We start from the raw sequence: 71,915 nt of genomic DNA, 5'->3' as shown, positions 1-71,915 counted from the left end.
CTTCATTCCTGTCTGCAGAAAGGGGATTAGGACAAGGAGACAGTGGGGGGGTATGCGGGGTGGGGAGCAGAGGGTGGGGGTGGGGAGAACTGTAGAGCACAGCTAGGCAGAGCTGCAAGCCATATCTGTGCTGGGATTTTATTTGTTAGTGGAGCCAGGGTGAGGAGTGTGCCGCTCCACAGGGAGGCTTGTATCACAGCAGCTGGAAGGGAGAAGGGAAGAATGGGGTGGAGGAGAGAGAGAGAGAGAGAGAGAGAGAGAGAGCGCCAGGAGCAAGATACAGCCCTCCAAGTGGACCCTTAGGATCCCATTCCCTTCTAAAAGGCGCCATTTCCCAAGTCTCCATCCCTCCCACTAGCCCATCATATTGTGAATTCATCAGTGAGTTGATCTGCAGATGAAGTCAGAGTTCAGTGATCCAGTCGCTTCCCTGCCTTTGACTGTTGCTGCCTTTTTCCTTACCTCATAATTAAAGTATATTAACTATCCATAAAATGGCTTTATTATGTTTTGTTAAACAAATTTAAAAATTATTTTTATTTTATGTGTATGAGTGTTTTGCATGTATGTCCGTGTGCTGTATGTGTGCCTGGTGTTCTTGGAAAGCCAGAAGAGGGCTTTGGGAGTTATAGATATGAGCCACCAAGAGGGTGCTGGGATTCAAACCTGGGTCCTCTGAAAGAGCAGCCAGTGCTCTTAACCACCAAACCACCACCACTCCAGCCCTCTCATGATGACATTTTCATAAATAAATATTAAGTGTTAGGATCATTCTGCCCCATTACCCTCTCTTGTCCCCTCCCATTGATCTTCCTATTTCCCATTAGTCTTGGGGACCAAAGTCTTAACACATAGGCCTTTGGGAGGAACATTTTAGATCTAAACCATACAAACTTGAAAACAAATTCTATGTAGGTGCCATGGAGGTTCTGTGTTCACATATAAGCATAGGGGAACCAAGAATGTTAAACCCACACCTTGCATTATTCTCAGAAAACCCAGTTTTTCGGAGCAGAAAAGAAGCACAGAGCAGGCAAATTCTTACCTTGAAGTTATAACACTCCCAGTTTGAGGGACTCGTATCCAACTGTGTCAAACTGAGCACTCGAATTCACCCGGAACCAACTGAGGATTTATCTAAGTTGTCTAAGTTGTTTCTTCCCCTATTATAAACACCTTGGGTTTTTACGCCTTAAGATCAAGAGAATCGGGAGAAGATGAGGGATTGACTTTGTGTGTGTGTGTGTGTGTGTGTGTGTGTGTTAGGAAGAGTGAGTGTACACTGTGATGAGAAGAAGAGCTTATTGCTGACGTCCTGCCAAAAGAACATGAAATAGTCACCTTTGGTGTGAACAGGGTTGAGAGTGAGTCCAGAAGGTTGCATTTAGAAGGGTGAGAAAGTGGTTGTTACAGGATCAAATTTGCTCCTGGATCTTCCAGCATGAACATCACAAGGAATGTGCCATCAGTGCTGCTGAGTTGGGATTGCTCTCGCTGGTCCTGGAGGGACCCATGTGGGCTTGGGAGGCATTGATGGTCAGGTCATCAGAGTTACATGCTCAGAGGCATGCCAGGCTAGCAGCCTTAGAGGTGACACATGTTGAAAAGGACTCAATACCTCTGGACACTGAGACCTTTAGGGGGAGGGGTAAAGAGCAGAGGCAGACACAGGAGGCTGTTTGTGAGTTTGGGGTGCAGAGTGGTTGAGTGAGTAGAACCTGGCAGGTATTGATCCAGCAAATGCTGCCTTCTGGCCAGTGCCTGAAATGCTGGTGGTCCTGGGCTCCTGCTCTCCCCTCTGCTGTATTGAATAAGAAGGAGAAAGGAGCTGGGGGAATTTGTTTCTCAATGCAGGTGACAGCAGCAAAGGTTCTGAGTGTCCAGACTGGCTCTCATGATCCTGCACAAGAGGACACAGCATTTGAAGGGAACAGGGAGTTGGAAGACAGAAAGAGATGCTCTTGGCCTTGCTGGTTTCCATGTGAAAAGGTGGGCAGCCCAGTTTGACTTTACACAAGAGACTGTTTTCCTTAGCAGTGTCCTGGGACATGTAGGATGAGATATTTGTGAACTCAGGAGACCCTGCTCTTTGCTGATCCAGTGTCCCATGTGGCTGACTGGATGTTATTGGATGGATGGATGGATGGATGGTGAAGAGTATGATTGAGGCTAGGGTTAGATCTTAATCTTATCCAGATGTTGTGAAGTGACCCTGAACAGGTGACGCTATTGTTTAAGCCTCCTGGGACCTTTGACATCTTCTCCCAGGCTATTTCAGTGGAGCATATCCTAGTGAAGGCATGAAGGTTACCAACAACAGATGTGCTCAGTAGACTGCAGCTGTTTTATTTCTGGGGCTGTGGAGTTTACGAACGTCGAGCTGGCAGGGATTTCCTTCATGGTGTCCCCTGACTTTCACCTCCTCTAGTCTAACCAACCCAAAGTCTCCCCTTTTGGAAAGGAAGAAAGAAGAGGGGGAGCATTTCAAGGATGACTCACACCGACTCCTTCTTCATGCAGCCAAGGACACCACACTGCAGCCGAAGGCAGGAAGCTTTCCTTCCCGATGGACAGAGAGCAAGAGACAGCAAGATGGAAAGGAAGATGAACAGCACAGGAATCAAGAGGGGAACTGGAGAGGAGGGAGGAAGACTAGCAGGTGTGGGAAGGGGAGGAGAAAGAAGTGCAGGCTACGGGGTTAATACGGTAAAAGACGTGATAGGAATGATAGGAGTGAAAGGAATGGACTTCATGGAACTAGGAACCCTGTGCAGCTAGTTACCTCAGCTCACGGAATACGAAGCTGAGGCGACATTGGCGGCTGACAGCTGCGGGAAAGAGAGCTGTTTACTTTAAGGGCCTGGCTCTCATAGGTGGACCATGCTCCAGAGAATTCCCACTCACCCAACATAAATGGGAAGCACCAAGAGGATGTGGATGGCCTAGAGGCTAAGAACACCTGCTGCCCTGAGGAGGACCTGGGCTCCACTCTCAGCATCCACACGAGAGCTCACTGCTGTCGTCTCCCAGGGGATCCAGCTCCCTCTTCTGACTTCAGTGGCCACCAGCAATGTACATGGCACATATACATAGTTGCAGGCAAAATACTCATACACATAAAATAATCAGATAAAAACTGTCAAAAGAGACACAGAGCTGAATGGGTAGCAGAGCTGCGGTGGATCTAGGAGGAATTTGGGAGAAAAGAATAAATAAGATAAACATACATGAAATTATAAAAGAACCAGCACAAAGATGAAGACCTCAAAGAATATGAGAAAAATAAAGACTGACAATAAGCAGGATACAATGACATCAACAGAGAAGCCATGAGAGCTAAAGGAAGAGACAGAGACGTGGGCAGAGGCTGGTGTTGGGAGGCAGTAACTGACACACACAGGGCTGGAGTCAGACAGGAGAGAGACAGATGAGCTGGCTGCAGACACCAAGAGACGACGCTGCAGACAGGAAATCAGAGACCTCCTCTTCTCTCCTGGTTCTGGTCTTGCCCCACCTTCCCCTTCACACATGCCTCCTCCCTGTCTCAGACTCTGAGTTTATCTTCTCTGTGTCCAACACTCTGCAATTCTGATTCCCCAGACTCTGCTGGTGCTCACGGTGGTGTCCCTATGGCCGTCCATCCTGTGCCTCAAGCTTGGTGCCCAGAGCTGAGTGGAGCTTATGTTCAGGACCCGACAGGTGGTCTCGCCAACCCCAAGTTCAGCATCTGAACAGCAGGGAGCTGTCCAGGGCCCCATGACTGAACTGTCAGGGTTCCAGTGGCTGAGCTCAGAGAGCTCAGGGATGCAGACAACTGGGGTTAGCCCCGGGGATGAGTCCTCGACCTCCTTCATTTGTGCAGAGCTGGAGCTGATGTCACTGAAAAATGATGCTCAGAATAGAGACTTATGGGCTACTACTTCATAGCTGTCCTATACGAGTGTGCAAACACTTATTTCCCGTGATGTCTATCTGAGCACGACAGAACTTTACAATGGTGGTATCTTCAACCCGGTGGACCTTTGGCTTCTTTAGGACTGGAATTCAGTTCTGTGTTTATGGTTCTCTCTCTCTCTCTCTCTCTCTCTCTCTCTCTCTCTCTCTCTTCATTAGGTTTAGTAAATGATTCCATGTTTAATAAGCAAACAGTGGTAATTGGGCCATAGCTCTGAACCTCAGAAGAAGGAGCCGGCCCTGACTGTCTTTGGGTAGACTCACAGTTTCTTCCAAAGGGTCCTTGGACAAAAGAGCTGAGCAGCATTGGGACGTGGGCTGAGATGTCATTACCAACCCTTACTTAGATTCTCCTTTTGACCCAGAGTGAGAGAAAAGAAAGGACTTGAGAAAGGGCCATGCAAACATGGTGCTCTGGTCTACCCACCCTGAGCTGCACTTCCCTTTCTCATGCCCTTTTCTCTGGCAAATGTGTTTGTCCTTTAACAAGCAGCCTGCACTGTCATGCAGAGAACATGCTGCCAGAAGCAGTGACTCAGCTGAGTTCCATCCTGGAGCAATCTTCTCCCGAGTCCTCCTGGGATGTCAAATTACTGAACCTATTTGAGTAGATCTGTGTGTCATTTTGGTTTTGTAGAAAGCTCACCAGAACTGACTCTTGCCAGCTCAACTGACGAACAGAAGCGAGATGTAAATGAAAGAGTAGCATTGATTGGACATTGCTCTCGATGTGATGGAAATAAGAAGGATTGAGAGCTGCAGCTATGACTCAGCAGCTAAGAGCACCTGCTGTTTTCCAGAGGACCAGGATTAGTTCTCAGCATCCCATGAAGGAACACAAATATCTGTAACTCTAGTTTTAAGTGCCCCTCTTCTGGTCCCCTCTGGCACTGCACATACATAGTGCACAGATGGGTAAGGACACACACAGAGAGACACACACATACACACCAATAAGGAATAAGTAAACAAATTGGAAATAAGACACATAAGAAGACAATGATGTGATAATTTACGTGACAGGAAATTAAATAATATAAAGTAACATAAGTTTTTAGAAATGTACAAAAAATTCCCAAACTTATTCAGAAAGAAATAAAATATCTGCACACACATATAAAAAAGTAAAAATAAGAATAGCAAACAAAGCCATCTAAAAAATATCTAAGGCTTGGTGGCTTCAAAATTGAGTGCAATCAAACATGTTTAGAGTTATGAACACCAACACTTGTCAGTTTTTCCAGTTAATCCAAGAGGCATTATTTTCTAATTCAGTCTCCGTTTCACTGTCCTGATACCAAAGCCATTATCAACCTGTAAGTCTACAATGTCTAAACAGGGTAAACTTAAAAACACTCAATAAAATCCAAGACATTAAAATTTAACATCATATGGAAGGGATTGTGCAGTTGTATGACAATGTTATACAGATAATGACAATTTTTTCCTGGGGACACAAGGGTTGTTCAGCACGAGAAGCTTAGTTGAGTGACAGAGTAAATAGTAAAAGAAAAACGTCAAATGCTTCTCTCATGAAGAAAAAGAATGTGACAAAATCTGAGATTCTAATAGGGCCAGGAAGATGGCCCAGCCATTGAATCACAGCACCCATTTTGCTCACCAAACTGTTCACAACAATTTGTAATTCCAGTTCCAGGTCATCTGATGCCCCATTGTGTCTTCCAAGGCATCAGGCATGCACGTGGTTCACAGGCACACATGAAGATAAAACACCCATACACACAAAATCAGTAAATAAAAAATTTGTCCATTACATTTCTGTTAACTAATGTGTTGGTGTAGAATTTATCATAGTGTTCTTATAATACTTCTTATTTCAAATTTATTTATTCACTTATTTTTATTTATTTTCTCTTATATTATATCCCATCCACAGTTTCCCCTCCCTCCTCTTCTGCGAGCCCCTTCTCCAACTTATCCTCTTTCCCCAGATCCACACCTCCTCCATCTCCCTTCAGAAAAGAGCAGGCCTCCCAGGGATATTAACCAAGTAAGTTATAACAAGTTACAATAAGATGAGGCACACCCCATGTATCGAGAATGGACGAGGCAGCCCAATAGGAGGAAAAACATCCTAAGAGCAAGCAAAAGAGCCAGAGACAGTCCCCACTCCCACGTTAGGAGTCCCACAAGAGCACCAAGCTACACAACCATGTCATATATGCAGAGGACCCCAGCACAAATTGCTCTGTGGTTAACAGTGTTACTTACTCTTTAATTGACATGTATGTGTGTGCCCACTTATCTGTCTGTGCTCATGTTCATGAAGTGACTGAGGAGGCCAGAAAAGGAGTTAGCTCACTTGGAATTAGAGTTACAGGGGTTGTGAGCTGTCATATAGGTGCAGGGAGCCAACCCTGGTCTTCCGCAAGAACAGCAGGTACTTGCATCTGATGCGTCACCCCTCCAGGCCTGCTTCTCATTTTCATGGCATCAAGAACAATGTTTCTTTTATTTCTGACTCAGTCCTTGACATCTCAGCTCTGTTTCCCGACCGTTATGTTGGCAGATGGCAATTCTTTGGATCTTTCTACACAATCAAAACCTCACACAGCGTCACATAAATAATAACAATTTCACATTTTAGAGACATAAATATCATTGTCCACTATGTATTTAGTGACACACCTGTGATCTCAGCACTCAAGAAACAGATACAGAAGCATTTGGGTTGAGGAATTTGATAGCAGCCTGAACCAATGGAGACACAGTATTTAAAAAACCCAGAAACTTGAATTTGCTTTGTTTTTGGTGCAGGTGTTTTTTGGGTATGCGTTCTCTGTGCAAAGAAACAGGCAGGATGCCTCTCGGGCTTGCTCACCATGCTCCGATTCTCCTTGTCATATAACTCTCCCTTGTGGTTTCTTCCACCCAGCACCAAGCTCGTGTTGTGCCACTTTGCCTGGTCTGCCCTCTTCACAATGGGTGCATTCATAAAAACACCGACGGCACACCACGAATACACTAAGTTTTCATTTCTTCACCACAAAGGATATTTTAAGTGGAGGCTTAAATTTTCACTGCTGATCAATTTTTCAGTTTCCCCGGTTATTGATTTCTAGTTTCACTCTTATGGCAAAAGATGATATTTGTATAGTTTCAACACTTTCAAGTGTATTACATCTTATTCTCTGAGCTTGCTTGAAATCAAAAGTGGGGTTTGTTCCCCACTCAGAAGGTGTGTTCTGGCCAAGGTCAGTTTGGCTGTGTGTGCTCTTAGAGTAGATCTTGGGAGGATGCAGGGGAGATTGCTCCAGGATGGAACTCAGCTGAGTCACTGCTTCTGGCAGCATGTTCTCTGCATGACAGTGTGGGCTGCTTGTTAGAGGACAAACATGTTAGCCAGAGAAAAGGGCATGAGAAAGGGAAGTGCAGCTCAGAGCGGGTAGACCAGAGCACCATGTTTGCACGGCCCTTTCTTGAGTCCTTTCTTTTCTCTCACTCTGGGTCAAGAGGAGACACTAAGAAAGGGTTGGTAATGACATCTCAGCCCACGTCCCAATGCTGCTGAGTCCTTTTGGTGAAGGTTCCTTTGGAAGGGACTGTGAATCTGCCAAAAGACAGTCAGGGCAGGCTCCTTCTACCAAGGTTCAGAGCCGTGGCCCAATTACCAGGGTAGAGGCCTTTTTTTTACTGTGTGTTTATTCATCACAGAAGCATTTACAAAATCCAGCAGAGCAGGTGTCATGCAGTTGCACATGAACATGCCAGTCCTAAAGAAGTGTCATTGCTGTAAGGCCTTCACAAAATATTAATAATAATGATGACGAATAGTAAGAATAGTCTTAGAGAAGCAAATGTTTTTACGACTGTTACTGGACAGCTATGAAGAAGTGACCCACAAGTCTCTCTTCTGAGCATCATTTTTCAGTGACATCAGCTCCAGCTCTGCACAAATGAAGGAGGTCGAGGACTCATCCCCGGGGCTAACCCCAGTTGTCTGCATCCCTGAGTTCTCTGAGCTCAGCCACTGGAACCCTGACAGTTCAGTCATGGGGCCCTGGACAGCTCCCTGCTGTTCAGATGCTGAACTTGGGGTTGGCGAGACCACCTGTCGGGTCCTGAACATAAGCTCCACTCAGCTCTGGGCACCAAGCTTGAGGCACAGGATGGACGGCCATAGGGACACCACCGTGAGCACCAGCAGAGTCTGGGGAATCAGAACTGCAGAGTGTTGGACACAGAGAAGATAAACTCAGAGTCTGAGACAGGGAGGAGGCATGTGTGAAGGGGAAGGTGGGGCAAGACCAGAACCAGGAGAGAAGAGGAGGTCTCTGATTTCCTGTCTGCAGCGTCGTCTCTTGGTGTCTGCAGCCAGCTCATCTGTCTCTCTCCTGTCTGACTCCAGCCCTGTGTGTGTTAGTTACTGTCTCCCAACACCAGCCTCTGCCCACGTCTCTGTCTCTTCCTTTAGCTCTCATGGCTTCTCTGTTGATGTCATTGTATCCTGCTTATTGTCAGTCTTTATTTTTCTCATATTCTTTGAGGTCTTCATCTTTGTGCTGGTTCTTTTATAATTTCATGTATGTTTATCTTATTTATTCTTTTCTCCCAAATTCCTCCTAGATCCACCGCAGCTCTGCTACCCATTCAGCTCTGTGTCTCTTTTGACAGTTTTTATCTGATTATTTTATGTGTATGAGTATTTTGCCTGCAACTATGTATATGTGCCATGTACATTGCTGGTGGCCACTGAAGTCAGAAGAGGGAGCTGGATCCCCTGGGAGACGACAGCAGTGAGCTCTCGTGTGGATGCTGAGAGTGGAGCCCAGGTCCTCCTCAGGGCAGCAGGTGTTCTTAGCCTCTAGGCCATCCACATCCTCTTGGTGCTTCCCATTTATGTTGGGTGAGTGGGAATTCTCTGGAGCATGGTCCACCTATGAGAGCCAGGCCCTTAAAGTAAACAGCTCTCTTTCCCGCAGCTGTCAGCCGCCAATGTCGCCTCAGCTTCGTATTCCGTGAGCTGAGGTAACTAGCTGCACAGGGTTCCTAGTTCCATGAAGTCCATTCCTTTCACTCCTATCATTCCTATCACGTCTTTTACCGTATTAACCCCGTAGCCTGCACTTCTTTCTCCTCCCCTTCCCACACCTGCTAGTCTTCCTCCCTCCTCTCCAGTTCCCCTCTTGTTTCCTGTGCTGTCTGTCTTCTTTTCTGTCTTGCTCTCTGTCCATCGGGAAGGAAAGCTTCCTGCCCTCAGTTGCAGTGCGGTGTCCTCGGCTGCATGAAGAAGGAGTCGGTGTGAGTCATCCTTGAAATGCTCCCCCTCTTCTTTCTTCCTTTCCAAAAGGGGAGACTTTGGGTTGGTTAGACTTCAGGGGACACCATGAAGAAATCCCTGCCAGCTCCACATTTGTAAACTCCACAGCCCCAGAAATAAAACAGCTGCAGTCTACTGAGCACATTTGTTGTTGGTAACCTTCATGCCTTCACTAGGATATGCTCCACTGAAATAGCCTGGGAGAAGATGTCAAAGGTCCCAGAAGGCTCAAACAACAGCGTCACCTGTTCAGGGTCACTTCACAACATCTGGATAAGATTAAGATCTAACCCTAGCCTCAATCATACTCTTCCCCACCCATCCAATAACATCCAGTCAGCCACATGGGACACTGGATTCAGTAAATAGAAGGGTCTCCTGAGTTCACAGCTATAGTTGGTAAAGATGCCCCATTTATTTAGGCTTGACATTTCATCTCCTTTTCCAGTACCTGCACCAATTTAAGTGTCTGTGCACTGCGTTTGTTGTCTAATGTATATAGAAACTTGTCTGAAAGGCTCAGAGCAGCCAGGGCTAGACATCAACATCCTTAGTGGACAACTTGTCAGTGTGGTCATTGTGTGTGCATTTTACAACCCAATTTAACTAAAAGCTAATTTGGAACTTCTGGGGCCATTGTGGCTTTGTTGGTATCACTACTTTATAAGACCAGGTCAGTCCCTCTGCCAGCTGGGATTTCCTTGTCTTTTGAATCTGTGCAGTGTTTCAGGGACATGTGACTGTGACCTGCTTCCCCATTTCTCCCACTTGTGGGCAGAGGAGAACCTTGGTTATGTGTTATACAGTGTCGATCACGGCCTCACTTTGTGGCTTCCTTTAGAACTCTTGGTACTGGGTGACAGCACAGGGTCAAAATTAAGAACACCTGGACCCAGGGGCTGACTGCAGGATCCTATTGGACCGTCCATATGTGTCACTTTCCAGGAACTTCATATGCACACGCCTGGATCCTATATTAACTCCACATCTTCAGATGGTAGCCGAGGAATCTCCCTGCTAAGATGGTTAACCCTAGGAGCCTTCTCACCAATGTGTCCAACTCTACAGAAACATATCCTGTGCCATCAAAACCCTTGGATTCTTTCCTAAAACCCCAAATCTATGTCTGTGAAGTTCCTTCTCTATTTAGGACCCTCACCCTTCTATTTGGATGCTTCCCAAGCAGATATAGCTACCTCTTCAATTCTGGAAGTTTCCTAATCTGCATTCTTATTCCATTATGCTACCCCGGCAGTTTCTTCTGTCCTAGAACCTACTACATGTAAACCAGCCCAGAGGTGACTCCGCCTCCTTCCTTGCCTCTGGTGTCTAAGCAAGGCAGTTGCATGACGGGGTAATAGTTGGGAGGAAAAATGGGATCATTATTAAATAGGAGCAAAAGCCACCCTTCCAGCCTCGAGTATAAAGACACATTGCCCCGATCATCACCTGCCTGTCCCTCCACTGCCACCATGATGGTCTCAGGGATGCCCCCGGGGGCTGTGCTGACCTGCCTCGTCTATGTGGGGCAGAGGAGACTGTTTGGAAAGATGCCTACAGTACCCATCCCATTGGTCTTCATTGGGGACTTTCTGGAACTGGACACAGAGTAGTTTTATGATTCCATTTCAAAGGCAGTTCTGGGCAGAGAGAAGAGTGAGTTTGGGGTGTGGAGCACACCTGGTGTGTTTGAGAGTCCAAGACAGAAGCCTGACTGGGTCAGAGTGCGGACACAGGATGGGGGCCCTAGGGGAGTGACAACGAGCTCCTAATGCATCCAAGTCCCTAACATCATGACATGGGCAGTTCAAAGCGTGACCTCTCTAACTCCTCACATCACTCCCCTCGGATCAGGGAGCACCATGGTCCTGAGTTCACCATCCACCTGGGGCCTTGTCCTGCTGTGGTGCTGTGGGGATACAATGCAGAGAAGGAGACTCTGATCGACCAGGCCGAGGAATTCAGTGGCCGTGGAGAGCAACCTTTCTTCCACTGGTTCTTCAAAGTCTATGGTGGGGATGACAACAGGCAGGAAATTAGGCCAGACAGACATGTGACCACAAATTCCATAGTTCCCCTTTCCCCGACTCACCTGCCCACTCCAAGCCCTTTGTCTGGTCTTTGATCCACTTGTCTGTACAGCGTTAAATTGCTCTGTGGCCTTTGCTAGATTGTTTTAGAATTCCTACATCCTATTCTCTCTGCATTTCTGTGTTTCTCTAGGTGTCTACTGGTTTCCCTTGCTGGGTATCCCTTCTCTAATCTCACAGACTCTTTTCTACTACATTAAAAAAATTTTAAATACAGTTTCTCTGGGTAACAAGCCTGGCTGTCCTGGAACTCATTCTGTACACTAGACTGGCCTTGAACTCAGAGATCAACCTGCCTCTGCCTCCGGCATGCTGGGATTAAAGGTGTGTACCACCACCGCCTGGCTTAAAATTCTTTTTCTTATTTTTGTTTTTTTATATTTGTTTGTATGCTTGATGTGTCCCACACCACGTACCGTGACTTCCTGGTGTCTGTGGAGGTCAGACGTGGGCATCAGATTCCCTGGGACTATAGTTTAGACTGCTGTGAGCTAACACATGGATTCTGAGAATTAAACTCTGATCATCTAGCAGGACAGCCAGTGATCTTAGCTGCTGAGTTGTCTCTCCAGTCCCTCTTTCTCTTTTTCACTGTTATGTCAATATGTCATGTCTGTGACACTCACTTGAATTTGGATTTTTCACATTTCCCAGCTTCCTTCTTCCTCCTTTTACGCACTTCACCCACTCCAGCCCTGGTCAAATTGCCAAAATGTGCCTCTCTACCCTCTTCCTGTGCTTGTGTTTGGATCCCCAGGTGTGGTGTTCAGCTCTGGGTAGCCGGTCAAGCAACTCAGGTGCTTCCCATTGCCACTGCGGGACTTCGGCTTTGGCAAGCATGACATCAAGGAGCGGATCATAGAGACCAGCTTTCTCATACGGGCCTTGCGGACACAAATGGTGAGGCTGGGGTCATGGAGTACATGGGATACACAGGGGAAGCAGCAGATTTCCAAGAGTTCTGAGTTGCCACAGACAGTGGGGACTTTGGGAAAAGTACCCACTCTCTGGTGCTCACACTGCCATCAGCTGAGTCCTGCTTCCCCAATCTTCTTCCCTTTCAACCCTGGCCAGCCTCCCAGGGGCTAGCATAGATCCCACCTTCCACAGGAGCTCGACAGTCTTTAATGTCATTAGTTCCATTGTGTTTGGGGACTGCTTTGAGTACAGCGGCAAGGAATTCCTGTCCCCATGATGATGCAAAGTTTCCAGTTCACATCTACTGATGGACCAGTTATCAGTTTAAGTAGCTGGAGCCCCGACCAAATCCTCTCCGGAATCCTGGCATTGCCACTGGTGCCTTGTCGCACATCCTTCTTCGGACATACCTTCTCAAATATGCTTCCATCTTGGACAACTAAACAATGAAATCAAGCCCTAAGAAAGGCCCCAATACAAAATCCCCAGGGCAACTGATTATCTCAACAAATGCCAACCAAATCAGAGTGTGAAACTAGATACATCCCTTCCATGCAGCTTTCTTTCTGGGGCAGGCGTCCCCTTCCCAGTTACCTTAACCTCTGACATTTGCTACTACTGAGTCATTCTGGATGACTTCGTACACAGAGAAGTGGCTGCCTCAGGTCCCTCATACATGCATGAACATCTGACTCTACAAAATCCAATCTACCACAACCGTATGTTCATACACATGTCCTAAACTGGCCCATTAATTATCCAGACACAGAGCTAGAGAGATTGATTGTTCAGTGGTTAAGGGCATGTACTGTTCTTGCAGAGGACCCACGTTCAATTCCCAGGACCCACTTTAAGTGGCTCACAAGAGTCCATGAATCCAGCTTTAGGGGGATCCAACACTTTGGTACCTGCAATCATGTACACACACCCACACAAAGACACTTATGCATAATTAGATAAAATAAATATCACAAATGCTTTTGAAAATATCTATAGAAGTGTTATCTTCCAGATAGATGAGCAAAAAACCTGACCAGGTACCTCAACTGAGACTCCAAACACATAAGGACCTGGGTAAATTATCTACACATACCCACAGGGGTGTTGACCTGGATATATTATATACACACACCCACAAATGTGTTCTCCAGCCAAGGCCATTCTTTGAGCCTTATGGGAGTACTCTAGGCAATGCACTTGAACACCCAAATGCTTGCGTCCAAGTTTTCTTCACTGCAATACTGGAAAACAACCTCACTTGATGCCTAAACACATGCACAACAACTTACAACCAAAACACCAACAGTTATCCTGAAATATGTGCCAGCCTAGCCTTCCTGAGTGCCAGTAACCTGTGTGGTTGCCACAACAATGGCACACCAAATGTCTTTCCATCTAACCTCATTTGAATATGTACATCCGTTTTTGCAGTTTCTGTCTTTATCAGCCCTTACCCTAATATCTGATGCTGCAGGGATGACCCAGTCCATGTTAAAGCAAACTGTGGATAAGTCCACATGAAACATCCTTGTGTTCCCTCCAACCAGCAACTAAATACCTGGAAACCAGGGGGAAGGCTTTGGAGTCTTCTCTCCTCCTCTCAGGTCCCATGTCTTTGGGTCCTGATGCTGACAGATGTCCTTCCACCATTTCCTCTCTCCCATCACAGCTCTTTGAGATATTCTATTTGGTGATGAAGCACCTGCTGGATCCCAGTACCAGGCCTGGGCCTATAAGGAGTTGCAGGAGCTGGAGGACTTCATAGCCATGAAGGTGGAACAAAGCCAGCACACCCTGTATCTCACATCCCCCTGGGACTTCATCAACTCCTTTCTCTTCCACATGTAGGAGGTGCTCCCCGTAGTCATGGCGGATAGCTCAAAGCCTGGGGTTGGGTGGGACAGGAGCAGGGGTCATGCATATTAGTCCTTACCCTCTCATCACGATTAAAGACACTCACCCATCTACTGAGCCTTTTTTTTTTTTTTGATTTTTCGAGACAGGGTTTCTCCGTAGCTTTTGGTTCCTGTCCTGGAACTAGCTCTTGTAGACCAGGGTGGCCTCGAACTCACAGAGATCCGCCTGCCTCTGCCTCCCGAGTGCTGGGATTAAAGGCGTGCGCCACCACCGCCCGGCTCTACTGAGCCTTTTTGCAGAGGAAAAATGTGTGCAAACATGCACGCCGGCCACTCCTGTGACTTCAGTTCCAAGGAATTCAATTTAGCTATTTCAGGCACCAGGCATATACTCATTGCCCTTACACACATGTAGGCAAAACACTCATATAAATATGAATAAATCGAATAGATCTAAAAATGTTGTACTCAAACATCAGTAAAGAAAAGAATGAACATGGACTATACTTGCAATAACTTTGAAATGTTCAATATCCAACAGACAAAACCTGAGAGTCCAAGAATATAGAAAGGAGTTGAGATAAAAGCTGGAAATATAAAGATTCTGCCAGCAAAATTATGTAAGAAAATTCTCCAAATGTTACCAAACATCAGAAACATTTGAAACTCCAATACACATGACCACAGAAGAAACTGTCCACAACATATTAAGATTTCAAAAGTTCAAAACATTATTAAAAGCTATAAGGAAGACACTGAATGTACCTAGAAAGGTAAACACATCAGAATAACAGATTTCTCACCAATAGCTCTAAAATCCATGGAGCAGGAAATGAAAGCAAATAACTGTGCAATATGATATTTATACCCAGCAATAATATCCTTTAAAATGAAGGTGAACTAAAGCCATGTGAACAAAGACAAACTAAGATCTTCATAATTGCCAACGCAGCATTACAGAAGATATTTAAAGGGCTATCACACAGGGATGAGGACGAATATCTCAACCATAAAAGCCCATGGCAGAATAAAATTTATTAGAAGATAGATGAACAAAGTAACCCATTATGTTCAACATAATTTCAATAAGGGAGAAAGTGAAACTAACAAAATTATAAAAATGAGCAAATCTTTCTCAAAAATAACCTTTAATATGTGACCTACCATTTCCTCCAGTCAATCTCTTCATATCAAAATACTTGCATGAAGGAAAATTATAATAATTAATAAAAAGAAAAAGAGAAGCCTTATCAGTAGAGGGGGCACTCTAGTTGAATTTGTTAGAAAGTGGTCTCAAATCACCAATAAAAAAGACAATGATTAACTGGTGAGATTGAAAGAAGCACACAACATATCCATGTTTGCTACTCTATGTTTCCCAATAGCCAAGACATGAGAAGAGCCCAGATGTCATCAGCAGATGAATGAAAGCAGGGTGCACACATATATCATAGAATCTTATTTAGGTACAGATAAGAATGAAATTATGAAATAGATCTTTCACTTCCTTGGTCAGAGTTACCCCAAGATATTTTATGCTATTTGTGGCTATCGTGAAAGGTGATGCTTCTCTGATTTTCCTTTCTGTTTCACCAAGGCCAGCTGGCCTGGGTCTGAAAAAGCCTGGGATAAAACCGGACTCGCTGAACATAGGGGACAAAGAGGACTACTGAGAACTCAAGAACAATGGCAATGGGTTTTTGATCCTACTGCACGTACTGGCTTTGTGGGAGCCTAGGCAGTTTGGATGCTCACCTTACTAGACCTGGATGGAGGTGGGTGGTCCCTGGACTTCCCACAGGGCAGGGAACCCTGATCTCTCTTTGGGCTGAGGAGGGAGGGGGACTTGATTGGGGGAGGGGGAGGGAAATGGGAGGCGGTGGCGGGGAAGAGACAGAAATCTTTAATAAATAAATAAATTTTAAAAAAGAATGAAATTATGACATTACATGATATGGATAGAACTAGAGAACACTATGTTAAAGAGAGTAATACAAAGTCATGTTTTTCTGTTATTGTTATCTCTCTCTCTCTGTATGTGTGTGTGTGTAAAAAGGAGAATGGGAAAAGGACTATGGGAGAGGGGAAAGATTCAAAGGAGGTGGGGAGTCGGGGAAAAGGACTTATTAGAATTCATGTGACACGAGAGTGGAAGGGAGAACTGTTTGTATGGTGGAAGGCACGAGCATACATACATGTGTGTTGGGCATCAAACTAGGAGGGGAAACCATGAAAAAGGAGGGAGAGATCTAGAGGTCTTAAGGTGGTGAAAGCAGAGGGTCTCCATCTAACTCCTCAGTGAAAGCTCATGAGCTGCACACTAAAATCAAACTCTCCTACACAACACACGTCCTTTGTCATGCCCTAGCTGTTGGATTTTGGGGGGAAATTTGAAGGCACCCTCTGATCCTATGGGCTACACATATACCTGAGGTTATAAGGTTGAGTGACTCATGAGTGTGTTGGCTTGTTTTATTACAACTTGACATGAGCTAGAGTCACTGGAAAGGAAAGAGCTTCAATGAAGAAAATGCCTCCATAAGATTAGGTTATATGTAAGCCTGTAAGACATTTTCCTAATTAATGATTGGTGATGGAGGACCCAGCCCATGGTGGTTGATGCCATCCCTGTACTGGTGGTCTTGAGTTCTATCAGAAAGCAAAGCTGACAATCCATGGGAACCAAGCAAATAAGCAGCATCCCTCCTTGACCTCTGTATCAGCTCCTGCTTCCATGTTCCTGCCTTGTTTGAGTTCCTGTCTTGACTTCCTTTGTTGATAAACTGTGATATGGAAATGTAAGTCTCATGAACCCTTTCATCTCCATGTTGCTTTGGTCATAGTATTGGGTTTTTTAAATTATATAATATTTTTATTGATTGTTTGGGAATCTCACGTCATGCACTCTGATCACACTCATTTCCTAGTCCTCCAAGGTCCACCCCCACCCCTGTTACCTTGCCCTGCCAAAAAAAAAGAAGAGAAAAAAAGAAAAAAATTGTATGCTCAAATACTCACTGGAGGATGGTCAAGCTCCCAGTGGCCAGCTGCTTAAAGAAAACCAAATCTTTCCCCGCTAGAACCCCACAAAAAGCCATCAGTTGTAGAGACCTAAATTTCAGCATTATTAATACAACTTTCTAAAAAATTGTTTTTATTGAGCTATATATTTTCTCCACTCTTCTCCTTTCCTCCACTCCCACTTCTATCATCTCCCATGATCCCAATGCCCTCAACTTACTCAGGAGAGCTTTTTTTTTTCTATTTCCCATGTACATTGGATTCATGTATGTTTCTCTTAGGGTCTTCTTTGTTGTTTAGATTTTCTGGGATTGTAAATTGTAGGCTGCTTTTTCTTAGATTTATGAGTGAGTACATAAGATATTTGTCTTCTTGTGTCTGGGTTACCTCACTCAATATGATGTTTTCTATATTGATCCATTCACCTGCAAATTTCAAGATGTTATTATTTTTTTTTGCTGTGTAGTACTCCATTGTGTAAATGTACCATATTTTTCTTATCTGTTCTCTGGTCAAGGAGCATTTAAGTTTTTTTCCAGGTTCTGGTTATGACAAATAATGCTGCTAGGATCATCGTTGAGCACATGTTCTTATGGTATGATTGAGCATCCTTTCTTTGGGTATATACCAAAAAGTGGTATTGCTGGATCTTGAGGTAGGTTGTTTCCTATATTTCTAAGAAATTTCCATACTGATATCCAAAGAAATTTTACCAGTTTGAACTCCCATCAGCAATAGAGGAGTGTTCCCCTTACTCCACATCCTCTCCAGCATAAGTTGTCCCCAGTGTTTTTGATCTTGGCCATTCTTACAGGTGTAAGATGGAATCTCAGAGTTGTTTTGATTTGCATTTCTCTGATGGCTGAGGATGTTGAGCATTTCCTTAAGTGTCTTTTAGTCATTTTAGATTCCTCTGTTAAGAGTTCTCTGTTTATGTCTCTAGCCCATTTTTTAAATTGGACTATTTGTTCTTTTGACTACCAATTTCTTGAGTTCTTTGTATATTTGGACATCAGCCCTCTGTCCAATGTGGGGTTGGTAAAGATCTTTTCCCATTCTGTAGGCTGCTGTTTTGTCTTGTTGATCATGTCCTTTTCTTTACAGAAGCTTCTGACTTCCAGGAGGTCCCATTTATTAATTGTTTCTCTCAGTTTCTGTGCTACTGGGGTTATATTTAGACAGTGGTCTCCTATGCCAATGTGTTCAAGTGTACTTCCCACTTTCTCTTCTGTGAGGCTCAGTGTGGTTGGTTTTTATGCTGAGGTCTTTGATCTATTTGGACTTGAGTCTTGTGCCTGGCAACAGATACGGATCTATTTTTATTCATCTGCAACTTATGCCAGCACCATTTCTTGAATATGTTTTCTTTTTTCCTTTTTATATTTTTTGCATCTTTGTCAAAAATCAAGTGTTCATAGGTATGTGGATTGATATGGACATATGAGAAGGAATTGTAGACAAGAACTTCCTAGAAATAATGTCTTCTCTAGGAATGGCAAAAATAGACAGTCTCAATATTTCAGATTATGTAGGAGATGTGGCAAAGGCCGACATTGGACCAATGAATGTAGATCAATAAAAGACAAGGCAATCTGATACAATCAGGAGACTCCTTCTGGGGCTTCTCCCAGGCCCCTTTGTCAAATATGGTACTGTCATTCCCATTCACTGTAGAAAACATGTCTCACCAAGAAAATTAAAATATCCAGTATGTACTGTAAAAAACCATACTGTTTTGGATGATGAAATAGACATGGAGGATAAATCAAAAACTCCAGTGGGAAATAGGAAATGTATATTTTGGCAGACTTCGATAAATGATCAAAGACCAAAGCTAAGAGTGCATATAAATAACATTGTCATTGATGGATTACTGGACACAGGTGTGGAGATGAATTTCATTACTCCAGAACCTTGGCATCTGGATTGGCCTCTTCAAGAGGCAGATGTTTAATTCCTTGGAATTGTAACCCTATCTCAAGTGAAACAAGACATATAATAAGTTGAATGCAGAGGGCCAGAAGGACAGAAAGGAAAGCTGAGGACATATGTAGCTAATATTGCTGTGAATTTATGGGATCATAACCTGTTGCAGCAATGTGATACTCAGATTAACATTTCTGCAGTTCCAAAAACTCATGTTTTTGGGAGGAATATTATAAGGTATTATAAACAAAGGTCACCAGCCCTTCAGGCTGTACAAGAACACAAAGCAACTAGCAAACCTTCAAAGGTGCTAACAGCCCTACCTTTAAAATGGTTAACTTAGAAATGAATATGGGTTTAACAATGGCTTTTAACAGAAGACAAACTGCAGGCTTTAGAACAGCTGGTACAGGAGCAATTAGATGCTCACCATATTGAAGAATCAACCATTCCTTGGAATTCCCTGTATTTGTTGTTAAAAATAAATCTAGAAAATGGAGAATGGTGACAGATCTAGGGCTTTCAACAAGCTAATTCAACCTATGGGCCCTCTACAATGTAGAATTGCTTTGTCTTCTCTATTATCAAAAGGATGGCCTCTCACAGTTATTGATTTAAAAGATTGTTTCTTTATGCCTTTAGAAGAAAAGCACAGAGAAAAATTTGCCTTCACAGTGCCTACTTATAATAATTCTCAGCCTACTAGGAGATATCAGTGGGCTATTCTACCACAGGGAATAGTCAATAACCCTACCCTATGCCAATGTTTTGTAAGCCAGCCATTGGAAATAATACATAAACAACTTTCTAAATCTATAATTTGCCATTACATTTTACTATCTAATTTATGCATAGATATTTTAGAAAGAATGTTTGAAGAAGAAAGTCTTCCCTAAATGGGGATTATAAATTGTTTCTGAAAAAATAGGAGATTCAGTCAATTATTTAGTTTATAAAATAGGTTTACAGAAAATTAGAACACAAAAAGCACAAATTAGAAGAGACCAATTTCAGACACTTAATGACTTCCAAAGATTGTTAGGAGACGTTTCCAGTTTATGACCAAATGTTGGGATAACACCTGGCCTAATAATTCATTTAAACAAAACCTTAGATGGTGACAAATACTTAAATAATCCCAAGCTGAAGCTGAGAAAAAATTGACTGTTGTTAAAGAGAAGTTACAGGAGGCTCATGTTGATAGGGTGGAGCCAAATCTTAACTGCATTCTAGTCATATGGCCTTCCCAAATTTCCCCTTAGGAATTTTAATGCAGAGGATGGATATTATCTTAGAATGAATCTTTTTATCACATAAACCAAGTAAAAAATGAAAAACTTATGTGCAAAATGTTTCTGAATTAATTATAAAAGGAAAATTGAGACTTCATCAACTAGCAGGTATAGACCCAACAGAGATTTGTAGACTTACATTTTTACATGGTAGGGCAGTCAGGCTCTCAAGCCATAGTTTACATGAAGTGGTCACATAGCCGTCCAGACAGGCTGTCACTACCCTAACAAAGGGACAGGATGTTGTTCTGCTCCTTTGTAATTTGGAGGATGCCTGGGATAGAGAGGCCAATTCAGGCCTACATGACAGAGCTGGCATACATAGCAGGAAGATAGGGAGAGGTGACAAAATGGGCATAGAAAGGTCAAAGGTGTAGGCTCGACTAAAGCCATTTACCTGGTTATCTAGGAAACAGAATGCTAATAATTTTTTCCTCAGTTTATGTTTTTATATATAAGGCTGTTTGGAGAATAAACACAAGAAAAATTTCAAGATGTAAACTCAGGATTTCATGAGGGATCACTGAGAATCTCCCCGCCGATAAAGCCATGTGGGTTGTGTTTTTATTTTTGTGCCTCCATGCTGGTTCAGAGAGATAGCTTATGTTGTGGCTGGATGGACCCCAACAGGGATTATAGTGCCTTTTACTACTGATGGCATTAAAAAAATATGGTAAGACAATAAACCCTGGCAAAGACCTTGTGCTAATTTCTAAGGAGAGATTAATAGTAACTATCCCCAAAGTGATAGAATTAACTTTGTAAAGAGAACTACATTCTTCCCCAAATTGTATGTGATGCACCAATAACTGGAGCCTGTACATTTTATACTGATACAAATAAATTGGGAAAGGCAGATTACAAATCAGAAGATTTAAATAAGGTAGAATAAAACCCTTATAATTCTATCCAAAAGGCAGAACTATATGCTATTTTTGTGGTACTAAGGGATTATAAAGAGCCTCTCAATACAGTTATTGATTTGTAATATGCAAAAAGAGTTGTCTTGCATAATGAAACTGCTGAATTTATACAAGATGATGCAGAATTGACTTAATTATTTATTCAGATTCAAGATATAATCAGGAATAGACTTTGCCCCATATACATAACACACATCTGATCCCATACTGGTCTGCCAGGTCATCTAGCACAAGGTAATGCATAAATTGATTGATTATTGATTGGAAGTATGCTGAAGGCCTCAGAATTTCATAAAAAGCATCATGTTAATAGCAAATTTTTAAAGAGTTTTCTATTACATGATAACAAACTAAGGAGATTATAAAGAGATGTCCTACTTGCTCTTTCTACAAGCAAATACCGTTACCTGCAGGGAGTAACCCAAATGGTACTTGAAGGAATGAAATCTGGCAGATGGATGTGTTCCACTTTGCGATTTTGGAAAATTACACCACACCGTTGATACCTATTCAGGTTTTCAATGGGCAACTGCCTTGAGCTCAGAAAAGGCTGATTCAGTAATTATGCATTTATTAGAAATTATGGCCATCCATAGGCATAGCTGCACAAATAAGGGCAGATAAGGGTCCAGCATATGTCTCTAAGAAAATGAAATAGTTTTTTTGATTATTATAATATAAAGCATATTACAGGTATACCAAACAATCCTACAGGTCAGGCAGTTATAGAAAAATCAAATCGAATTGAACTACAAAGGATATGTTAAACAAACAGAAAGGGAGGGAAAATACCCCAGACATAGATGGTATAATGCTTTATTAACCTTGAATTTTCTTAACGTTAATGAGAAAGAAACAACAGCAGCAGAGAGACATTGAATAATAGAAAAGACTTCTGAATTAAATCAGCCAGTGCATTTCAAGGATGTGTTGACCTCAGAATGTAAGCCAGGAGATGTGCAATGTTGGGAAGGGGTTTTGCTCTTCTTTCCACAGGAGAAAAAAAAGCTATGGATACCATCAAAATTAATAAAGATTCAATTTGAAAAGGAGAAACCTCTTGAGAAAGAGAAATGACAACTCATCCACAGAGGCTTACAATCATACAGTTGGTAATAAAACTTCATAAGGGTTGGGGCAGGGTTCTGTTCTTGTCTTTGTAGGAAAATGCTCATCTTCAAAAAGTCAAGAGATCCTGGATGTTTGGATGCCTAAAGAGGAAAAAATAACTACCCAGAATAGATCACTAAGTAAAAAAGAATATGACTTATGAGGACAGGTCATCTGAGGGTAAAAATTCATTATATATACATTATAGTAGGTTATATATATTAGTATATATAGATATATATTCATATATATTATATATATATCTATTCTACAATAGAGTTATTTATAAACTTACTTAAAAATCAAAGATGGCTTTGGAGTTGGACAATGGCTCTCCTTCTATAAATCCACGCATGTTGTTAAAACAAAAATTCAGAGTTTCTGTCTCATGTCAGGAGCCATCTGGTATGGAACAGAAAGAAGAAAGATTTTAGAAAATATTTTAAACTTTTCTTCATACCTATTTTGTCTATATTGTATCTTTTGTTGAATATATGTCTATATGATTAATGTTTAAGTTTTCCACGATGGACAATAGATTTTCTTGCAATAATCATCGAAGTTTCCAGGAAGAAGATGGAGCCCCACAACAATGATTCTTCCTGGTTGATATGATGTCATGATGTCGATAGAGCTATTATAAGACTGGTTTTGGGTACCAGCTGATCAAAATGGTTCCAACTTGGTTAGCTAAAATGGCACACTTTTTTACAATGTTCTGGCCAGAACTCCAAATAAAAACTTCAGAAAAATCCTATCATCTTCTCAGAGATCATTTGCAATTATACCAGACAGTAATCTTGAAACTTAACCATTATTTTAGTTTTACAGGATCCCATAAAAAGAACATCGCCCCTATGACAGCTGGAAATAATTTCAGAAGATGCTGGCCTTTCTCCCATCAAAGTCCTCAGGGTTAGGGACATCAGTTAGGGGTTGATTATTACTAATATAGGGTTGAGGGTTGGGGTGGAATTATGTAGGCTCAGAGATTTCTTTGAAAAAAAGAGGGAAACTGAATGGGATAATAGGTAGATTAGTGTGAGCTTACATTAATAACAATAATAATGAACAATAGTGTGAATACTTGTGAGCTATTATTTATGAACAACTTACATTGGTATAGATTCTTGCATATTGATACAAATTCAATTATATTTGTTATATTGAATATGCCCCTATTTCTATTTACAATATTTGTGCACCTATGCAGTTATTTTGTTCAATTGTATACATGCATGTTTCTACCTCTGATTAAGATATTTTGCATATTGATACAATTTTAGGATATATTTATCATATTGTGTTATATATTTCTATATCAGATCAAGATACTTACACATTGTTTACATTTTTAGGTCATTGTCCTCATTTGCTGCACAGTTGTTTAAAGATTGTTTAGTATTCTAATATGAAGTCTTAGCCTCTAAGTTATACAAATATTAAGCATTGTGGGTCAATAGTCATCCATATTTGTCATACGTATATCTAATTAGGCTTGTTAGATACATGGAGATTGTATTCTGCATAGATAGGTAATATTTAGCCACTTCAAAGAACTGTAGAATATGGCATTTAAATAACTTAGGGTTCTATTGATGTGAGACATGATTGCTCCTGTCAGTACCGATCGATTCCTGAGAGAATGTTGAGTACCAAAGACACTCCATCTGGAGTTTGTTTTCTTCTTGGCAAAACTGTCCTTTGGGCAAGGAACTGCCCATGTCTCAAGCACTGACAAAATGCACAGTGTCTGGACCGGATAAGCAGGATATAAGAAAAAAAATGCCAAACCTTGCCAAGACAGGGTAAGATGGTTTTGACAATCTTCTTGCTTATAAAAATAGTTTGTCTTAGCCTTAGCCAAAATTGGTGGCTTCAACATTGCAAAAGAGATTTTGGGTGATTGCCTAGGTAGCCAGTTTCTCTGTCATCTACTGCCTATTTTGGAAACTGCTTGATTGCTCTTCCTGCCTGTTCAAGAAATATTATCTCCCTTCTCAGGCCTTCGATGGGGTTAAAGATTAGATAGTCGTAGTTACTTTCCTCTTATGATTTAGTCAAGCCATTTCTAATTAAAAACTTAGACCCCTTAGGCTAGAATAATTATTGAAACCTTTAGCATATGTTTGTTGCTTAATGTTGTTTATACTGGTTGTAATTCTAATTTTTATACTTGATATCTGTTCTTATTGTATATAGTTTTGTATTGGGTTTAAAACTCTTTTATTTAGACAAAAGGGGTGGGTGATGAGGAACATCCTTCAGCCAATGGCCTTTGAGAGGCTGGACCAGGTGGGGCATGACCTTTGGGTACCAAAAAGCCCACGGTAGAGAGCCCACTCAGCCTCTTCTTCCTGCACCACACCTGGCTGTTGACTCCAGTCCTGTTTCCTCGTTGTGATGTGTGAGTTTCCCTTATAATAAACAAGAACCTTAATATACCCTGTTCAGAGCTAGTGTGGGATTATTTGACTCACATCTCCCCCATTTGATGCGTCCCACTTCAGGCATGCACCACTGCTGCTCAGCAAGTTACTTTTTTAGTAATATCACAGTCGAGAGTAGTCACCAGAGCAGATCATGGTGGCGCACACCTTCTATCCCAGCACGTGGGAGGCAGAGGCCTGCTGAACTCTGTGAGTTTCGGGACAGCCAGGGATACATAGTAAGACCTTGTCTCAAAAAATCAAACCAAATAAATAAGTAAAAATAAAAAAATATTAGCCATCATGTCTTCTGTTGTGTGAATATTCTGTCCGAAAGAGGTGCAGGAACAGCCCAGGTTAAAGTCCACTGTCATGTTTTGGAAAAGGAGAAAAAAGACAGACATAGCCCTGTTTGACTCAGACCGGGCTTAGTGGTTCAGCCTTCTTTTCATACCTCTTCCCCCCACAAAGTACTCTGTGTCCCTGAGCCCCCCAAGATGGAACTTTGAAGCCACAGCGCCCCTTCTTCTCAACATTGCTGACCCTTGAATAAACTTCTACCAACTTTTGTCTCCTGATATTGGCCTTGGTGTGGTAGGAAGTCAGATTACTAAATTCCAGAATAACAGATTTCATTAACCAAGGTCTCTCTCTGCTGTTCCTGTGACTTCTTGTCTCTCTCTGTTTTAGTGCCCCCACATTACTAGGCATTGTACCTAGAGCCTGAATAAGCTTTGTTACTTAGTCACCCAGCTCCTCACTGGTAAACTCTAGGGAAGCACTCTATCACTGAGTCAGGCTTGGGCCCCTCACTGGTAAATTTTAGGCAAGTGCTCTTCCACTGATCCACACCTCTAACTCCTCACTGGGGGATTCTAGGCAGGGGCTCTACCCCTGATCCACACCCCAGCCCCTCACTGGAAAATTCTAGGCAGGGGCTCTACCACTGAGCCACACTCCCAGCTCCTCACTGAGGGATTCTAGGCAGGGGCTCTACCACAGAGCCCCAGCCCAAGACCCTCTCTGGGGGATTCTAGGCAGGGGTTCTTGACCTTCCTAATGCTGGGACCTCTTGATACAGTTCCTCACGTTGTGGTGACTCCCAGTCATGAATTTGTTCTCTTTTCTGCTTCATAACTGTTAATTTTGCTACTGTTATAGATCAAAATGTAAGTATCTGATATACAGATGATTTTATGCGTACCGGTACTTCAATTGGTCATTCGACCCCCAGATTGAGAATCACTGCCATTACAGACGTTTCTCCTTTTTAAATTCAGTTGAGTCAGGCACGAATCTATTGTCAAGATATTTAATAGGAAATGATACAAAAAGCCCAGGAAAGGGTACATTACAGAGTAGGTTCTGTGGGTCTAAGACTGCAATTCCCCTTTGTCACGTCATTCTTTCCTCGAAGACAGGTTTAAGATAGGAGGGTAAAGGACCAATATGCCAGGCCCAGGGGTTAGGAAAGAGAGAGAATGTGGCAGAGACCCTGATGGAGGCCCACGACAGTGAAACCAGCTGGAAGAGGGACAGAGCAGTCCCTGGGCGCGGTACTCAGCGAACCTGCACACATAACTGGAAAGGCCTTGGCAAATTGCCCAGCCCTGAGCTAAGCGGGGTCAGGTCGATGTCCTCAGGCTCCACCAGCGGTTGCAACGTGAAGTTCTGCAGAATGGAGGTGAGGTATATGAAGAGCTCCATGCGCGCCAGAGACTCCCCAAGACACAGTCGGCGTCCTGCGTGGGTGGGAGGGCCAAGAGCAAAGGTGAAGTAGACAGTGTGGGGCAGCACTCGCACATGCTCAGAGAGAATCTGTGGGTTTGAAGGTAACGGCTGGGGATATCACCCACAAAGGCCTCAGGGTTTTGGGGGAAATGAAGCCGAAGTAGATGGCTGGATTCAAATCCTGTGTTTGAACGGTCCCACAGCCAAGACACAGCTGGGGTGCAATCAATCCGGTATGATCTGGCTGTTGGAGTCCAACTCTCAGCCGCTGCCCCTTCCCAGAGGTATCGGGGCACACAAAAGGCGACAGGATAACTTATCTGACATTACCCCTCATTTCGTCCTCTGTGCTGAGTAAATAGGATTCCTGCCCTCTTTCCCCTTCCCCGCCCTCTTCCTCCTCCCCTGCTGCCAGCGGGCAAGGCAGAGTTAAGGAAAATCAGAGCCAGGCTCGCCACCTAGTGGAGAGTCTGAAAATCTTCTTAAATTAATGGGCTTCCACTTGGGGGTTACTGGAAAAGGGGGATCTCTGCAAGGAAAGCTAAGAATAGGATGGGATGGAGAAGGCTTGCAGAGTCGGGTTAGGAGTATGGTTCAAAAGAGCGACTCCATTCTTACCAGCCGAAAATGGCATGAAGGCAGGGCTCTTCTTGAAGGATTGATTGGCATCCAGAAAATGCTCGGGATTGAACTCCCGAGGCGTCTTGAATTGTTCGGAGTCATAGTGCACGGTGTTAAGAAGCGTGATGACATCTGTGTCCTGTGTGGATGAGGAGGCAGAGTCAGTGCAGACCTCCTGAGGATTTTACTATTTTCATTTTGTGTGTCTGAGTGTTTGCCTGCATGTAGACACGAGTGCCACGTGGGTGCACGTGCTAAGGAGGTCAGGAGAGAGAGGCTGGTCTCCTGGAACTGGGACGGGGGTTGTGATGTGGACGCTGGGAATCCAGTCCACATTCCTGCATCCTCTGGAAGTTCAGCCAAGACAAGTCTCCATTCTGGAAGAGGGTTGTTCTGTCTCCCTCAAACCCAGATTTCCATGCTGCAAAGATGGAACTTCTAGGGGCTTGAGAAGGGTGGACAGACTCCATCCAGGGTTCCTAGAGATAGGTGCTGATAGCTGCTGCTGAGGTCTGAGAAACCTTTGTCCCTGAGCTTTGAAGGAGCAGCTGTAGGGGTTCTGAGGGAGGGGTCCTCCAAGAATGGTGTTTTGGCCTCAGGAGATAGATGTTCAGAAGAAGTCCCAAACCCTGGTGATTCTGGGGAGGGTTCAAGGTATGGGTTTCAGATAGGGAAGGAGTATGGAGTTCTAATGGTGCGAGAAGGATTTCTCGGAAAGGACTCTGTTTCTACGAATCTGAAATCGCTAAAGTGGCCAATGCTTGCAATCCCAGCACACAGGAGGTAGAGGCAGGACGATCTGGAGTTCAGGTTCACTCTTAGTCACATAGGGAGTTTGTGGCCAACCTGGGCTACAAGAGACTTCTGCCTCAAAATATACAAAACAGGGCTGAGGAGATGCTCCGGTGTTAAGGGTACAGGCTGCTCTTGAAGAGGACCTGGGTTTGATTCCCAGCATCCACCCAGCCATATGTAACTCCAGCTCCAGAGAACACAATGCCCTCTTCTGGCCTCCTTGGGCACTGCATGCATCTGGTGCACAGACATACATTCCAAATAAAACACCCAGTCATTCACATAAAAAAATCAAATTAAAAATTGGAAAAAAATATTTAAAAAATTTTAGAAACAAGCAACTTCCCACGTCTACAGCTTCACTCTGGATGCTGATTGCTAAGGTCAAGGGTACTCCTTAGCCAATTACAAGATCCTGAAATACCTATTCCTATGTTACCCCTGCACACCTTGGGTATCAGGAAACCGCGGAAATGCGTGTCCCGAATGACGCGGTGAGGCAGGTTCATGGGGATGACGTCCGCGAAGCGCTGTACTTCGTGGATGACTGCTTCTGTGTAAGGCATGTTCACGCGGTCGTCCAGTGATGGCATCCGGGCTCGCCCCACCACGCGGTCAATCTCCTCCTGTATGCGGGCTGGAGGTGATAGAGGAAGGGAGTGGATGATGGTGCCTGAGGAGCACTGGGACTGGAACAGATTTGCACCAGTGGACAGGAAAAGCTCAAGTCAAAGCCCCATACTGTGGCCTTTAATCATTGCACGGGGGAAACTGAGGCAGGAAGATAGCTGCGAGTTCTGGCTAATCTGGGTTTCCAAGCGTTCGTTTTCGAGAGAGTGTAAATGATGGTCGTTGCAGGTTTCTGCGTGTGGGTTTGTGTAGGTGGGCTTCAGGGCTACTTGGATCCTAGGACCCTCTTTTGAGGCTCATGGACCCAGTGGGTGGGCTGTGCAGGGGAAGGCTAGAGATCTCCCACAAAGCTGGGAGACACCGGGAGGTGGAGCCTGGGGGAGGTTGTTTACAGGTTGTGCTAGAGGTCTTGTTATTCAGGAGAGGTCGTTGTCCTCAGCAGACCTTGTGCCTGGGTCTTATGGATGAGGTTTTAAGAGGACAGAAGGAGCAGGATTTAGAGGCCTGACAGTCACGTGCGTTGTGGGCGGGGCCAAACTACACAGGCCTGATTTGAAAGAGGATCACCATGCAGGGTCTGGACCCTGAGGGTCATCCTGGCATCAGTCTCTCAGTAGGTTTGTCTTGTATGTGAGGGTGCATTAGCAGAAGGCCCCAATAAACCCTCGGGACAGGGAGAGGGGGAGAAGGGACAGAGAGTGTTGAGCGGCCCTTTGATATCCCTGTACCTTGTACTTTGGGATACTTCATGAGAATAAGGAAGGCATGGCGCATCGTGGTGCCCACGGTCTCTGTGCCACCGAACAGCAGATTGTGTGTAGTCATCAACAGGGTGTTCATTTGGAAGTGGCTCAGTGGGTCTTTCTTCTCCTGTGGGGGTGGAAAGGGGCCATGAGCCAGGGCCTGGGGGAATCCTATACTTTGGAACCTGTGTGGCTTAGCTTATACTACCGCTAAGGGGCGCCAGTTCTGTCCCTCTCTCCAGCTGACTTTTCTTCCTGGGAGCAGAGGAGTGTGAGGTGTGAACAAGGAGAGATAAAAAGGGGCAAGCCCCTTGGTGAACACCTTGGCAAACCCCACAGCTTAATGATTTGTTAGTTGGCGGTGGCTCTGGGCAGCGGTCCAGCAGGGCCAGGTGCCACAGCTTCTCCTCAGGGAACAAGTTCCCAGACTGTTCAAGCTGAGATCCCTGTAGGTTTGAGGCCCCGGGGCAGCAGGAGGGGTTCAGACCAGCCCAGAGGGAGGATTTTTGATATCATAGCTACCTGTGCCATCTTTGTGAGGAAGCAATCAATGAAGTCTCGGGGAGAGTTGGGATCCAGAGAAGCCTGGTGTTCACGGACGCTGCGGGCGATGAGCTCTTTCATGCCCCTAAAGTTCCTGAACATGCGCCTGTGGGGCCCGGGCAACCAGTCCAGGAGACTCGGGAAGATGTTGTACATCTGGGGGAAGGAGCGGAGTTGGCGGGGCTTCAGGAAGCAAGGCACTCAACAGGGTATGTGATTGGGTGCTCGTGGGCTAAGTAAGGTCATCAGATCAAATAGGCTCCGTCCAGGTCTAGGCAGGGGCTGCCAAGTTCTGCGAGGGCGGAAAGAGCGTGGGAGGGAGGGGGCGGGGTGGAGCAGGATGGGTTGACTGAATAACTGGGGCGGGTTATAAAGTAAGAGTGGGGCCGAGCAGGCCAGTTACATCTCTTCTCTGTTGGTTTTTACTTATTTTTCTTCATCTCTGGCTGCTGGGGCTCTCTCTACCAAGTCCAGGTTGACCTGGAACTCGTGACTATCCTCCAGCCCCAGTCTTCTTAGTGTTGAGATGATAGGCTTGTTTCTCCTCTCCAGTCCCTGCAGCTTCTTTCTCCACGGATGGACCCCGTGGGGACCCCCTATCCGCATCTGGTTGACCTCAGAGTACTGACCTCGCCCCAGGGGCTGCTCATTATCTGGAAGTTGTCATTGATGAATCGGATGATGGTGAGCAGACGCTCGTCCTCATAGTCGAATCGACTTCCAAAGATAACGGAGCAGATGATGTTGGACACTGACCGGCTCAGGATAAACACGGGGTCGAAGGGCTTTCCTGAGGTGAATAGGCAGGCATGGGTCAGTATTCTGCTTTGGCAGTATTGCATTTGCAGCAGCCAAAGCACGTGCTGTCACAACTCCCATTTACTCAGCGTTCACCCACCCATGACACGGTATCTTCCAGTCCAGAACACACACATGTGGCCACTCGGTGTGCGATATGACAACACTCCCAAAGTATTTGACAATGTCACCCACAACACACAGCTCACCTTATCCTGAGGAACAAGAATGCTAATAAGACAAGCACAGGTTGTTCTTGGACACGTTACACTACCCACAATACAGGGTATGTCAACACTAGGTATCACAATAAACACTTGCTTACAAAACCATCTTAAGTACAGCCAAAGAGCCTGCAAGGGAAGCGAGCACCTGTGTCCCCAGGCGAGAGACTAAGGCAGGAGGATGGCTGCCACGCTAAGTTCAGCCTGGGCTCTAGGCTCAAGTTGTGTCAAAACCAGACAACTGGGGACTGGAGAGCTGTCTCAGGGAGACTACATCAGGCTGCTTGCAATTGCCTGTAACTGCCTCCAGAGTATCTGACACTTCCTTTTGGCCTTTGTGGGCACTCCCACACAGTTGGCACACATTCACACAAATACATGTACACATAAGTAAATCTTAAATTAAAAAGAAAATAGATATTTGTTTACAGTGGTTGAGATCTACAATTTCAGGTCCTGGGAGGTGGGGGCAGGAATCAGCTGCCTAGTGAGTTGAGGTCACCTTGGACCTTGTCTCCGCGAAAGAAACAAAACAAAACACCCCTAACCAACCAGACAAACCCAACATGTGCCAACACAGTCAGCACACAAACATCCCAAGACAGAGTCACAGTGTGCTGCCTTGTGATGTCAGCACAGAGCTCCATCCTCCTGCCTCACAGCAGGCAACAGTAATTCACAGCAGCTCACTGGATAGTACAGAACACACTGTGACATCCTAGACACATATCTAGGCTGCAGAAGAGGTGACAGGCAGTAAGTCACCCTCGGAGATCAGCAGTCTACACAGTGCATGCTCACACGCAATGGCTGAGGACAACCTTACCCCAGTATAGACCACAAACATACAGTTTAGCCTCTAACTAACAGCCAAACATACTACAGGATACAATAAGAGCAACAAATGCTAGGTCAGGTGTTGCAGCTGTAATCCCAGCACTTGGGAAAGCTGAGGCAGAAGGTTCATTATGAGTTCCAGGCCAGCCCGGACTACAAAGTTTCTGTTTTGAAGATGAACAAACAAACAAAACCAACATTTCAACACAGTGTCCAAGACATAAAAGCACAGTCTGGAAGGCAAGATCTGAAGGTAGCCTTTGACTTTGCTTTGATTCTGGTGTGGACTCTGAGGTCTTTCCTTTCTCTGAACCTCAGTTTTCATCTGTGTAATGGGCTTGGCGCCAGTCCCCTCCTCATGGAGCTGTGATGCAGAGTTAGGGGATGTGTAACTGGGAATCTATAACTGAGGCCTGATCCATCTCGGGGTCACCACAAAGCCCACTACTGGGATAGGCTGAATATGATCCCCACCCCAAGAACCTTACTTTAGGTGTGATGTTATTAAGAGTTTTGTAATAGGGACTGCGGAAATGGCTCAGTGGTTAGTAATATGTATTGCTCTTGCACCTCTGTAACTGACTTGAATTCAGTTCCTGGTACCTACGCTGAGCAGCACACGATGCCTCTGGCCTCTTCAGGCAGCTGAGTTCATGTGCACATACCTCCCCCAGACACATAATTAAAAACATCATACAAATCTCGAAAATTTATTTTGTAATAGCAAAATTATTCTAAATTACCTGGGTGAATGTCAGGAAGGGCCTTATAAAGAAAAGTTAAGTGGGCATAAAACAATGCTAGGTGGTGGTAACACACGCTTTTAATCCCAGCACTCAGAGGCAGAGGCAGGTGGATCTAAGAGTTCGAGGTCAGCCTGCTCTATAGAGTGAGCTCCAGTACAGCCAGGGATACACAGAGAAAAATCTGTCTTGAAAATAAAAAGTATGTTGAGGAAAAGAGGAATAATAATAATAATTAATAATAATCATCATCATCAGAGAGAGAAAGAGAGGGAGGGAGGGAGGAAGGAAGGGAGAGAGAGAAAAGGAAAAGAGAAGGAGAAGAGGGAGAGAGCGAGAGAGTCCAACTGATCCATTGTTTACTTCAGATACATAGACCCGTATAAGAGAATGAATCTGGCTGGGCACCTTTAATCCAAGCACACTGATCCATTGTTTACTTCAGATCCATAGACCCGTATAAGAGAATGAATCTGGCTGGGCACCTTTAATCCAAGCACACGGGAGACTGAGACAGGAGAACCGCTAAGAGTCTGAGGCGAGCCTGGGTTACAGAGTGACAACCTAGCTAAAACAAACAGGAAGACAAAGAATTGGTGTTGTATTAAGCTACTACATTTGTAAAAATTTAAAAGAGTTAAAATTTTGTGTATTTTTTGTGTGTGATGACTTGAAAATGGAGGCCAGAGATCATGCTCTCTCCTTCCACTGTGTGGGCTTTGGGAGTTGAACTCAAGCTGCCAGGCTTGGCAGTGAGGGCCTTTGTCTGTTGAGCCATCTCACTGTCTCCATCGTGGTGATATGTCAGAGCATCAAGAAACCAGGATGAGCAGCTATGAGTTCACTTACATCTCATGCAATCCCTTTATCATCATATGTTATATTATCATCATTATTATTTTTTCCAAAGCCAGTAAGATTTGGAGAGAAGGGAAGAAGGTTGCTATTTTAGCATCTGCGTTTTACTTTCTTCTGTAAAATGGAGCAAATAAGGAGACTTCATTGGCTTATATAATTTTTTTCCTCCCTCAGCATCTTGCTGTGCAGTGAAGACTGGCTCTGAATTCATCATCCTCCTGTCTCAGCCTTCTGAATGCTAATGAATTTTCAAAGAGATGACCATATCCAAGGTTTTTGGAGCCGTAGGTGACTGATTTTGTTTTAACTTTGTAGTGCTGAGATGGAACTGAGGTCTTGTGCACACTAGGCAAGTACTTCATCCCTGTGCCAAGTCCCCAGACTCGTATTGGGGGATTCTAGGCAGGTGCTCTCCCACTGAGTCACGCACCCCAGCCCCACACTGGGGGATTCTAGGCAGGGGCTCCACCACTGAGCCACACCCAGCCCCTCACTGGGGGATTCTAGGCAGGGGCTCCACCACTGAGCCGATGCCCAGTTCTGTGGTGGTTGTGTCTTTTTTCTTTAAAGTTTTTCTTTTATAAAGTAACATAACTAACAAATAGAGGGTTGAACCACATGAAGTCAACAGGAAACGCCCAAAGGTGGTTTGTTCTGGTGGGATGTCTGAAAAATAGAAAGTATCTGGTACTGTGAACGTATGTTAGAGGCTTTTCAGAATCTAGGGTGAATTAATATTTATGGATGTTATTCTGAAATTAAAACTGAAGTAATTATAAACCCCATGAGAAATAAAATGGTAAAACAAATATATATACATATATATATATATTTATGTTTTAGTTATGTGTACGTGTGTGTATCTTTCTGTGTATGTGCACATGTGTGCTGCTATCCATTGAAGTCAGAGAGGATGTCGGACCCTTTGGAGCTGGAAGTTGCAAACTACCACGCTGGTGATGGGATCTGAACTCAAGTCCTCTGCAAGAGCAGCAGGTACTCTTAATCCCTGGACCATCACTCCAGCACACTTGCCCCTCACTCTCTGCCATTTTTTATTTTTTTGAGACATGGTCTCATGTATCCTAGGCTGGTTTCAAACTCACTACTTAGCCAAGGATGATCTTAAACTCCTGGTCCTCCTGCCTCCATTTTTTAAGTCCTGGGGTTACAGTTATGCACTACCACTTCCAGGCTCAGCTGTGGTGATTTTACCCAACATTTTAAGTTAGATTCATTTTATTTTGTGTGAGTGTTTTCCTGAGTCTCTCTCTCTTTCTCTCTCTCTCTCTCTCTCTCTCTCTCTCTGTGTGTGTGTGTGTGTGTGTGTGTGTGTGTGCATGCATGATGCCTGTGAAAGTTAGAAAGGGCATTGGATTTTCTGGAACTGGAGCTATAGATGTTGATGAAGCATCATGTTGGTGCTAGGAATTGAACCTGGGTCCTCTGCAAGAACATCTGCTCCTAACTGCTCTGTCACCTCTCCAGCCCAGCTGGGCTCTGAGTGCAGCAGGCAACACAACTGAGCTGTGACCATAGGGGAACCTTCAAGACTCCCATGCCCATTAACCCCCAGGAGGGACAGTTCCCACCATGGGCAGAGAGGCCTCCAAGAGTTTCTGTTCACACCCAGGCTCTGGAGCTCCTAAGTAGGATGGGTGTGATCCCGGGACATGGTCTGACCTTCCGTTTTCCGTAGCACCTCCAGCAGGAAGCTTCCCTCTTCCAGGATCCGCTCCTCGATGCTCCTTTTTCCCATTCCAAAGTTGCGCAGGATTTGGACCGAGAACCTTCTGAGGGCCTTCCAGCGCTCTCCATTGGAGAAGGCAATGCCTGGGGAGGGGAAGGAGAATGGCAAACTCAGCAGCCAATCAGCCCATCCTGAACCACAGCTACCTATTGGAGTCATCTCTTCCTGATGGCCTGTCGGGTGAGGGTCAGCCTGGGTGGTGGTGGTGCACGCCTTTAGTCCCAGCACTTGGGAGGCAGAGGCAGGAGGATCTCTGTGAGTACGAGGCCAGCCTGGTCTACAGAACAAGTTCTAGGACAGGCTCCAAAGCTACACAGAGAAACCCTGTCTCAAAAAAAAAAAGTGATATGCAAAAGAAGGGTTCAGTTTAGAATCTCATCTCTGATTTTCCAGTAAGGCTTTCCTGACCCTCGGGGTAGGGCCAGCTGCCCCCTTTGGGTACTACAGGGTTCTGGTCTTTTCTCATCAGGTCACCTTGCCTCCAGATTCCCCTCTAAAGACGTGGTCCTTTCGGGCTATCAGAAAGGCAGGGTGAAGACCTGTGCTTCGTGCCACTGTGACCTTGGCATTGTCACCAGACCTGCTGATGATTGCTTATTGACAACTGAGAGCACAAATAAGAGAGATAAGCAAGAAAAGTAAATACGAGGACACCGGGAGACACCCCAGAACAAGCCTGGTCTCTGAGCCTTTGCACAACCCTCTGCAGAAGTCAATCTCTTCCCTGCTTTTTGATTTTTGGTACTAGGACTGATTGAACCAAGGGCTATGCAGATGTCAGGCAAGTACCCTGTCACTGAGCCACATCTCAGACACCCCTTTTACTTTTGTTCTTGACAGTGTCTTCCTATGTAGCCCTGGCTGGCTTGAAACTCATCATGTAGACCAGGCTGACCTTGAACTTGCGAAGATTCCTGTGCTTCTGCCCATCAAATGCTGGGATTACAATGACGGAATGCCTTGCCTGACTCTTGTTTCTACCTCTATTTTTATTATTATTATTTGTTACATTTATTTATTTTATGTATGTGTTTGTGTGTGTGTGTGAGGGTGGGTACATATGTGCCATGGAAGTCAGAGAATAACCTGCAGGAATCAGTTTTCTCTTTCTACCATATGTGCTCCAGGGACTGAACTCAAGTACTTAGGTTTAGCAGCAATCACCCTTACCTCCTGAGCCGTTTCCCTGGTCCCATATTATCATTATTACTATTATTATTATTGTTATTTATTAACATTAGCGGTCTTTCTCGATCACCTTCCTCATCTGTTTATTGAGTCCAGAGTCTGCCAACCCAGTTACTCTCACTATCCAGCTCTGGGGATCCCTTGTCTCTGCTTCCCATGCGCTGGGATTGCAGACAGCAGCTATGCCCACTTGGCATTTATGTGAGTGCTGGGGATCCGAACTTTCAGCCTCAAGCTTCTGCAGCAAGTGTTTTATCCTCACAGTCATCTCCTCAGCCCTAGAACACTTTCACCCCCTCTTGACCTGACTAGTCGTCTTCATCACTTTAGGCAACAAATAGGAGGGCCTCTGGGGCAGGAATTCCTCCCTGGCTAGGTCAGGCACTTCCTTTGGGTTCCTGCAGCTCCCCAGCCTAGTTCTGATCATGATAGGATGCCACAGTCTCATGATGGTCTGTGTTTCTCATTGAACTAAGAATCATGAAGTAAAGACTTTGATTTCTTTAAAGAAAAATGATGATTCCTTTTGACATAGTCGAGAATTGGTCATTGAGGAAGAGAGAAGAAGATGAAGGAGGATGAGGACCACCAGGGTAAGGAAATAGCTTGGTGGGTAAGCTGCTTGCCACAAAAGCATGAGGATCTGAGTTCTATATCCCATACCCATGTTTGCTGGGTGTGACCATGACTGTATTCCCAGTGCAGGGTGATGGAGACAGGTGCAGACAGATCCTATCTCAAAAACCATGCAAACAAACATCCCTTTCCCCAAATAAGATGGAATTTGAAATGGGCAACATGGATGTAGGTCTGTTAGAGACTGAGGCTGGGTTGAGGTAAACAGGAGGGGACAAAGGTCAGTACTTGGCTACTTGACTGAATGGAAATTTGATGATGTGATTTAGACAGAGTAAGGATTGGGGTAAACAAGGGGTTGGAGCAAGCAGATATGGAGGTTGGTATGGCTGTTCAGTTCGTGGTGGAAATGGGAGTTGGGGGTGGGATAGGTTCTCCCCATCCCCCCAGGATCACTTCTGCTTCTTGATGAGGTCGTTAGTGAGATCTGCAGCTCTGAATGTCATGGAGATGACATCGCTCACCCTTGCTTCCTGCCTAGATCTGCGAAAGTCTAGAGGATAGAGGAGATGGGGGCAGGCTTACCATCGCCCTTGGTGAAGTTGAAGAAGACCGGGTATGAGCCGCGGCCACTGAACTCCTCCCCTTTGTCCACGAGAGCCTCCTTCACAGTTTGGTATCCACTGAGGACCACCACTCGCCTAGGTCCCAGGTACACCGTGTACACGGACCCATACTTCTTACTGAGCTGGAGGTAGGAGAGAGCATTTACTGGGGGCTTGGTGATTATGGGGCCCCTTTCCTCCCCATTGCCCTTGACCAAAGGTGAGTTCCCTGCACCTTGGTGAGTGAGGTCAACAAGTCTTGGGAGCGAAGCTGCAGCAGGTTTCCCAGGATGGGGAGAGGTTTGGGTCCTGGAGGCAGCTGGCCCTTGCCCCATGAGGTGAAGGTCAGGGACAGAGAGATGACAGCCAGGAGGAGAAGCAAGATGGCTGTGCTCACACCATCCATGCTGAAGGCAGCTGCAGTGCCTGTGGGGGGAGGGCAAAGGGGAAGGGAGAGAGTGGAAGCTCTCCATTATATTCTTCTGGAATTTTCCTCTTTTGGGTCCAGGCAGTAGGGGTAGTGGAGAGAAGGAGATGCAGAGTGAGATCAGAGGGCTAAGAAGGAGAGGAGGAAGGAAGGGAGAAGGGTGTTTGAAGATGCAGACAGATTGCCAAAATGTAAACATGAGAAACGGGGTACAGACAGTGGAGACAGATGCTACCTAAGAAACAGATGGAGAAATACACAAGTGGGAAACAGTGAAATCCATGTCTTAACAGTTTATGTAGCTGTATTATCTATCTATCCACATAGAGATATATAATCTATATTATCTATCTATCTATCTATCAATTATCTATCTATCTATCTATCTATCTATCTATCTATCTATCTATCATCTCTTATCTGTCTCTCATCTGTCCATTTTAAACCATCCATCAAAACACTGGCTCTCACAAAGAGAAATAACAAAAGACAGACACACAGACAGGTACAGACAAATTAAGACTTTTCTATAAAACAAAGAAAGAAGAGTAAAGTCACAGGAGAGAGGCTGACAGATGAGAGAGAGAGTGAGCAAGTGTGTAAGACAGAGAGAAGAAGAGAGACAGAGTTGAACAGACAGATACACACACTTTTTTTTGGTTCATTTAGTAAGACAGGGTCTCACTCTGAAGCCATGCTGGCTTCAGATTTATACCAACCCTCCAGCCCTATCCTCTTGTGCTGGGATTACAGGCAAGCACTGCTGTACCTAGCTCAGATATGCATACCCAAAAACAGCGGCAGGCTAAACACAGTGCTGCATGCCTGCAATCCAGCACTAGGGAGGCAAAAGCAGGAAAACCACTAAAGATTTGAGGCTTGCCTTATCTAATATAGTGGGTTTTCAGTCAGCCAAGAGCTATGAATCAAAGCCCTGTCTCAAACAAAACAACCCCTTCAAATAAAAACAACAAAAACAACAATAAGAACAACAAAAACTAGCTAAAATCAAACCAGATAATAACAAAAAAAAACCCCAAACAAACAAAAAACAAAACAAAAAACCAAAACTACCCAGAGATAGATACTACAAAATAAAGGCTCCTAAAAGACATACATTAAAACTACACATATGATATTGCTATATGTCATGTTAAGAAGAAAAAAAAAATGAATAAAAAGGAGGGATGGGAGAATGAGGGACTGAGAGCCCTGCTCCCCACAGGGCCCGAGGGAGGATAGATGGAACAGTAGACAGCACCTGAGACAGGCACAAAGTCCCAGAAGAGCTCCTTTGAGATGAAGTCAGCGCCCTCTCTTGGGAGCTACTCTCACCTGTGTCCCAGTTTCTGCAAGAATGTTCTGGAACTCTTGTGTGTGCTGGGGTATGAGGGGGGGCGGCACCTGCTCTTAAGTTGTCCCTTTCCACGCCCCTCCTCTGCCCTGCCCCCTTGCCTGGTTCCTCCATGTGCTTAGTCCCCTCCTACCAGCCTGTCATACCGTTCCTGTAGACCCCGGGCTCTCAGCCAGCTGGCCAGGTGGGGCGAGTGGGAGGCCACATCTCTACAGCCCTCTGTGCTTGACCGGGGCCTCCTGGCCCAAAGGCTGACCTTAAATCTCCTCGCTGTGGTCAGTGCTTGCTATTTGCCTTGGAATAGGGCAAAGGCTTCTCAACTTTGGGTCTGGTTCTCAAGGAGGAGGAGGAGTTGGGGTTATGGGGTGTTGGCCAAGAAAATAATGGGCCAGGGAGGGAGTGTTGAAGATCCAGTCCTGGACCGAGTCCTGTTTTGGGCCTCTTCTGTTCTGTTTGTAGGTTCAAGTCCAGTTTCGCCACTCCAGCCAAGGGGCCTTGTGTAAGGCTGGTTCCCTGCCTGTAGGGTTCTCGTTTCCCTGGACCCTCCTTGAGTTCTCCATGTCTTGTGGTCTGTCTCTGGAATTCACTATGAATTTCCCTCTGTCTCTCTTGGTCTCACAATAAAGGATCCTGAAAGACATGTATTAAAATGACACACACGATATCGCTGTCTGTCAAGTTTAAAAACATTAAAATAGAGACTAACAGGGGAGAAAAGATGGGTCCATTGAGGCCAAGGTCTGGGAAACCCTCGCAAGTGCACCCAACTTTGTTGTCCTTCTGGAGGATGGGAGAGCAATCACTCGGAGGCACCCTTTCTCTTTAAGATTTATTTCTAAATTTTAGTGATGTGTATGGATGTGGTCTGTGTACGTGGGTGCAGTTGCCCGCAGAAGTCAGAAGGCATTGGATCCCCTGGAGCTGGAATTATAGGCAGTTGTGAGCCCCCAGATATGTGTGTTGGAACCAAACTGGACCCTCTGTAAGAGTGGTACAGGCTCTTCACCACCAAACTGCCTCTCTAGCCTGTCTCTTTTTTAGAGAAAGAGTCTCAAGCAGCCCAGAATGTCTTAGAACTTGCTATGTAGCCAAGGGTAACCTTGAACTCTGAATCTTTCAGCTCCCACCTCTGGACTGATGGTACTATAAGCATGTACATCAACATTCTTTTATTCGTGGATGCTGAAGATAGAACCCATGCTTGCTGCATGTCAGACACTGTACCGACAGAGCCAAGTCCCCAGCCTTGCCTCTCTCTCTCTCTCTCTCTCTCTCTCTCTCTCTCTCTCTCTCTCTGTTTCTTCTAGGTTTCTGCCTCTTCTCACTCCTTCTCTTTGGCTCATGCTTCTGTGACTGTGAACACAGTTGGCTGAGGATGAAGGAGAGTTAGGGAGAAAGGCAGGGCCACAGAAAAAGGACTCAAATCCCGCTCTCCCTCCCTCCCTATCTTATATAAGGTCCTCTTTCAACTCTCCTGAGTCCCCCCTCCCCCCACCACTACCCATGTTCTTGGCTCTCATTTTGGAAACTGGTCCAAGTTTCTCAACTTCTGTCCAGGTCAGAAGAAGAGCGTGTTAAAGCCAACACTGGAGCAGGCAAGGGAGAGGCGCACCTCGGCCAAGGGTCTGGGAAGCCCTTGGAAGCACACCCAACTTTGCTGTCCTTGTGGGAGGTGAGAGAGGAAGCAATTCAATCCCTCAGGTCTCAGGCACACGGTGAGATGGAGGTGGGGCAGATGGTATTGTTGCTACCCAAGAAAGGCTGGTTAGGGCAGGTCCTGGGAGAAGGGTGAAAACTTCCTTGTGGGATTACAGGTCTCCTGTTTCCCATGGCATCAGGGTGGAGGTGGGGGAGGGTGCAGTGCGGAATCCACTCCAGTCCCTCGACTCTGAAACTGGTTTGAGAGACGTCTTGACGTCTTGAGTGATGGCCTCACAGGGGGAACCCAGGGTTCATGAAGGGTTGTTTTCAGGGACTTTTGTTCTTCTTGTGTTCTGACTTGCCAGCCTGTTCCAAATGCAACTTGGACGCAAGGAGTAGTATCCTTTAGTCTCTGAACTTGGCACCGTTGATGTTTTGGAAGGCTGTGCGGTAAGAGTCTAGGTTTTTAGATGTCGAATCCATTTCTCCTTTCGTCCAATCATGATAGCACCAAGTGGCCTTTGTTCGCTTCTTTGTTTTTTTGTTTAGTTTTTGTTTTTTTGAGACAGGGTTTCTCTGTAGCTTTGAAGCCTGTCCTGGAACTCGCTTTGTAGACCAAGCTGGCCTTGAACTCACAGAGATCTGCTTGTCTCTGCTTCCCTAGTGCTGGGATAAAAGGCGTATGCTGCCACCAACATCCAGATTTGTTTGTTTGCCCTTGTTCTAAATATTCTTTTTAGACTTATTTTATTTTATACTTATGAATGTTTTGCCTGTTTGTATTTCTGTGTACCACATGCACGCCTGCTGTCTGAGGAGGTCAGAAGAGAGTGTTGGATCCCCTAAAACTAGAGTTATGGATGGTTGTCAGCAGCATGTGAGTGCTGGGAACTACACCAAATCTACAACAGCATCTTTACAGCCCCACTATGTGTGTTCTATCTGCATGTACACTTTTATCCCAGGAGAGGGCATCAAATCCCACTAAAGATGGTTGTGAGTCATTTACTACATCCTTTCTGGGAATTGAACTCAGGACTTCTGGAAGAGGAGTCAGTGCTCTTAACCACTGAGCCGTCTCTCCAGCTTCTCTTTTTCTATTCCTGATGTTTGAACTCAAATACAAGGCCTTGTGTATGCTAGCCAAGAACTCTACTGAACAGAGAGGCATGCCCCCAGCCCCTCACTGGGGGTTCTAGGTAGGGGCTCTATCACTGAGCCATGCCTCCAGCACCTCACTGGGGGTTCTAGGAAAATACTCTATTAATGAGCTATGCATTCATCCCATCACTGGTGGATTAGACTTATATTTTTAAGACTTTGAGGTGCATTGTTAGGTTATTTAAGACCTCATAAATATTTATTTGTTTGAAATAGGGTCTCACATTGTAGCCCTGGCTAGCCTTAAATTCACAGAGATCTGTTTCTCTCTGCCTTTTATGTGTGCACCACTTGGCCTGGTGATTTGGCCTTAGCAATATTTTTTTTTATTATTTTTAATTGTGTCTGTGTGTGTGCACATGTACATGAATCTCAGTGCCTGCAGAGGCCAGAGGCATCAGATTTCCTGGAGCTGAGTTACAAGTGGTTGTCAGTTGCTTGTTGTGTGTGTTGGTCACCATATTTGGGTCCTCTGCAATAGAAGGTTTTTTTTCTAATTAAAATTTTTTTCATATACTATATTTTGATCACGTTTGTCTGCCTCCCCAAATCTTCCCTGATTCTCTCTCTCTCTCTCTCTCTCTCTCTCTCTCTCTCTCTCTCTGTCCACCCATCTTTACATTCTTTCTTTAAAAACAAAAATAAGAACAAAAAAGTAAGAAACAACCCCACCTGTTGACAAAACTCATAAAACCAAATTCAAAATTAACAGAAAAAGATCAGTGAGACAAAACCAAAACAAAACAAAAAGTCCCCAAACAACCTCCCCACCAAAGAACCAAAAAAGCAAGATGAAACAAAAAGACCACAGAAATGGAGCTCTGCTCCTTGCGTGCTGGACAGCCATGAACTCCTTTGGCCGGGTTTTCCTCTTTATTGGGTATGACGCTAAGTCTGGATTGGTCGTTGTCTTTCACAGTTTGAAGTAATCCTGCTTAGGCCATTCTAGAGTCTGAAGTTTGAGCTGAATCATCAGCTGCTATTCTGAAGGAGCTTTTCTATAATTGGCTTTGTGCATCCCTCCTACTGTTCCTCATTCTTCTCCTCCTTCTCCCTTCTCCTTCTTCTCCTCTTCATCCTCCTCCTACTGTTCCTCCTCCTCCTCCTTCTCCTCCTTCTTCTCCTCTTCGTCCTCCTCCTACTGTTCCTCCTTCTCCTCCTTTTCTCATCCTCTTCTTCCTTCTTTTTATTTTTTTGAGATAGGGTTTCTCTGTGTAGCCCTGGCTGTCCTGGATCTCATTCTGTAGACCAGGTTGGTCTGGAACTCACAGAGCTCTACCTGCCTCTGCTGGACTAAAGGCATGTACCACCCCCTCCCAGCTGGTAATGACAAGTTTTGGTGGAATTATATTGTCTTGGTTTTCTCATGTTACTTATGTTTCTCTGATAGGACCTGGCTATCTGGAGTTAGGTCATTGGTTGAATATATTAACTTTTAAATATTTATTAAAGATCACCACATTATTTTAAGGCAGTGTTTGCACTATTAAAGAGGGACTCAGGTAGGGGTTGGAGTGGCCCAATGGTTAAGAATGTGCACTGCTCTTGCAGAGGACCCGAGTTCAGTCCCCAGTACTCATGCAAGCTGCCTCACAACTGCCCAAAACCCCAAGTTCAGGAGATCCAACCATGTCAGGAGATTCAACTGTCACTTCTGGAGCCTGAGGCAGCTGCACTCATGTGGGTGCATGTGTGCACACATCATACAATTAAATAAATGTTAAAAGATAAGAGGGACTGGGCTGTAGGGCAGTGGTGTTATTTTTCTTATCTAGAATTGTTGTTGGGGCCCCAGGCATGACCCCCAGTGCTAACTTCCTGTTAGAACAGTCTCTGAAAAAATCAATGCGTACCAAAGGCCAAGCACATAGTGATAGGCCGGGAACAAATGATAAAATCGAATCACCTTTTGCATATCAAGCTTTAGGATGTAAAGGGTTGCTGACAGTAGTGTGTGCACTAACACTCGAGTTGCTTTCATTTCCAGTGAAAAGGTAAAAACAACAAAAGAAAGAATAAAGTGGGAGCTGGGGAGATGGCTCTGCTCTTCCAGAGGACTGGGTTCAATTCCTAGCACCCATAATTTGACTCACAGTCATCTGTAACCCTAGTTCCAGGCAATCTGCTGCCCTCTTCTGATGTCCAAGGCCACCAAATACACACAGTGCCCACACATACACATAGGCATACTTACCCAGGCACATAAAATAAATAATTTAAAAAGAAAGAAAAAGCTGTATCAGCAATTCAAAATACCAAACTCTACTCAAATCCCAGACAAGCAGATAAACAAACACACAAACAAAAGCCCTTATTGCAGTGGTTCTCAACCTGTGGGTCATGACCCTCTGGAGGGGGTGGAATGAGCCTTTCACAGGGGTCCTATACCAGATATCCTGCATATTAGATAATTACATTACGACTGATAACAGCAGCAAAATTAGAGTTATGAAGTACCAATGGAATAATTGTATGGTTGGAGGTCACCATACACAAGAATTGTAGTAAAGGGTCACAGCATTAGGAAGGTTAAGAACCATTGCCTTATTTCAATGTTGCAGTTTAGTATTGGGGTAACAGAGAAAAAGTGGATGAGATAAATAAATGTGTAGAAGAAGCTAAAGGGACAAAGGAGGAGCGAAGAGGCAGTGTTGGCTGAGGTTGAATGAAAAGGGAAGAGTGAAGAAATACGGTCAAATGATGTCTGTTGTATTTAGCTCTCAGGAGGCTTCGGTACCGATCTCCTATGAACCTGACGATCCTCTGTTCTTGGTTAGAGGAAAATGGGACAGGAAAGAGTAAGAAAGAGAGAGAAGGGGATGTAGGAGGGTGCATCAGGGAGCGAGAGCAGTTCTATTGTTCTGATTCAGCTCTGAGTTTCCCAAGAAAGCTGCAGAGGAGTCCAGGTCTATATGCATGCTGGGTGCAAGAGTTCCAGCACTGAGCTGGCCTCTGCATTGGTGAGATCATCTGGGTCTCCAGATGGCTCTATTGATGTCGTGCAGAATGTGAAAGTCCTTCAAAGAGCCATCCCCACAATTTTAACTGACGTGGATCATGGTTTGGAGGCCCTGATCACTGGAACAGCCACAACAGGGGAAGTCCTATGGAACTAAAGTCTACAGGCTTCAGCCATGCTAATGGCTAAAACGAAGGGAAACCCAGACCCTCTGGAAAACTGAAGGTTGAATGTGTATCCCAAAGAAGCTGAAGTTAGTCTAATGTCTCCACCATTTGCAAAACCAGCTGCAAGCCTACCATAGTGGCTTATGCCTGTAAGCCCAGTGCTCAAGAGGCTACGAAGCAAGATCTCGTCTCAAAAGCAACCTGTCTGTCTATCTATCTATCTATCTATCTATCTATCTATCTATCTATCCATCCATCTATTCGTCCTTCCATTCGTCCATCAATCCACCCATAATCCCCACAGACAACTAAAGTTAATGGACGCCCTAGAAGATGACTTTTGGAGTTCTACAATAAAGCCTTGTTTTCCAGGACAGTGTCTTCCATGGCAAGCACTGGTAGTAGCCTTTTAGGGGTTACTCTGGGTCTTGCTCTGTGCTCCTGTATTTACTGTAGGTGTTGGTTTTGTATGCAGTGTTTCATGGAGCTAGGAAAAAGGAAATCGCAGGTGACCCCACCTTTCCCCTCCTCAGGATGAAGAGGTAGGTACGTGACATCGTGAAAGCCAGGCAGGGAAGTGACAGCAGGGACTCTAGTTCACACCTGCTCGTCTGCCTTCCTGCCTTCATGTCTTCTCCTTCTTTGGTGCTTGTGATGGAACTCAGGGCTTCCTACATGCTAAGCACACTCTCTACCACCGAGCTACATTCCAATGCCTCTCCTTGATGAGAGGCTTGGCCACTCTGTGACCTGCCAGCTCATTATTCTTCCCCAGAGACTGAGTCCATGCTTGAGCCTTGAAAGCCAGGCCTTCATAAAGGGATCTGGGTTGTCCAGGCTGTCCAAAACACTGAAAGAATCTGGCCTGGCCCTGAACCAAACTCCTTAAGCCTTTATATAAACCCCATGATTGCCTCCCTCTACCTCTCTCCCTGCAGACACACCTAGGCCTTTTTAAAAGTCTTGTTTATACAAGACAAGAAGGTACAGGGTGCTCAGGAAATAAGTCCCTTAATATCTGCTTTGAACGCATCTCCCTGGTAGTTAATACGTCTCTGGCATTTCAATGGTATTCATTCAGAAGGATCGAGGCCTTCGTTTGTGGCATTCCTACAGTACTAATTTTGTGGCAACTCTGTCCACTAGGTGCTAGGGAACAAAACATATTGCAACACAGTTCTTCAGAGGGTTGACAACTTATCAGAACTTTGTGAGGACTCTTTCTCTCTGTTTTCATGCACTTATTATTATTTTTTGTTTGTGGTATCGGATACTGAAACCAGGTCTTGTCCATTCTAGGCAAGTGCTCTACCACTGGGCCACACCCCAGCCCCTCACTTGGGGATTCTAGGCAGGGGCTCTACCACTGGGCCACACTCCAGCCCCTCACTTGGGGATTCCAGGCAGGGGCTCTACCACTGAGCCACACCCCCAGCCCCTCACTGGGGGATTCTAGGCAGGGGCTCTACCTCTGAGCCACACCCCAGCCCCTCACTTGGGGATTCCAGGCAGGGGCTCTACCACTGAGCCACACCCCAGCTCCTCACTTGGGGATTCTAGGCAGGGACTCTGTGACTGAACCATACTTCCCAGCTCCTTTCTGATGGGTTCTAAGCAAGTATTCTACTACCGAGCTGTAGCCCTTTTTTCTGAACCCTTGAACCCATACCAGCCTTTAAGTGCTGTTTCCTTCTCTGAGCTTCTTGCTTTACTCTTTGCTTTCTTATAATGAACATTTTTAAAGGATGTGGAAAAGTGAGGAGGATGATGACAAATGTCCATGATGACATCATCTGGATCTTTAACCTATCACCAGTCTAGGGCATCTTTCCTTTGTGTATTTCTCCCCCATCTTTAGCTAAACTATTATACATTCTTTTCCTTTTTTTTCAAAAGCCAGGCTACATGTTAAGTATTTATTTATTTATTTATTTATTATGTATACAATATTCTGTCTGTGTTTGTATGCCTGAAGGCCAGAAGAGGGCACCAGACCCCATTACAGATGGTTGTGAGCCACCATGTGGTTGCTGGGAATTGAACTCAGGACCTTTGGAAGAAGAGTCAATGCTCTCTTAACCTCTGAGCCATCTCTCCAGCCCCTATTATACATTCTTTATCTGTTCAGGGATGATGTCTTGCTATGTAGCCCATCTCCAGTGATCTTCCTTCCCTAGCATCAGGACTACAGATACACTTGTGCAGATGAGTGCGTGCCATGTGCGTGCACGCGCTCACACACACATGCGTGCGCACACACGGAACAGCTCTGGTTATCTGCACAAGATCAAGCTAGACAAAATTCTAGCGTGGATGCGGGAGGAGCCCGAGTCTCCCGATTGGAGCAGCTATCGGCAGCTGATGTTTGCTGGAGGAGGAAGATTCATTCTTCTAGGACTGCAGCCACTAGTGGGTTATTCGGGCCTCAGTGGATGGCCACACATTCATGCCATTGAAGGCGAAAGCTAACAGCTAAAAGGACAAACAGTGGGTTTGTTATGCCTTTGAAGGCTTGGTCCCCAGTTGTCGGTGCTGTGTGGGGAAGTTTAAGAGGTGAGACCTTATTGAGGAAGTGTGTCACTGGAGGTGGGCTTTGAGAGTTTCAAAACTTCTCCCCCTCTAGTAATTCTCTCTCTGCTTTGTGATTGACGCTGAAGATCTGAGTTCTGAGCTTGCTGCTCCTGCTGGCCTGTAGCCATGCCTGCCGATTCCCCACCATGATGGTCTCTTGTCCCTCTGGAATCTAAGCCCGGATAAACTCTTTCTTCTATATGTTGCCTTGGCCTTGTTTTATCAGAGGAGCAGGAAAGTAACTAGTCCAGTGCCTGTGGATGGATGAGAAACGGTGGGTTTAAAGATTCCTTTTTATTTTGTATGTGCATTGGAATTTATCTGCATGTATGTTTGTGAGGGTGTCGGGTCTCCTAGAACTGGAGTTACAGCCAGTTGTGAGCTGCCATGGGGATGCTGGGAGTTGAACCAGGGTCCCCTGGAAGAGAGGTCAGTGCTCTTAACTGCTGAGCCATCTCCCCAGCCCTAAGCAACTGTGGTTTCAAGCTAGATGTGGCAGTCAGGGCACCATCACTTAAAAGTCTGAGGCAAGACAATTAGACAACTAAGCTACTTTTATCTGGTTATAGACATTATGTAAGTCAGTCACTTCTGTGTACTTTGGCCTCTATTTCTGTCAGAGGAAGCCTTATGAAACAAAAACAAAACAACCCTATTGCATTATTACAAACTAACACTAAACAAAAATGTTAGTAATATTATGTAAATTTCAGGCTGTATTTCAATGTCCATAACTGACTAAAAAAGTTCTAAGTCTTCTGTAACAAACCTGGAAAATCTTCTCCCCCACTGCCTCCGTGGTTTTCCCTCTTGCTCTCTCTTGATCCACACTGTGGTACTTTCTCTTCCATCCCCATGGAAGCTACTCTCCTTTCGGCTACCCCTGGCTTCCAAAGTGCTAAATATGAAGACAAGTTGGGTGGCTCAGGCCTGGAATCTCAGCTGCTTGGAGGCTGAGGCAGGAGGATGAGGAGTTCAAGTCCTGCTCAGGCTACAGAGTGGGTTCTAGGCCAGCTGGGAATCTTAGGAGTAGAGCACCTGCCTAGAATCCCCCAGTGAGGGGCTGGGAATCTTAGGGGTAGAGCCCCTGCCTAGAATCCCTCATCGAATGCTTGCCTCGCAAGTGCAAATTCAAAGGTTAAATCTCCAGTGCAAACAAGGAGGCAGCTGCAGTTCTCAGGTTGCTAGTCTGATCTTTAAGCAGCATTTGAATTAATTCATCTTCTTCCTTGTACTTTTTTTTCCTTTTTGTTTTGAGACAGAGTCTTAATATTTTGTAGTTCTTATTATCCCCATGAGTGCTGCTATCACTGGTGTTACCAAGCCTGGCTAAATAACTTTAATTATGGTAAAATACTGAAAGCATAACATTTGCTACTGCTTTCATTTAAAATATATAATTAAAATAATCTAGCTGGGTGGTGGTGGCACACACCTCTAATCCCAGCTCTTGCGAGGCAGAGGCAGGCGGATCTCTGAGTTCCAGGCCAACGTGGTCTACAGACTGAGTGCCAGGACAGCCGGAGCCATTACAGAGAGAAACCCTGTCTCAAAAACTCACACGCACACATACATACACAGACACACAGATACACAGACACACACCTTCTTTGAGGACTTCATGCAATGTATTTTGATCATACTGACCCTTATTCTTTCCCTCACTCCTTACCAATCCACCCCACCTCCCTAGTACCCCAACTTTGTGTTCTCTGTTTTGTTGTTTTGTTTTGAAAGAACCCATTGACGCCATCTTGTGCTGCCCATACTCAAGGGTGTTGGGTCATCTACTGGAATGTGGCTGATCTACCACTGGCCACACCCTTAAAGAAAACTGTCTCTCCACCCTCCAGATGCCATCAACTGCTCAGAGGTGGGGGCACGTGAGCCTCTTCTGATTCCGTGCTTGACAGTTGACTGGTTTGGTCTTGTCCCAGCAGCCACAGGTGTCACGATCTCAGGAGTGCAGCAGCTCTGTCACACCAGATGACACTGTGTTGCTCTGGTCTTCCCTGACCACAGGCTCTTGCAATCTTTCTGTCCCCCTTTCTGCACAGGTCCTTTAGCCTGGGCTGTTGGTGGTGGTGGGCCTTGGAGACGTTCTGTTTGTGACAGAGCACGTCCTGGACACTTATTCTCCTGCACTTTGACCAGTGTCTAATCCCCTCGCCCATTTTCCAGTGCTCAGTTCTGTGGTAGGATTGCCCTTTGGTGTTGTGTAAGCCATTACCAGAACCCTTAACCTCTTGCCAAACTGACATCTGATATTAGTTAAACATAGCTTTCCGTGTCTCCCTCCCTTCAGCCCTGGAGAGCAGCCACTCCGCGTTCCGTCTTTATGAATTTCACTGCCCTAGGACGTAGAATTGTACACAATTTGTCTTTTTTGGAGGCTGCTTTGTCTGTGAGTGTTTGACTGTGTGTCTGTGTGTGTCTGAGGAGTTCAGAAGACTGTTGGATTCCCTGGGACTGGAGTTACAGATGTGAGCCCCCAGGTGGATGCTGGGAATGAGCCCCACTCCTTTGAGAGCAGTAAGTCTCTTAACTGTTGAGCCATCTCCCCTGCCTTTGAATTTTTGGGCAGGGCCTCATGTAGCGAAGTTTGGCCTTGCCTCCTGTATCCTCCTGTCCCTCCATCCTGTGTGTGCTTCCAGGCATGGTTGTAAATTTCATAGATCCTTTTTTTGGGGGTGGGGTAGGCTGAAGAAATTCCTTTCTATTTTTATATTTAGAATTAAAAAATACTCATTTATTTTTATTTTATGTGTGTGGATGTTTTTCCTGTGTGTTTAACTGAACACCACTTTCATGCAATGTCTGAGACGGCCAGTAGAGGGCGTCAGAGCCTTTGCATCCAGAGTTCTGAAGGCTGTGAGCAGCCAAGTGGATGGTGGGAACTGAATTCAAGTGTTTTTAACCACTGAGCCATTTCTCCCAGGGTCCTTGGGCATTTTTATAAGCAGTGAAAGACAGATTTTTTGACAAGGTTTCTTTGTGTAGCCTTGGCTTTCCTGGAACTCACTCTGTAGTCCAGGTTGACCTTGAACTCAGAGGTCTGTTTTTCTTTGCTGCCAAGTATTGAGATTAAAGGCCACCACCACCAGGCTGAAACTGGATTTTTTTGGTCAGATGTTTCATCTGCACCTATTGGGAGATCACGTTGGACTTTTTCAGAGTGTTGCTGGTTGAACAAGAATGGCCAGGAACACACTGAGCTCTTGGGGTTTTGAGTCAGGGTCTCACTAGAAAACCCAGGCTAGCCTTGAGCTCATGACCCCTGCTGCCTCCTCCTCCAGAGTGTATAAGCTGTAGGCATATATCACTTGGCTTCTTGTTATCACTTTCTTTGCTTTTTTTTTTTTTTTGGACAGAGTTTCTCTGTGTAGTCCTGGATGTCCTGGAACTTACTTTGTAGACCAGGCTGGATTTGAACTCATAAAAATCCGCATCCCTCTGCTTTCCGAGTATTGGGATTAAAGGCGTGTGCCACCACTGCCCAGCTTCATTGTTTCTTAAAAAATGTGTGGAATTAAAGGCAGACAGATCTTTGTGAGTTCAAAGCCAGCCCAGCTTGGTCTATAGAGTGAGTTCCAGGACAGCCAGGGCTACAGTGAGAAACCCTGTCTCGAAAAACAAAAACAAAAACGAAAAACTGCCTGGAGCAGGCTCTTAACAAATTGCCTAGGCTGGCACTGAACTCACAGTTTCCTGCTTCTACCTCCCGAGTGCTGGGTTTGTGCCACTACACCAAGCCTGTTTCCAGGATTTTAAGGATTTAATTTTAGTTATAATTATGTTTATGTTTGTGATTGTGTGTGGACATGTGCGTGAAGAAGGATCAGATCCCATGGAGCTGGAGTTACAGACAGTTGTGAGCTACCACGTGGGTGCTGGGGATTGAAACTGGGTCTTCTGAGGGAGCGGCCAGTGGTCTTGACAGCTGAGCCGTCCTTCTTGTCCCTATTTTCATGTTGATCTTTTTGAGACAGAGCTTGACCACACAGCTCGGGCTGGCCTCTAACTTGCATTCTGCTTCTGTCTCCCAGGTACCGACATGAGTGTGCCCTACCTCTGCCTCTGAAATGCCTTTGGAAACACTGGGACTCAGGTGATGGGAGACACTGGCGTAGGTTCCGGCACACAATTAAGAGCACGTTTGTTCCTAAGCGTTTTCAGTTTAGATGTAATGGTTACAGCATGTGACCCGAGGCGGAGGTTTACAAGTTTAAGGCTTGACTGGGCTACACAGTGTGTTCAGAATCAGCCTGGGCAACTGAGCCAGAAATTAGCTGAAAATCAAAAAGACTGGGGCTCTAGCTCAGGGCAGAACAAAGCCCTGGCTTCATTGTCTTGAAATGTAATAATTTCCCCCTATGTATTTGATGTTTGTTCTTTTTCTTATTAATTTTTAATAAATTTTTAATTTTTTCTTATTAATTTTCATTTTATGTTTGTATTATGCATTATTTTGTTAATCCTTATTAGAGTTTCTATTTTGATATGGTTCATAATTAATAGTTGTGAAAAATAAAGAAGGCTCTCTAATTAAAACTCAGAAGCCGGCTGGAGATGTAGTTCAGTGGTGAAGTCCTGGCCTGGCACAAAGCGCTGGTGAATGCTTGGTAGCACACACATGCCCACGCCCACACCCACTTTCATTCACAACACTCACACACATCCACACACGCGCACACCCCCATACTCAGGCACACTCACGTTCACACAAACACACATGCATTCAGGCAAGCACACAAATATGCATTCACACAGAAATACCCATATTCACACACACTCACGTGCTCACACACAGACACAGGCTCATGCCCTGTGGGTTGTAATCTCTGGGGGTTGAACAATTCTTTCATAGGGGTTCCCTGAAGCCACTGGAAAGAACAGATATTTGCATTATGATCCATAACAGCAGTAAATGGCAGTTATGAAATAGCAATGAAGATCATTTTATGGGGTCACTACGACAGGAGGAACTGTATGAAAGGGTCACCGTGTTAGGAAGGGTGAGAACCACTGTCCTAGCATAAAGGAGGCAGAAGAGGAGGAGGAAGGGAAAGGAGGAAGAAGAGGAGGAAGAAGAGGAGGAGGAAGGGGGGAAGGAAGAAGACACAGCTTTGGCAGCAGGGCTGGGAGTCCAAGGGAAGCCTGGGCTACAGGGCAAGTCCCTGTCTGCCCCATTTCCCACTTAATGCTATATTTCGTTCTAGAGCTGAGAATTGGATCAATACCTGCTTTTTATATAAATTTTTTATTCTTTAATTTTTTGTCTGCTTTAAGTGTCAGCCACTACTGTTTAAATCTCTTCTCATGATAGTAGATTTTGTAAATTCTGAGTTTATTTTCATAACCTGAGGCTGTGGGGTTATGTGTTAGGCTCCGCTCCTTCCCCTTCTCCTCTTCCTCCTTCTTGTGAGGCTTGGATGGAGCCAAGGCCTCACACAGGTGGTGTCTTGGTCTGGGTTACTGTTGCTGTGATGAAGCAGCCTGTTGGTGTTGGGGAGGGAAGGCTCATCAGGCTCACAGTTCCACATCTCTGTGCATCATCAAATGCAGTCAGGACAGGAACTCACACAGGGCAGGAACCTGGGAGCAGGAGCTGATGCAGAGGCCATGGAGGGCGTGCTGCTTACTGGCTTACATCCTGGCTTGTTCATTCAGCTTCCTAGAACCCAGAACCAGCTGCCAACAAGCTGGGCCCTCCCTCATCAATCACTAATTAAGAAAATGCCCTATGGACCTGCCTACAGCCTGATCTAATATGGACATTTTTTCAATCAAGGCTCTCTCCTCTCCAGTGACCCTAGCTTGGGTCAAGTTATTATGTAACTAGCCAGCATATCAGGCAAGCAGTCAACCACTGAGCCACATCCCCAGCCCTTCAGAGGGGGTTCTGGGCAGGGGCTCTACCACTTAGCCATGTTCCCAGACTGCAAGGTTTTATAACATCTTGCATATTGTTTTTTCTCCCACAATATTACTCTCATTGCTGATAATAGTTTGCCATGTGAAGTTTCATCTCATAAGTACAGAGAACAGCTTTTCCTTCAGCTAGCAGTAGGCTAATATATAACTTCCCACTGGGATTCATTCACTGGTGACTGCAATCTTTAAAAATTAACAAAATACAGATGCACATATATTTATTTCTAAAAGTTATTTTGTGCTTTCTTTCATTTTGAAAAGGCTCTTTGTTGGTTTAGGTAAGGACCCATTCTGTAGCCCAGGCTGGCCTTGAACTCCTGATGCACTTGCCTCAGCCACAAGTGCTGGGGTTATAGGCACGTGCTGGCATACCTGCCTTTATTTTGTGTTTTTTATGTCTTGTCTTTCTTTTTCTAGTCAAACCATCCCCTCACTTTTGTACCACTTTATTAGACATGGGTTCTTTCATTTATGTCTAGACCCTCAATCGTCCTGAAAATTGTCTATTTCTTTTTACCAGTTGCCTTTAGCACTGTAAACATCTTATTAGAAGAACATCTTTGCATTTTCCCGGGCATCTGGCGAGCTGCTTGAATTTGAGCTTTCAGAACAAATCAAGGAGATATTGGGGGGAGGCCCTCAGTCTGTCTTTGATTTGGCACAGTGTAAGGCAGTTGCTGGCTCCCCATTTGCTTAGTTTCTGGGTCCATTTGCATCTACACTGCCCTCACACACCTAGGTGAGTTCGTGGAGAAGTTGTGGAGAGTCAAGGAGAGTCAAGGAGAGTCACCAGGACAGGATCAATGCCCCCTTAGCGCAGCTGGGGTGTCACTTGGGCTTGGTTTATTTGCAGGAACCTTGGCTAAGGTCAACAATGTGAGCACCAGATGCTCTGCAGGGCTGGGGGATTTGCTGTGATGGCAGGTGCTGAGCCAGAAGTTTTCTGTCCCTGTTGTCTGCCATAGCCCTGCTTCCCAGAGAAGAAAGAGGAAGCAAAGAGAGAAGGATCTGAGGAACTGATGATGCCAGGGAATCTATTCTTTGGGATTAATGAAATGACGCTGAGCTGTTTGTCTAGGCGCCGTGATTAATCCCAGTGTATGGAGGAGGTAGAGGCAGGTTGATCCAAGTTCTAGGCCAACACGAACTGTTCTTTAGAAAATACGGACTGGTTTTTATTTGTTTGTATGGCTATGTATCTCTGTGTGGCATGTGCATGCAGAGAGGGCAGAAGAGAGTGTAGTATCTCTGGAGCTGGAGTTATGGGCTGCTGTGAGCCGCTTGACCTGGATGCTAGGAGCCAAACTCCAGTCCTCTACAAGAGCAGCAAGTGCCCTTTATTACGGAGTCATCTCTCCTGTTCTGGTGCTGTCTCTGAAAGGTTTTCAGAACTGTGGGGAGAGCCCAGCACACGCCACTGTTCCTGTCTCTGCAGCACCTGCAGTTCCAAAGCCATTGTCCATGTAGGCATATCTTTGGCTTTTACTGAAAAGTAAGAAGCCATGCTTATTATCACTCCCATGATACCTTGAGGAGTCATGCGGAACCCCAACAAAAATCTACACCCCATTTCTCCTGAGCCCTAGGGATGCCAGAGGCTTTGGTTGACAGTGGATTTGGGCTCTGTTGGTGAATGCAAATGAATGATACCAGTTTGGACAAGTAAGACCTGGGAGCTGAAGGGTGAGCTCGCCGCCGTTATTCCCTGGTGCTGTTTACAGCCACACCTGATTTTTCTGTTAGCTTTTGGATTATCGGGATTAACCTTTCTTTTCCCATCTCTGTCACTTCTCCCTGGAAGGCGGTCTGCCAACCATGAGCCTCCCCATTTCAAACAAAACAAAGTTCAAAGGAGCTCTACCATCTCCTCCCTCACAAGCTGTGCCTGAAGATGTTTACTGTGATGGGTGGAGAGAAATATCAGCTTCTTTGGAGAGATTTGCTCCCATGGAGAGATCATGGCGTTGCCTGTAAACATGAGTGCACAATAGTCTCAGCTTCTAATGTTTTGGTGTTTGCAATTAACAGCAATGTTTTAGGTGTTCGCGATTAACAGCAGGGCTGTCTGAGGTGCACGGATTCTTTTATTTAATTATTTTTCTTTTACAAAAGCTTATTATTTTATAATTATACACACATATCTTCTCTAAATTGAGGTTTTTTTTAAATAGCATGTGCATTGGTATTGTGCTTGCATGGATGTCTGTATAAAGGTGTCGGATCCTCTGGAACTGGAGTTACAGACAGTTGTGAGCTGTCAAGTGGATGCCGAGAATTGAACCCAGGTCCTCTGGAAGAGCAAACAGTTCTCCTAACCACTGAGCCATCTCTCCAGCCCAATCACATCCTCTCTATTCCCTCCCCTTGTGTATATCTTCATCTTCCTCCAAACTTTTTTGCTCCGACTTTCATGTCTTTGTGAGTGTGAGTGAGTTTGAATGTGTGTGTTGTGTAAGTGTGAGTTGTGTTGTGTGAGTGTGTGTTGTGTGTGTGTGTGTGAGACTCACTGCATTCGATTAAGATTTCTCATTTGAGAGTGGGTGAGGAGCAATTTACTTCAGTGTGGACACTTAGCAGAGACTACATCATTGCGGTGTCTCCAGCTCCTCCAGGAGGGGAGGGGAGGGATCGTATTACCCCGCCCCCATCCATGATGGAGTGGCCACAGGCCCCACGGTGTGTCACCCTTGTTTAGTGTGTTCATGCAAGCAGCATCTGTGTCATGTGCAGAAGTCCTTCCATTCTTTCCGGCTTCTCCTTCATGGTGTTCCCTGAGCTTTGTGGGGTCCCTGGGGGAGCAGATGTCCCATTAGGGCTGAGCAGGCCCCAGTAACTTATTCTCAGCTCTGCCCAGTTGTGAGCCTTAGCTTTTTTTCTTCTCATTAGCGTATATTTATTGTATCAGGTGATGGGTTTTATTATGACACTTTCTTTAAAAAAATGTTTACTTCTTTTCATGTGCACCACGTGTGTCCTGGTGCGTGAGGAGGCCAGAAGAGAGTGTTGGTATAAAATGTTTGATAAAAGACTGAAAATTAGGGTCAGAGCCGAGAGCACCAAGAGCTAACCAGAAACAAAAATGTTCATTTCTTGTAATGCAGCAGACAATGATCTAAGCGATTTGATAGAGGGCTTGGAACAATGTCCAAGCCTATAAACCTCAATCTTTTGGAGGTTGTTGTTCAGGGGTAGTCTGGGACCACCTGTATGTCAGATGTTTAAATTGAGATTGACAAAACATAAACAAAACTGCAGTTGTAAAATAATAACAGAAAATATTCTGTAATGGGAGGATAACTATACCATGAAAAACTACATTAAAGGCAAAAGCATTAAAATATTAACTAATGGTTTAAAAATATATTTCCTTGTTCAAGATCTATTCAGGTCTAAAAATGTATGTTTAGCCTCCTTGTCTTTGCTAACTTTGTTGGGTTTAAGCTATTTGGATAAACTGAGTCATAAATTTTTGCATTGATACTAAGAGGTTTGGACCTCCTCTTCTGGGAAGAAAATGTTGTTTATATACTCAATGACCTTGTTAATGATAGAGAACAAAACACTGGATGAAAAAGCTGGATGAAAACTTGTTCAACTGGTCTCCTTGATTAACAACCTTGCTTCCAGTTCTAACAGGCCCCTAATGATCTTGCTTCTTCTTATCAACAGGCTGATGGCTTTTGTTCGAGATGGTCAATGCTGTTCACCTGATGGTACTGAGGTCCCAGTATCACCCCTTGAGCCCCTGGACAGATAGGACCCATGATTGAGTCCTGACATTGGTATTTGTGAAGGGGGGAAAATGTAGGGCTTAGGACAGCTTTCCCAGGGCAACATGGCATACACCTGCCAAAATGGGTTCTATATATCAGCAGGAAGGTAGACCTGAGTCTCAGTTTGCCCTAGGGCAATGCTAGCTCTTAGACTCTCTCCTGTTCCCATTTCACCTTGGGACCTATTCCTCGCCTTTGCAGGAGACAGCATGAACAGCTAGATATAAACTTGTTCTGTGTTTACCCTTGGAATGGTTAATTCGGTTTCTTTATTAGCTTCAATTCAAAATCATTGCAGAGTGTGGAGTTCTTGTCTTGTGATAGCGGCTAACTTATTGTAGACTATTAGGAAATACAAGTTAGCCAGTCATCTTTAAAGTACTGATATAATTAGTTACAAGAATAAACCTTATTTAGTTTCCTGTATATGTTTTTCAAAGTCAAACTTAAAACAAATAATGAGAAATAAAGTTTATTTAATCAGATATACTTAGGCAATCCTAGGTATATTCAGAGATCTGCAGAATATGGCATTTAAAATAATGATTAAAAAGCTTATTATATTAGACAGAGACCCCGAGATCCTAGCAGTAACCCAAGGTCTCCAGAGAAGATTATGAAACACCATGATGTCTCCACCTGGATTAGGACGATGCTGACCACTGAGCAAGATGACCCCCAGTGCAACACTGGTTGCCAGGACCCAGTCCAGACTGTGGACAAACAGCAGGACTCTGGAGAATTGATTGTACCACTTTTGCCTAGACAAAATAAGGTCAGTCTTTTCCATGTCCCTCTTCCACAGAAAAACAAAATAATTCACCTTATGGGCCTGGCTGAGACAGTAAGACTGATGTTCTGGATATTTCTGCCTCCAATGCTATGGAGACCTAGGTATGACTAACTGTATATGGACTCTGGTCCCTGCCATTTTTAATAGATTTGGAAACTATTTGGTCTGTACTCAGATATACTTTATTTATCCTTCTGAGATCTCTAATAGCATTAATGGCTAGGGCAGTTATGTCAGTTTAACAACAAAAGGTATCCAGATTTTCTACAAAGCTATAGCCAACTTGTTAGCTCATTCTAAAACTACCATACATGATTCTCTGGACAGCAGAAAAATATACATGTTTCTAACCAAAATCTGTAGTTTTTGCTAGGACTCAAAGGTATGAGTCTATTTCTTCTGTTTATAGATACCTGTTATCTGCTCTTTTTCTAAATTTTAACTTCTGTTCCTAATTTAAACTTATCCCAATAGCTTCCACTTGGCTGGCAGACACATCTAAGCATCGGTTGCTGACTACAACCTGCTCTGAATGGCGGTGAGCCCTGAACTTTCTGAAAGCTGATGTGAACCAGTCCAGCTGATATGAATGCTCCCTGTTCCTTCAATGAAGTCTGATAAGTGCCCCATTGCCTAAATTCCCTCCCTACCTTTGGCTAGACTTTCAACCTGCTTGGGCCCTGATAACAATGCCTCAATGTCAGCTTGAAGTAGTTGTGGAAAAGTACATGTCATCCCATGCTCCCTGCCCAAAATAGGTTAAAAGGCTGAGACAAGGAACTCCCTGGCATGGGGACAAGATAATTACCTATAGTGCCTGTTGATATGCTAGAAAAATAGGTCCAGAGTTGTCAATTAATAGATTTATTGATTTAAGTAGTTCCGTACCTCCTTAAAACCAGGGGCCAGCAGGACCCAAGATAGGGTCCTGTCATCGGTGCTTGTAAAGGGGTAAGCCATGATAAGCTAAATATGAACAGATCACCCAAAGAAAGTTCTTTACTTCCAACCATTATCAGCTGCCAGAGTAGGACTCAGCCATCGATAAGTTTAACGGAGGCCTGAGTCTCAGTAGTTTACCCTGAAACAATACCTGGTTGCAGGAAGAACCACAATCTGAGATTACCTGAGCACCACCCAGGAACAGACCATCCAAAGGAAATGCCCAATGTTCCAACCCACTGTAGATAGGATCACCTGCCAGCACACACTCACCAGGACACCCCTAGACAAATGTCAGCCAATCAGGGGTCCTAAACCTTAGAAATCCCTCATCCCCACCTTTACTACTATAAAAATCCAACTCTAACTGAGCTGGGGACTCTCCATTTATTCCAATACGTTGGACATGCAGAGACCAAGTTTGTAAACTTGCATAAAATAAAGGCTTTTTGCTTTTACATATGGGATTCAGTCTCCTTGTTGGCTTTTGGGGGACTTCGCGGGTTTGGGCATAACATTAGGTCTCCTGGAACTGGAGTTGCAAGCAATTGTGAGCTACAAAGTGGGTGCTGGAACCAAATTTGGGACTTCTGGAAGAGGAATGAATGAGTACTCTTAACCCCTGAACCGAGTCTCTAGCTCCTGGGATATATTTTATTGTTTTTTTTTAATGACTGGCAGACCACTGGGTTTACTTATACCAATATCACCACTCACAGGAGTAATACATGCTAGAACTTTAAGCTGGGGATCAGAACTTTCCAGCTTCACTACAACCATATGGGACTACCACTGTGTATATGGTTGCAGTGAGAGTAGATGTGATGACCAGCTTTAATTGCCAACTTGACATGGTCTAGCAACAACTGGCAAGAGAGTCTCAGGAAGGGTTGTCTGGGTTTGGGTTTACCTGCGGGGCATGTCTGTGGGGATTGTCTTACCTAATTTAAAGGATATAGAAAGCCAAGTCCACTGTGGGTGGCACCATTCCCCAGGCAAGTGGTCCTGCACTGTCTAAGAGTGGAGAAATCGAGCTGAGCACAGGTAAGCAAGTGGACATGAATACATGTATTTCTCCCTGCTCTTGACTGTGGTTGTCATGTGATTGGCTCTAATGGACTGCAGTCTGAAATTGTGAGCTGAAACAAACCCTATTCTCTCTCAAGCTGTTTTTGCCAGGGTATTTGATCACAGCAACATAAACAGAACTAGCACACAGGCCTTCCAAATCCTTGCTGAGTAACTCCATTTTAAAGTAAACCACCACTTAGCTATTCAGGTCCCTAGACTGTGGCAAAAAGCCGCCCTTTCTGTTTTCTGTGTGTGCCTTGTGTTGTCTGAGCCCAATGTCACTTCTGCTGCTTTAACACTAGGTAGTGCTCTGTACCTAGGTCTACATATATTCTGGGATCCTCTTAGTGCTATATACAGTGGGGGCTTGAAAGCAGGAGTTGGAGATGGAGAAAATACAGGTGTCTGCGTCATCCAGGGCTCCACGAGTAACCCATAATAAACCCATGTTACTCATGCTGTTCTAGCTCGAGGAAATATTGTCAATTTTTGTATCTATCAAAAAAAAATGATGCCAGGTAGCGTTTCGTTAATGAAATGTCGTTACATGGCACAGTGATTGTGACAGCGTTTAGGTCGATCGTGGTCAAATCTGGATGATGATTCCTATAGAGTTCTCTCAGCAGTCCGTCGGTTCCCTATAGTGTTGTAACACCATATGGGGCAAGAACACGTCTGTGTGCCTCTTAAGGAGATAGCTGCTCTTTTAGGAGATGTCACTGTGATTTATCTAATGGGAGCGGAGGTGGCCCTGGAATCTGGCAGGAGGATGTGACAGAGTTGGACAAGACTTTCTCCCCAGAGTTCTGGGATTAGCACTTTGTCAGCTCAGTGGCAGAAATAGAACTTCAGTGATCAGGGGCCATGTGGGGCAGGCCAGAGTGGACATGCTAGATTCGGGCTTTCTTTCTTTATCGTTCCTATATTACATTCATGTGTGTGTATAATATGCTGTCTACTATATATATATATATATATATATATATATATATATATTTGAGATCAGATTCCTAATCCTCATGCCTCAGCTTCCTGACTGCCATGGCAGTAGCATGTACACACACATACACACACACACAAAAAAAAAACCTAAAAACTTTTTTTTTGGGGGGGGAATAGGGTTCTCATGTGGGTGCTGGTAATTGAACCTGGGTCATCTGTAGGAGCAGTCAGTGCTCTCAGCCACTGAGCCATCTATCTCCCCAGGGCAGATCATCTGCCCTAATCCATTTCCTCCTTTTTGCCCCCATTTGTCCCCAGTGGTCCCATTTTCCTTCTCTTTTCCTTCTCCTCTCTAACTCTTTCTTAAGGCCTCTTTTCCTTTTCATTGTTTCCTTTGTATGTTCCTGACCTACACCAGCCCAACAGATAAATGAAAATTAAAATCCAAGATATGAGCTGGTATTCATTTGTCTTTGTGGGTCTGGAATGTTTTGCATCATGTGATAATTTCTAGCTACACCCATTTTCTACAAATGTCATGGTTTTTAAAATTTTTTTCTTGAAGCAAAACCCTTTACATTTATCTATAATTTTTATTACCTTTATTTATTAGTATATGTGTGCATGGGTGTGTTTGTATGTGTGTGGGCATATATGTTATGTGTTATGGCATACATATGGTGGTCAGAGGGCAACTTGTGGGGGCTGTGTCTCTCTTTTCACCATGCAGGTCCCAGGGGTGAAACTCAGGGCATCCGGCTTGGTGGCCTAGCTACTGATCTTAACAACTCGGGTTTCGGTTATCACTAATTCATTAGATTTCTGATAAGAAAATGCTTATGAATCAACGATCCTGACACAGGGTCGGGAGATGATTCCAGGTAAAGAGCTCTCTGTGTAAACACGCACAAATGTGAAGCGTGAACTTGGATCTGCAAGTACCCAGGTAAAGGTGGGTACGCCGTGTGGCTCACTAGCAACCCGGTGCTTAGGAGGCAGAGCAGATGGGATCCCCAGACCAAGCTGGATAGCCAGACTAACCAAACTGGTGCATTTGGGTTCACTGAGAGACCTTGCTTTAGTAAAATAAAGTGGAGAGTGACCAGGTCTGGACCTGAGTCCAGTTCCCAGCATCCATGCTGGGCAGCTCCCAAGGTTCTGTAACTAGAGCTCTAGGGAATCTGGTGCCCTCATCGGGTTTCTGCACATATCTACACACATGTGGAACACACACACACATACATACATACACTTACACACATATGAATAAAAAATTGAAAAAAAACTTAAAAAATTGGAGAGTGATTGAGGAGGAGACAGGATGTCAGTCCCTGGCTTCCATGTGCATGCACACACATGTGCACACCCACCCACACCTACACTTATGCCCACACCCACACACATACATCCCTACCCCACCCCACACACATATACTTGTAAAAAAAATTAAAGAAATTTCAGGCTTCTCAAGGGAAGTTTCTGGTGGTCTGGCTGGAGTATGTGTGGACTTTTCATCCTATTAAGAAAAATAAGACACGGGTTTAATGTTTCTCAACACTCCCCACCCTACCCTAACTTCCTAGAAGACAGCCAACAACATCTAAGTTGTGTTTGAAACCTGAGATCCGTGGTTTGTTGTGAAACAGGCGGTGGTCCTGTGGAGTTTGAATTTCTTCCTGCTTGGCGTTCATTCCTGTCTGCAGAAAGGGGAATAGGACAAGGAGACAGTGGGGGGGTATGCGGGGTGGGGAGCAGAGGGTGGGGGTGGGGAGAACTGTAGAGCACAGCTAGGCAGAGCTGCAAGCCATATCTGTGCTGGGATTTTATTTGTTAGTGGAGCCAGGGTGAGGAGTGTGCCGCTCCACAGGGAGGCTTGTATCACAGCAGCTGGAAGGGAGAAGGGAAGAATGGGGTGGAGGAGAGAGAGAGAGAGAGAGAGAGAGAGAGAGAGAGAGAGAGAGCCAGGAGCAAGATACAGCCCTCCAAGTGGACCCTCAGGATCCCACTCCCTTCTAAAAGGCGCCATTTCCCAAGTCTCCATCCCTCCCACTAGCCCATCATATTGTGAATTCATCAGTGAGTTGATCTGCAGATGAAGTCAGAGTTCAGTGATCCAGTCGCTTCCCTGCCTTTGACTGTTGCTGCCTTTTTCCTTACCTCATAATTAAAGTATATTAACTATCCATAAAATGGCTTTATTATGTTTTGTTAAACAAATTTAAAAATTATTTTTATTTTATGTGTATGAGTGTTTTGCATGTATGTCCGTGTGCTGTATGTGTGCCTGGTGTTCTTGGAAAGCCAGAAGAGGGCTTTGGATTCTCCTAAGACTGGAGTTATAGATATGAGCCACCAAGAGGGTGCTGGGATTCAAACCTGGGTCCTCTGAAAGAGCAGCCAGTGCTCTTAACCACCTAACCATCACCACTCCGACCCTCTCATGATGACATTTTCATAAATATATACTGTTAGGATCATTCTGCCCCCATCACCCTCTCGTCCGCTCCCACTGATTTTCCTATTTCCCATTAGTCTTGGGGACCAAAGTCTTAACACATAGGCCTTTGGGAGGAATATTCTAGATCTAAACCATACAAACTTGCATTACAAGATCTATATAGGTGTCATGGAGGTTCTGGGTTCACAGATAAGCATAGGGGAACCAAGAATGTTGAACACACAGGGTCGTCCCTTTAAAGGGAGGGATGTATAACCTGTTTTCTGCCCAGAAAGCTGGGGGCAGATGTGGTTAAGAACCTGGTGACCTTTGTGCTGTTGGTGTGGTTGAGACCACACTGGGATGCTTCCCAAGGCCCTTATTGTGAGCTCGTTTCTCTGTCAATTTACTGATCTCGAATTTATGGAATTTATGGAAGATGTCACATGACAAAGAGTTTCAGTGTAGTTACATCTTAAGTTTTATTGTGCACACAGGACTAAGTTAGCATTAGGAAAATTTTCACCAAATTGTGCTGTGCCTAAATATGCTGAAAATGAACCACCTGGAGACAAACTCCAGGAGTTTGAACCAACATTGACTACTGAGTTGTCTTGAACTGAACTAGCTTCTTGCTTCCTGTGGATCATTACTCTTCTGGCTGTGGTGGTTGCAGAGACCCGCCTTGCAATCGATTCTAAGGTTATTTTTTTTTTTTTAAAAATCTGTACCCAACACCAAGCATTAGCAGTTTCTGGATATATTATATTTATGTAGATTATCTTAAGTTCTATTATGGAATACAGTCAAATTGTGTCAAAATAAATTTTTTTTTTGGAGACAGGTTTTCTCTGTGTAGCCCTGGCTATCTTGAAACTCTCTTTGTAGACCAGGCTGGCTTTAAACTCACAGAGATCTGCCTGTCTCTGCTTCCCAAGTGCTGGGATTAAAGGTGTGCACCACCACAACTGGTCAAGATACATTTCTCTTTGAGTGTTGCAGGCATGTTTTGTGAGCTGGGCATAGTGGCACACACTTTCAGTCTCAGTAGTTAGGAAATAGAAACCTGAGAATTTCAAGTTGAGGCCATCCTGGGCTAGGTTGTGAGAAGAGGAAGAGAGGAAGAAGATGAGGAGGAAGAAAAGGTTGATGATGAGGAGGAGGAGGGAGAGAAAGAAGAGGAGGAACAGGAGGCAGCGCTGTGATTCTAGGCCTTGGCCAGGTTATCTTGTGCCCTAGTTCATTTCTGTTGCAGTGATAAGGCACCTTTACAAAAGGCACTTAAGGGAGAAAGGGTTTGTTTATTTATTTTTAAGTCCAGAATCCTAGGTTGCAGGAGGCTATGGTCACATGACATCCACAGTCAAGAGCAGAAGGAAATGAAGGCACGATTTGTACTCAGCTAGCTCTTTCTCTCTTAGAAGGTTCAGGGCCCTCTAGACAACAGTGCCTCTGCTCTCAGCTGGGTCTTTCCACACTGATTAATACAGCCATGCAGACACATTCTCAGTTAGCATGAGCTCACTGAGACTTGCTTCCCATGTGATTCCAGGCCACGTCAAGTTGACAGTTAAAACTGACTGTCACATCTTGTTACTCAGACATAATTTTACCAGCATCCCATGGCACCTAGGACATGGATGGGGAAGACATGATTGTGTTTCCAGCTTAGGTTCCCCAGGAGTTCCTGATACGCATGTGCTGAGCAGACTGGGCATGAGGCTAAGACTTCTGCAGGGATCCTAGCTCCGAAGTCGGGGACACCTCTCTTTACCGACCCTGGCCTTCCCAAATCCTCAGCTGGTCCTTAGCCAGGATTCTCTGTTGCATCCTATTGAAATTTTTTTAAGTTTTTTTTATTACTTTATAAATAATACCATTCAAAATTTCCACTTCCTCCCCTCCTCCCACTTCCCTCCTGCTCTCCCCTCCCCCTCCCCCCTCCCCCTCCAGTCCTAAGAGAGAGCAGGGTACCTTGCCCTATGGGAAGTCCAAGGCCCTCCCCTCTCCATCCAGGCTTAGGAAGGTGATCATACAAATCCCAAAAAGCCAGTACATGCAGTAGAGACATATTTCCTATTCTTCTCTAGTTGTTTCACATGAGGATAAAAATCTATTATCTGTGCTCAGGGCTCTGCCCTAAATGGGACGTACATATCACATCCCTCACTGAAGGGCTCAGGAGTCGTCACAGACGAGGGGACAGAAAGACGGTAAATACAGAGGTGGTCAGTAGCACCAGGAAGCTGTGTTGGCCACACTCAACAAGGCAGTTACACAAATGAACTCACCATGATTGTGACAACACACACAAGCCCTGACCAAGCTTAAGCTACACAAACAAGCACAAAGATAAGAGGGTGGGAATGTTCCGTCAGTCACTGAGGAGCTGTTGGCATTTGATAGCTGTTGAGAGAGCAAGAGTCAGTTTCCTTTAGTGATGTGACCTCTGGGGGTTGCTCACATGCTAGGGCAGGCCCCACTCCCAGGGTTAGCTGGCCAACACAAACTGGACTCAATTCAGTAAAAAAGACTAAGAAAACAGAATGTTGAGTGGGAAAGGATGGAAGGGAGAAAAAGGTGGTAATGGGAAAAGTGGGGAGGGGTGTATCTGTGCTCAAAATGCATTTATATACTTCTCAAAAAATTGATAGAATATTGTTAAAAAAAATCCAGTCTCTGTTGCTGCATCATTCCCAGAAGCAGAACTGTAGGAAATGGAATTTAAGAGGTTGATATAATTAACTATTTTCCTTTACCTGGCACCTAGCATGGTGTGGAGAACACACACACACACACACACACACACACACACAGATAGAGAGAGAGAGAAAGAGAGAGAGAGAGAGAGAGAGAGAGAGAGAGAGAGAGAGACAGACAGAGAGACAGACAGAGACTCTCATTCTGCAGTGCACATTGGTTTGGGACTTAGCCATGTAACTCAGTCTGACTTCACACTCATGGTCCTCCTGTCCCTACTTTCTGAGTTCTGGAAATACAGATACATGCTATCATGTGTGGGAAGGGAGATACTTGGGCTTGGCTTTGGAACCTGGTGTTACTGCTCACAGAGTAGGAAGTGACTTGGCCTATCCAAGTCTCAGTGTCTTCTCCTGACAGGTCCCTACATTGCGGGATCTTGTGAGAGGAATTTGGCGAGAAGTGGGTCCTGGAGAAGGTGTCTTCCCAGCAGAGCTGGAGAGCATTGACAGTGACCCCAGCCCTGCTCCTCTGCCCTTTGTCTTCCTTAAGAGTCACGTTTATGGGCACAGCACACCACTCCTGGAAGCCTGGCTCATTTAAACTATAAGGCAAATGGCTTACTGTGGAATGTTGCAACTAAGCATTACAGTCTATAGTGTTACAGACCCCCAGGGCAGATGGCAGGGCACGCCCCATGAGCAGCAGCTGTCACTTGATCCTGCTGTCCACCACCAGGCGGTCTTTGGAGCTCAGCGTGTGTACTGTTCAGATTCTTCTGAAGGTGAAGATGATAAACTTCTGATTTTAGGCACCCATCATGTATTACCACTTCACCTTGCATTATTCTCAGAACACCCAGTCTTTCAGAGCAGAAAAGAGAAGCACAGAGCAGGCAAATTATTACCTTGAAGTTATAGTATTGTCACTTAGAGGACCCGGTATCCACGCTATGTCAAACTGAGCACTAGAATTCACACTCAACCAACTGAGGACTCATCTAAGCTATCTCTGCAATACACGTTCAGGCACTGGGATGTGGCTCAAGACTGGAGCTTTTGCCTAGAATCCCCCTGAGATTCTGGGGTGTGGCTCAGTGGTAGATTCCCTGCCTAGTGTCTTCCAGAGAGGGGCTGGGAGTGTGGCTCAGGATTACAGTGCTTCCCCAGCATGCTAGGACCCTCACCTCTATCTGAGCACTGTGACATAAACAAACACAGAAAACAAAACAAGCGACCTATCAAAACACAAATGTACACTATCATAGTGATCACCATTTTCTCCAGACATCAAGTAGAAACTTTAAACAGGAAGTCGAGGTAAAATAGAGAGGCCACTGTCCCAGAGTACAAAGCTGTTAACTGGAAGACCTCAGGCTGTTTCCTTTGTACTATTTGTGGAATAACTGAATAGTAGCTTGATTGCTGGGGGACAATGGTCATTTATCCTGTCACTTGTATTATTTTTTAATAAAATGCTGATTGTCCAGTAGCTAAGCAGGAAGTATAGGCAGGGCGACCAGGCAGGAAGTAGAAGCGAGGTAGTGAGAACAGGAGAATTCTGGGAAGAAGAAAGCTCATTCTACAGTCATGACCTAGCCGCAGAGGAAGCAAGATGTGACTGCCTCACCAGAAAAGGTACCAAGCCACGTGGTTAACACAGACAAAAATTATGGACTAATATAAGTTCTAAGAGTTAATAAGAAGTCTGAGTTACTAGGCCAGCCAGTTTATAATTAATGTAGACCTCTGTGTGTTTCTTTGGGACTGAATGACTGTAGGACTGGGTGGGACAAAAACCTCTGTCAACATTCGGTCAATACTTGATTGCTTTTGTTTTTATTTTTGAGAGAGAGAGGAGAGAGAGTTAGTTCTGCCATGCAGTTCAGGCTGGTCTGGAACTCAACAATCGCCCAGCTTTAACATGCTTGGTACTGGGATCACAGGTACGTGTCATGGCTCCCAGATATACATTGTGGCTATTTTTTTCTTTTTCTTTTAATCCATTTGCCTCCCTGTCTATTTAATCCATTTGTCTGTCAGTCTATATCTATCATCTATCTATCTATCTATCTATCTATCTATCTATCTATCTATCTATCTATCATCTACCATTTATTTATTCTTGATAATTCCATATATGAACACAATATATTTAGATCATATCCACACCACACTTCCCATTCCAATTCATCCCATACTGCATTCTTCTCTTGACTTCATGTCTTCTTTTTATTTTTGAAGAATTTATTTTATTTTAACTTGCATATATTTGTATATGTGCAGGTGCAGGAGGCCCAGAAGGCCAAAGGAGGGCACTCAATCTCCTGGAGCTGGAGTGACAGGCCATGTGAGTTGCCTGACATGGTTCTCAGAATCAAACTCAGCTCACCTGCGAGAGCAGTGAGGTCTCAATTGCCAACTCATTTCTCCAGCACCTTCCATCTTAAAAAACATCACAGAGTACAGTTAGTGTTGTCTGTATGTGCACAGGTATAGGATCATCTCCTGCAGCATGAACCACACTGTTGAATACAACTGAGCCTCCCTTAGCAGCTAGCATCTGCCTCAGACTCTTCAGTTAGGGGTGGGTTTTATGAGTTACTCACTTGCAAATGTTGCAGTGCTGGCTACTTTGATCTTGTATAGGTCTTGTGCATGTATGATATCATGAGTGCCATGTTCTTGTTATGACCAGAACTCATTGTTTTGCAGATATTCTCTCCAAATTCTCACCCTTAAATATTTCTGCTGCTTCTTCTGGGATGTTCTTTTAGCCTCGGGAAAGGGATGTGGGCATGATACAGATATCCTAGTTAGGGCTGAACACTCATTCTCTGTATTCTGACCAGCTGTGAGGCTCTATATTAACTGCCATTTAGACAGTTAATATAGACATAAAGACAATTCTCTGATGATGATGAGGAGATGCATTTATCACTGGGTATTAGGATCAGATTTTGGAAAATGATTTTACACAATGCACCTTTAGCAAAGTAGTAGAAGGACCAATGGTCTTCCCAACCAAAGATTCTGGGCCAGGTTTATAGCATCAGATATACTTTCCTCTTGCAGAATGTGTCATGTTTGATTAGAAGGCAGTTGGCTACCCCCATTACATTCATGTCATTATTGCACCAATGGGTATATCTTTCTGGGTCAGCCATTATTGTAGCTTCACAGTTCAGAGCTTGGTCACACTACTGACGACTTTTTATCCCAGCAGCTTGTAAAGAATCATAGTATTTTGAAAGCCAGCAAGGAGTAAACTTACGGGTCCAGATCAAACCCAGCTACACAGTAGCCGTTATAAACATATACTGATTTCAAATCTTATTGTCAAATGCAGTAACATTACGTTATAACTGTTTCTTCCTCGCCTATAAACACTTTGGGTTTTGAAGCCTTAAGATCAGGAGAGAGAATAGGAAGAAGATGGGGAATTGACTTCATGTGTGTCTGTTAGGAAGAGTGAGTTTACACTGTGATGAGAAGAAGTTATTACTTATGTCATGACAAAAGAACATGAAATATTCACTTTTGGTGTAGACAGGGTTGAGCATGAGCCCAGAAGGTTGCATTTAGAAGGGTAAGAAGGTGGCTATTATGGGATCAAATTTTCTCCTGGATCATCCAGCATGAGCATCAGGTGGAATGTGCAGTCAGTGATGACAAGTTGGGATTGCTCTTGCTTATCCTGGAGGGCTCATGTGGGCTTGAAAGGCTCTGATGGCCAGGTCATCAGAGTTGCATGATGACTCAGAGGCATGTCAGGCTAGCATCCCTGTGGTGACACATGTTGAAAGCTTTCTAGACTTCGGGATTCTGAGACCTGCAGGAAGGAACAAAGGGCAGAGGTGAAACAGAAAGCTGTTTGTGGGTTTGGGGTGCAGAGTGGTTGGGTGAGTAGAACCTGGCAGGTATTGGTCCAGCAAATGCTGCCTTCTGGCCAATGCCTGGGACACTGTCGGTAATGGGCTCTTGCTCTCCCCTCTGCTGTATTGAATAAGAAGGAGAAAGAAGCTGGGGGAATTTGTTTCTCAATGCAGGTGACAGCAGCAAAGGTTCTGAGTGTCCAGACTGGCTCCCATGATCCTGCACAAGAGGACACAGCATTTGAAGGGAATAGGGAGTTGGGAGACAGAGGGAGATGCTCTTGGCCTTGATGTTTCCATGTGAAAGGGTGGGCAGCCCAGTTTGACTTTACACAAGAGACTCTTTTGTTTGGCAGTGTCCTGGGACATGTAGGATGAGATAATTGTGAACTCAGGAGACCCTGCTCTTTGCTGATCCAGTGTCCCATGTGGCTGACTGGATGTTATTGGATGGATGGATGGATGGATGGTGAAGAGTATGATTGAGGCTAGGGTTAGATCTTAATCTTATCCAGATGTTGTGATGTGACCCTGAACATGTGACGCTATTCTGGGACCTTTGACATCTTCTCCCAGGCTATTTCAGTGGAGCATGTCCTAGTGAAGGCATGAAGGTTACCAACAACAGATGTGCTCAGTAGACTGCAGCTGTTTTATTTCTGTGGCTAGTGGAGTTTATGAGCATGGAACTGGCAGGAGGAGGTTGGGCCAGGATGGAACTCAGCTGAGTCACTGCTTCTGGCAGCATGTTCTCTGCATGACAGTGTGGGCTGCTTGTTAGAGGACAAACATGTTAGCCAGAGAAAAGGGCATGAGAAAGGGAAGTGCAGCTCAGAGCGGGTAGACCAGAGCACCATGTTTGCACGGCCCTTTCTCGAGTCCTTTCTTTTCTCTCACTCTGGGTCAAGAGGAGACACTAAGTAAGGGTTGGTAATGACATCTCAGCCCACGTCCCAATGCTGCTCTGTTCTTTTGTACAAGGACCCTTTGGAAGGGACTGTAAATCTACCCAAAGACAGTCAGGGCCGGCCCTTTCTGCTGAGGTTCAGAGCTATGGTACAATTACCCAGTCCAGGGATCTTTCACTGTTTGTTTATTCAACACAGAATCATTTACTAAATGAGAGAGAGAGAGAGAGAGAGAGAGAGAGAGAGAGAGAGAGAGAGAGCGCCATAAATACAGACCTGAAATTCTAGTCCTAAAGAAGCCAAAGGTCCACCGGGTTGAAGATACCGTCATTGTAAAGTTCTGTCGTGCTCAGATAGACTTCACGGGAAGTGTGTAGGACAGCTGTGAAGGAGTGATCCATATGTCTCTATTCTGAGCATCATCTTTCAGTGACATCAGCTCCAGCTCTGGAGAAATGAAGGAGGTAGAGGACTCATCCCTAGGGCTGCCCCCAGTTGTCTGCATCCCTGATCTCTCTGAGCTCAGCCACTAGGACCCTGACAGTTCAGCCATGGGGCCCTGGACAGCTCCCTGCTGTTCAGATGCTGAACTTGGGACATGGTGAGATCACCTGTTGGGTCCTGAACATAAGCTCCACTCAGCTCTAGGCACCAAGCTTGAGGCACAGGACTGACGGCCATAGGGACGCCACCCGTGAGCAGCAACAGAGTCCAGGGAATCAGAACTGCAGGGTGTTGGACACAGAGAAGATAAACTCAGAGCCTGAGACAGGGAGGAGGCATGTGTGAAGGGGAAGGTGGGGCAAGACCAGAACCAGG

At 44.8% G+C, this 71,915-nt stretch overlaps 1 protein-coding gene and 1 long non-coding RNA gene across 2 annotated transcripts; one reads left to right on the top strand and one right to left on the bottom strand.

Moving 5' to 3' along the window:
• Positions 1-26,098: 26,098 nt before the first annotated feature.
• On the bottom strand, positions 26,099-39,260 carry LOC121449580 (cytochrome P450 2F2). Its single transcript, XM_041654112.1, has 10 exons — positions 39,205-39,260; positions 37,678-37,868; positions 37,423-37,585; positions 35,007-35,156; positions 30,493-30,653; positions 29,843-30,019; positions 29,306-29,447; positions 28,397-28,584; positions 27,150-27,291; positions 26,099-26,542 (listed from the first exon to the last, which is right to left on the bottom strand). The coding sequence occupies exons 2-10, from the start codon at positions 37,846-37,848 to the stop codon at positions 26,361-26,363; spliced, it is 1,476 nt and encodes a 491-aa protein (XP_041510046.1). The 5' UTR covers positions 37,849-37,868; positions 39,205-39,260; the 3' UTR covers positions 26,099-26,360.
• A 1,544-nt stretch (positions 39,261-40,804) lies between these two features.
• LOC121449071 lies at positions 40,805-52,150 on the top strand. Its single transcript, XR_005974476.1, has 3 exons — positions 40,805-40,895; positions 41,230-41,314; positions 51,769-52,150. It is a non-coding gene; the product is annotated as an uncharacterized LOC121449071 (long non-coding RNA).
• The last annotated feature ends 19,765 nt before the right edge of the window (positions 52,151-71,915 follow it).

The sequence above is a fragment of the Microtus oregoni genome, unplaced genomic scaffold (genome assembly GCF_018167655.1).
Source record: "Microtus oregoni isolate MIOR12 unplaced genomic scaffold, Mior012 000006F_ref0000085, whole genome shotgun sequence".
In the NCBI taxonomy this organism is placed as follows: domain Eukaryota; kingdom Metazoa; phylum Chordata; class Mammalia; order Rodentia; family Cricetidae; genus Microtus; species Microtus oregoni.
The sequence above is the reverse complement of the archived record's forward strand: the minus strand, read 5'-3'. Positions and strand labels throughout refer to the sequence as shown.

Excerpts from the sequence above, each read along its gene's own strand:
- LOC121449580 (XM_041654112.1), bottom strand. The coding sequence starts at position 37,848 with ATGGATGGTGTGAGCACAGCCATCTTGCTTCTCCTCCTGGCTGTCATC. Across the intron at positions 37,586-37,677 it reads TGTTGACCTCACTCACCAAG|CTCAGTAAGAAGTATGGGTC; the intron begins GTGCAGGGAACT and ends TCCTACCTCCAG. Across the intron at positions 30,654-35,006 it reads GGTGCTACGGAAAACGGAAG|GAAAGCCCTTCGACCCCGTG; the intron begins GTCAGACCATGT and ends TATTCACCTCAG.